Source organism: Miscanthus floridulus, chromosome 4, assembly GCF_019320115.1.
Source record: "Miscanthus floridulus cultivar M001 chromosome 4, ASM1932011v1, whole genome shotgun sequence".
NCBI lineage: Eukaryota > Viridiplantae > Streptophyta > Magnoliopsida > Poales > Poaceae > Miscanthus > Miscanthus floridulus.
The window spans coordinates 7,830,519-7,887,171 of NC_089583.1; the positions used below are offsets into that span (position 1 = coordinate 7,830,519).

The following is a 56,653-nucleotide window of genomic DNA, read 5'->3' on the forward strand; positions in this document are numbered from 1 at the left end:
CACCGTACCGCCTAACCATAATATCCATTATCTGGTGTTTGCGGATCCCAGAAAATCTGCAACTGCACAATCTCTGCTTTCTGATCATCGCTGATTCTTCTATGTGAACGCAGAAAGCAAGCAAGGTCTGGTTCCGTCATCGGATGGTTGTGCTCGTCGATGAATCCTTCACATACCACTGCTCTGTGTTTGGATCCTATGCAATCACAAGTTGAGCACGGCATCCACAACGAGTGATATCCACGGCCTCCGCTTCTTAATCTCCCTCCTCACCTCCTTCTCTGCGCGGAAACCTTCACAGCTGCAAACAAACTTCCGAAGGGTCCCCTCATTGTGGCCGTTGTCCCACTCGCAGTATTCCTTTCTCACACTAAATCCTTTCTCATAAGCGTAGTTGTTATAAAACTCAAATCCGTCGTCCTCACTGCCAAACATCTTCATAACAATTTCACTGTACTCCAGCAAAGAATCATCATCCGACATTTCCTCCTGAAAAATGAAGCTTTCATTAGGATGCACAGGTTTTCATTATTGAAATTCACTTTGCACTTGAAGTTTCAAATTTCAGCAGCCTGCCATGTTCTAAAACAGCAGCCTATGTTTATATACATTTAGAAACTTGGAACCAGCCAAGGTGTAACAGAAACAAGCTCCACCAAGGTGTAACAAAAACCAGCCAAGGTGCATGAGCAGTGACCTATTATATCCAAAAATAATACAAGACAACCTCAACAAAAGGGAAAGATAATCACATAACTAAAACATCAATAGGCAGCCAGACCCCAGAGTAGCGATCCCTATAGTAGGCAGCATAAGCCACGGAAGGGGTGCATCGGCTTTCCCCCTCTTGCTAGCTCCAAGTACCAGACAGCTCACGAGAGATCAAGGCACGGCAGCACATATCTGCAGTTGTGCACAAGCTGCCGGCAATGTGCTCGATCAACCCCAGGCCTTCAGCATCTTCACCGCCAGGCTCTGGTCATTACTAGGCGCAATCAACTAGAAATTGAGTAGAGTAATAGTACTAGAGTGCATGGGCATGCATGCTGGTCTATGCAAGCCCTGGATAATAGAAGTGATATGCGACATTTACATGCAACTGAATTTCTAGAAATAATGAACCATGAAATGTTGTCACAGACAATAGCGATATCTACATGTTGCGTACTCCGAACGAATTTTCTATCCAACCATAGTTGAGAATGGTTTCATCCAACTCTTCTTCCTAACTGAAGCATAACGCCGATATGCACTGTGCATGATTATAACCCTGAGCAGCTGAGCAAATCTCCAGCCAATGGGTGAAAACAGACTCCTATTTTGTCATGCGAAAGAACAGGGTGTGGTAAGGCATTACTAAAACTAATAACGATTACAAGAGGAAAAACGAGTGGACTAACAATAGCTTCTTGGCAGACAGCGTTCATCCAAGGAAAAAGAGAAGTTGTCTTCATTCCCAAATTTTACCATCCACAGAGAAAGGAGAGCGTGGCAAGAAACCAAGTGCGAGAAAAATGAAAGAGAGAAACGAGAAAAGGGAATATTACCTTTGAGGCCTCTTGCTGTTCTTCGTTTGCATGCAGGGATCGGCACGAGGGTGCTCGCCCACTCTCGCGTCGATCCGGCAATTCCATGGGCTGTTGAGCTCCGCTAACAGATGTTGTTGCAAGAACATCCTGAGCTGCAACCTACTCAGATGTGCGTGCTACTGCTCGTGGATCCGCTCTGTCTGCGGCAGGAGAACGAGCAAGGCCACGCAAGAGGCATCGGACACAAATAGGAAAACGAAGAGAAAGTGGGTCCGCGGCTTTAGTGGTGGGGCGGTGCGAGAAGCAGAGGAACCGTTAACAACAGAGGCAAAGAAGAGGAAGAATACGACGATGATCCCCGAGCAAGAGAAGTGCAAGTGGACAAAGAAGATATAGAGGAAAAAGAAGAGGAAGAATGAAACAAAACGGATTGGCAACCCTAGTCAAGGAAATTTCGCTCTCAAGTAAGAATCCAGCCTTTCTTTTTTTTTTCTCCCCTTGGAATTTCTGCTCTGCATGTCATATATAAAAGGTATAAGATGATAGTAAGCTGATAACTATAGTCTTTTAAACCATTTCTTGAAAACAGCAAAGTTGCAAAAAGACAAATCAATATTTTCCACCAATTATTGAAACACAAAAGTTGCAGAAGAAAAATCAATGCATGGTAACAACACTTAAGCATTGGGTTGGAAATTTTTGAGGAGTTACCGATATCATACAACAAAAGTTCCATCATGCATGTCACAATCATTGCTTAAAAGATTGGAAAATTTGTTCAGAAAAATATATAGATACCAATTAGCATGTCCATGAAAGTCTGTTTGCTCATTGCCTTATTCTTGAACTTAATTTCACCCTAAAATTTGTTATTATTCCCAGGATAAAAAATTGTGATTAGTATGATGAAAAACAGATCAATAAGGCTATATTCGATGACAAAGGACATATTTCAGACTCTCAACAGCTTTTTTTTACATGCAGACAGTCCCAAGCACAGGGCAGCAGCAGGGGAGATACTACGGATCGGCAACCATAACATTCCTAGTAGGGTGTTTACATTCCGTGAACTGGTCGATGCCACCGATTCTTTGAGCCCAGAAAACTTGCTGGGTGAAGGCGGCTTTGGAAGGGTGTACAAAGGATGCATTCCAGACACTACGAAAGTAAATAAGCATTTCTTATCCAAATTCACCGTTCTACATTCCATTAAACTAAGACATGAGAAACACTTGTGAATATTACCATAACTTGTTTATGTTAAATATGCCCATGTCTAGGTCATAGCAGTTAAGCCGCTTGACAAAGAAGGGTTGCAAGGAAACCGTGAGTTCCTTGTCGAGGTACTGATGCTTAGCCTACTGCATCATCCAAACCTAGTTACCTTGGATGGGTACAGGCTGTGCCGGTCCTGAGTTTTTCTAGGCCTAGGTCGAGAACTAATATAGAGGCCTATAGTCCACTCTCTACAAATATTTATATATATTTCTATTTATACATATAGTCTCCCAAATACATATCAATTTAGAAGATAATATTCGATGCCTAAAAAACATATATCGAACATCAACCGAACGGTGCTTATGGATGTGATCCTCTCTGTTCTCTGCCGTGGGGCGATCCCGTGATGATTGATGGACTGATGCGGCTGCGAACTGGATCACGGATGAGGATGATAGAAATTGGGATCGAATAGGCCCTAAGAATTGTTGATCTGCTCGATTACCTTCACGTTGACGAGTTCACGAGTCGCCAAACTCTGAATGGAAACTGGAAAGTGTCGAAGGCAAAGCCTTCCTAGACCTGCGCTTGCTATATTGGGCTACAGCCTATAGAAGCCCACGTACGTTACACTGCTTATACAACGTATAAACTAATGGCCTATACTAATACTAGTACTAATCTACTATATGGGTTGAGGCCCACCTAAATCTGAGGCCTAGGTCGGTGGCACACCCTGCCCACCCCCAGGACCGGCCCTGGGTACAGCACCGATTGTGACCAGAGGATCCTAGTGTATGAGTACATGCCACTCGGTTCATTGCAAGATCATCTCCTCGGTAATACAAACTCTCAATCATATATTTTTTATATAATATAAATGCATGTTCATGAATTGTAATTTGTACCTGTTTGTTCATTGAATTGTATAGATCTCACTCCAAATTCTCAGCCACTATCCTGGCACACACGGATGAAGATTGCAGTTGGTGCAGCTAGAGGCATTGAGTACTTGCATGAGGTAGCCAACCCGCCAGTGGATCTACCCGTGATCTCAAGGCAATCCAACATTCTCTTGGATCGAAACTTCAATGCAAAGTTATCGGACTTTGGTCTGGCGAAGCTTGGTCCAAGCGGTGACAAAAGCCATGTCAGCACAAGGGTGATGGGCACATATGGCTATTGTGCTCCTGATATGCCATGACCGGCAAGCTAACAAAGACATCTGACATCTATAGCTTTGGCGTAGTTCTCTTAGAGCTCATCACTGGGAGGCGAGCAATCGACACCACAAAACCAACTCGCGAGCAGTGTTGATAGTAACTATTGAAGTCATGAAAAAGAAAGCAAAGAAAGAAGTAGCTAGGCTGAACAATTAATGAAGTAGGCTGGTTGCCTGTAATTACTGAACAAAGAATGCTCTAGCAGTACCAATTTTGAAGTAAATCATGAAAACTGCTAGAGCATTATGGTGCCTTCCAAACAGGACTGAAAACTGCTGAGTTTTAATTAGGCCAATGTGCCAAACCAACAGTTTGATCCATGACAAATTTGATCAGGTTAATAAAAAAAATTATACAGATTGATCAACCAATCATTATTATTGGCACAAAAAATGATGTGTAATATTTGAACAACATAGGCTCATGGAATGACCAATGAGACACAATTATCAGAGAAACAGGCCCATGGGACGACCAAGAAGTGTGGTAACCGAAATTCAGTGGACAAATGAAGATATGCAGCACATGACATTTCTTTTGTTTTCATCTCAAAGCAATATATTATATTAAAATCATTAATGGAGAAACTCTTGATGCATACAAGAACGAACTACATATATAGCAAATCAGTTATGTACAATGATTATTATTTTAAAAAAAACAAATATTTGACCTATTCATCCAATCCAATCACATACACCTAACAGTGAACTAGAAAAAGTAAGCCATTTCAGTTTTATTTTGTTTCAATTACATCTTGCTAGTTCTCACAACAGAGCTGGCCTGGCTAAGAAGCAGTAGAAGCATTCTCTGCACATGCTTTGCCAGAATCAAGCTAAATAAAACAAGTGCTATTCTCCTGTTGCAGAATTGAACATACAACTCCATTCTGCATTAGCCTATAAACAAAGGAAATATGCTCGATTTCTCCATATGAAAGAGTAGTGAATGGAATCAGAATGAAACACAAACCAAATTGATTCGAGGTTTCATCATGTGATCGGATTATAGGGGAGTTGGTACCTCGAGGCTGGCCTCGGACTGGAGGGCGGCGAGGGTGCGCGGGAATCCGGCGGACTCGACGAAGGAGGCGACGGAGGCGACCACCGCGGCCCTCGCGCTGGGGGCGGGGCAGCGGCGCGGCTAGGCCGCCGTCGCGACTGAGGCTCCAGCGGCGGCTAGAGGGAGGGAGAGAGTAGGGCAGCGGTCGCTAGGGTAAGAGCAGGGCAGTGCGGGCGATGGCAAGGCCGCGCAGCGCCGTGCGAGGGCGGCGGCGGCGGTGGCGGCTTTGGTGACGCGACAGCGCGTGCAGGGTCGGGGGCGTCGGGCGATGCCGAGTGCGAGGGTGAGTCGGGACGACGGCGTCGGGCGCGGATCGGGGAGGGGGGCGCGGCGAGTAGTGACAGGCATGTGAAATGACCAACATACCCTTTATGATGATAATTAATATTTTATGGAGGTAATGGGAGGCAACGCGAGGAATTTCAAGTACCGTAAAAGGGCTATATATATATATATATATATATATATATTATATATATATTATATATATATATATATATATTGAATTACTGTATCTAGTAATATAGTGGGGATGGGCCCCATGAAACAACAACGGGCATATTCACATGTCGGTACGTATGCATCCAATGCATAGAACTATGCTTAAATTTAAATTTTAAAAGTAATACCAAAGAAAAACTATAACTCTTTTCTATGCTGGATGCGTGCATATGGACACACGTGGTCATAATCTTCACCATCTACAGCTGTTACTTGAGGACCGTCCCCATTGGAATCTTTTTTCCCATGATTATTATCCATCCAGTGGCGGCCTAGTGGGTGTCAGGGTGGTCCACCGACCACCCTGTGGGCCACCCGTCGATCGAGACACAATGAAGCTTCTTTTAATTTCAGCTGGTGCAAGTTGCAGTAGATATCGTGCAGCGTGTCGTCGTGCAATGTCCAGTGTGTGAAGCTGACTGCTGACGAGTGGTTGGTTGCATGGCGAGTGTGTGTCTGTGTGAGCTGACGAGTGCCAGTGGTGTTGCCAGTGTTCCAGTGTGTGAGCTGACGAGTGCCAAGGTGCAATGCACTGATGCACGGCGCGGAAGTAACCCGGTGACAGGCCGACAGGGTGGTCGGTAACGTCGTCTCACGCAGTCGCCATCAAACAACAACGCTCGGTCGTGGACTCGTGGCTCGCGGGGCAAACCATACATCATGACGTCTGCTCGGTCACGGGGCCCATGGACTACGGCTCGGGCCACATCCGGCCCAAGCACGCGCTAGGACCAGGCCTCGTCTACGACGTGACGGACGTGTCGTACTCGTAGCCAGGACTTCCAGGTTTTCTTTCGCGTGCGCTAGCGACGGCTCCCAGCTCGACCGCTCGGTGCCGTGCGCCCGTGCCCAGAGCGCCCGCCGCCGCCCTACCAGCAGAGCAGATCATCGCCCGTCGCTTTGCCTGGCCCTGGCCGCCCTGGACTGCCGCCATCGCCTGCAAGACTGATCACCAGTCCTTCCTCAGTTTCTCAGGTGATACTCCCCGTCCATCCCCGTTCTTCCTCAGTTCCAGGTTTCTTCCGATCGTTAGTTTTGATAATTGACGAGTGTTTTTTCAGAACTCTTGAGTCTTGAATTATGAAAAGAAACAGGAGACATTCGATCCCTTTTTCAGAAAGCAGCAAAGAAGGCGGCTGCTATTGACCCACCTCCGGATGAAAATATTGTGGAAGAGCAGAATCAAGAAGAAGATAGAGTACAAGTTGAAGAAATTGCAGATCATTTGCCCTCGCCCCCGCTAGCATCACCGCCACCGCTCGCATCAAAGCCGCCAGGCGTATGACATCAATCGCCTACCATATGATCCAGGTGAAAGGCTGCCTATTGAAGATTATCCTGTTAATGATCAAGATGCAATCCGTAGAGCATATATTACTAAAGGTGCTTGCAAACCTTATATACTTGATTTTCCATACCGAAACATTGGAGGCGTACCTCGTCGATTCAGTATACAATGGTTGTATAATTATGAGTGGCTTGAATATAGTGTCAAGAAGGATTCTGCATTTTGCTTCATATGCTACTTGTTCAAGAAGGGCAGTGGGTCAAAAACTTTTATTGTTGATGGATGGAATAATTGGAATATAGGAAACACAGCACTTCTCAAACATTCTGGTTCTAGGGCACATAAAGCAGCTCAAGAGAGGTACATTGGTTTTATGAATCCCAAGGTAGCAATTGATTATAACATTGACAAGTGGAGTGAGGAGGAGCTTCGTCTTTACAAGAAAAGATTGACATATTCACCTAGATGTATCAAGTTTCTTTTGCATCAAGGATTGGCATTCCGTGGACATGATGAAAGTGAAGAGTCTAGCAACAGAGGCAACTTCATTGAACTTTTAAAGTTTCTTGCAGGAAATAGTGAAGAAGTGAACAAGTATGTCTTGAACAATGCACCAGGTAATTGCACTTTGACTAGCCCAAAGATACAAAAGCAAATTATTCACTGTTGTGCCATAGAAACTAGAAAGAAAATAATTGAGGAACTTGGTGATGAGCCCTATGCAGTTTTAGCTGATGAGTCTAGTGATATATCACATAAAGAACAACTAGCTCTTTGCTTGCGTTATGTTGATAAACTTGGAAGGCCATGTGAGCACTTTATTGGAATTGTTCATGTAGATGATACTACCTCTTTGTCACTTAAGAAAGCAATTGAAGTTTTACTTGTTAGTAATGGATTGAGTATGCAGCAGATTAGAGGTCAAGGTTATGATGGGGCTAGCAATATGAAAGGAGATATTAAAGGGCTCAAAACTTTAATCATGCAAGAATCACCTTCCGCTTATTATATTCATTGCTTTGCACATCAACTCCAACTAGTTCTTATTGCTGTTGCCAAAGGAAATACTGACTGCAAGACTTTTTTTGATCAAGTATCTATCTTGTTGAACATTGTTGGGGTTTCTTGCAAGCGTCATGATATGCTTCGAAATGCTAGGCTTGAGAATGTCAAGAAAGCACTAGAGTGTGGTGACCTTGAATCAGGGAGTGGATTAAATCAAGAGATGGGTTTGCCTAGGCCTGGTGACACTCTGTGGGGCTCTCATTACAAAACTATATGTAGCATCATCACTATATATTCCTCAATTCATGATGTGCTCATTGAACTTGGTGCTGATAATGCATATAAGGAAGATTGGACAAAGATACATTTTGTGCTTGGAGCATTTGAAACCTTTGAGTTTGTTTTCTTTGTGCACTTAATGTATGTTATTCTTGGATATACAAATGAGTTATCCGAGTGCTTGCAGAGAAGGGATCAAGATATTCTTAATGCAATCTCACTTGTTAATGTGGCAAAGAGCAGAATGCAGGAGTTGAGGTCTAATGGTTGGGATAATTTTCTTCAGAAGGTCACTTCTTTTTGTGTGAAACATGGTGTTGAAGTTCCTGCTATGGATGGTGCTTATGTGCCTTATGGAAAATCAGCACGGTATGCTCGTGCCCGAAACCAAACAAATGATGACCATTTCCGAAGAGAAGTATACATTGGTGTCATTGATCAAATTAGTCAAGAGCTTGATAATCGGTTTGATGAGATCAATATGGAGCTACTCTCTTGTATGTCAGCCTTCAGTCCTTCCAACTCCTTTGCTTCTTTTGATGCACGGAAGGTACGTAGATTGGCTAAATTTTATCCTAAGGACTTCTCCAACAATGATTTGTTAAAACTAGAATTGCAACTTGATAATTATATTAATGACATGCGACAAGATGCTATCTTCCAAGGGCTAGACAACATTGTTGATCTCTCAGTTAAGCTTGTTGAAATAAAGAGGCACAAAGTGTATGATATGGTGTACTTGCTTCTCAAATTGATATTGCTTTTACCAGTGGCAACTGCGAGTGTTGAAAGGGTATTTTCTGCATTAGTTATAGTGAAAATAAAGTCAAGGAATAAGATAGGTGATACTGTTTTGGATGATTGTCTAGTCACATTTATTGAGCGGGATATTTTCTTCCAAGTTAATGAAGATGATATAATGGAGACATTCATGTCATTGAGAAAGCGGCGGATAAACAAGTAATATTGTAAGTCTCCTATTGTTATATTTCGAAGTATTTGTATTTCATTTGAACAATTTATATTAAGATTTGACATCGTTTTACCGAATTATAATATGGTTTTACCGAATTATAAATAATTTACCGAATTGTATAAATTTTTTTTTTGTGGCGCATACCCTATGCTAAAATCCTGGGTCCGCCACTGCTCGACCCCCACACTGCTGATGCTCTTATATTCGGGAACGGAGGAAGATATCCTCACTTTCTAATTAAGAAATCAAACGTGTCTTTAGTTTTAACCAAAAATATACAACAAACTATGAATATTTATGGTGTATAATACTCCCTCCGTTATCTTTCGTTGGGCGTACGGCGTTTTTTTCCTTCATTTTTTGACAATACGTTGGGCATGGGTACCTTCCGAGGAACCCGCCGGTCGACGCATGCTTACTTAGTGCAACCAAATCCCGTGCATGTATATATGCGAAGGGAAACCAAGCGGACAGCTAGCGCATGCTTAATTAGTGTAGCCAATTGTGATGCAGGCATGCGTATCTGGGATTCTACCTCTTGCGCCTTAGAAAAAAGATAATGGATGGAGTAACTAAGTATCGTTAGCTAGATTAATTGTTGAATATATATTTATAATAAACTAATACAAATGTTGTCAGTATTTATTTTGTTTTGTAAGTTTGATCAGTACGAAATCCAAAACACAAACACTTGTTTCGAGACGGATCGGGGTGAATACGTGTCTCGGGACCGCGTTGGCTCTTGCCTGCAGTGGCAATAATCATGTTAGGCTGTGTTTAGTGGGGTGAAATTTGGGAATTTGGTTATTGTAGAACTTTCGTTTTTATTTGGTAATTAGTGTTTAATCATAGACTAATTAGGCTCAAAACGTTCGTCTCGTGATTTCCAACCAAACTGTGCAATTAGTTTTTTTTTTGTCTACATTTAATGCTCCATACACGTATCGCAAGATTCGATGTGAGGACTACTGTAACACTTTTTGGAAAAATTTTTTGGAACTAAACATGAGCTTAGCGGCCTGCCCTTTCCATAGTCACAGTGCTCTGGCTGCAGCGTGGCAGATGCAACGCGCAACCACCGAATCATCATGCAGAGATAGCAGCCGCCCGTCGATCGCGATCGCGTCGTCACAGCACAGTCGGTGCACGCGCGCCCACCTGATCTGATCGAGTTCCCTGGCTGGCTGGCTCCACGTACGTCTACTCTCTACATACTCTCCCTCATGCGCGCTATAAATGGAACTCGTGGGGCGCTAGGCGAGAGAGTGTCCCGGCCCGGCCAGCAGCAGCTGGAGAAGCGACGACGACGACGACGACTTGGCAATAATGGCATCGTCTCAGTCTCTGACGACGCCCTGTCTCAGGGGGCGTGCCCATGCGCCGTGCTGCCGATTCGTCCGCCGGGCACTGCTCGTGGCGGCGGCGGCGCTGGTCGTCGTCGTCGTCGCCCATGGAGACGGAGCTACAGCTACGACGACGGCGGCGGCAGCTGGTGGCGCCGGCGCCGGCGCCGGCGCCGCTACCGCGGACGACCGGCAGCCGAAGTTCCCGGCCATCTTCATGTTCGGCGACTCCATCGTCGACCCCGGCAACAACAACAACCGGTTCACGGAGGCGAAGGCCAACTTCCCGCCGTACGGGCAGGACTTCCCCGGCGGCGTCGCCACCGGGAGGTTCTCCAATGGCTTGGTCCCTGGGGACCTCTTAGGTACGTGCGTGGAGTACTCCTATAATGTTGCCGACATGCTACCCGGCCTGTTTAGATTTCAATGCTACTCCCATCCGTACTTCGGAGGTACGGTTCTCAAATCAAGAGATTAATTACAAAGTCTAGTAAAGGCCTTGTTTAGATCACCTCCAAATTCTAAGTTTTTTCACTCTCTTTTCATCACATTAATTTTTGGACGTATACATGGAGCATTAAATATAGATAAAAAATAACTAATTGCACAGTTTAGTTGTAAATCATGAGACGAATCTTTTGAACCTAGTTAGTCCATAATCGGACAAAGTTTGTCAAATACAAACGAAACACGCTACAGTGTCCAAATTGCAAAAATTTACGATCTAAACGAGGCCAAAGATCTGGAGGTGGGTTCAATGCTAGCGTGGAGGAGAGAAAGAGGAGTGAGTTCATAGCTGACTTAGATAGAACTATTTTTTTTTGACAGACAAGTGGATCGTATATGTCAGCCAATTATTATTCCGGTGAGCTGATGGATAACTGTAAGCGTCTATAAAATCAGTAGAGGTCTATATTATCAGCCTTTTTTTTTCTCTCCTCTCACAAAGCACTGTTCAAATAGCTAAACAGTGATATAACTGAGCCGGTCCAAACCATACCAAAGGGGCATATATATATATATATATATATATATATATATATATATATACACGCGCGCGAGTGACGAGGTGTAGAATACTATTCTACACCAAGCTGTTATACTGAACAAAATTCAGTACTGTTCAGTAGTCGCGTTTCAGTATTATTTAGTATTTCGGGATATTGGGTATAGTACTGACGGATACTGAACGTGGTTCAGTATTACATGGTATTTTTTCTGGTCAGTTTTGGTTTGCGGTGTAGAATAATATTCTACGTGTAGAATCGCACTGCCGTGCACACACGAATGAAACTGTGTTGCATACCGAACAGAACTGAATTTTGTTCAGTATATATATATATATATATATATATATATATATATATATATATATATATATATATATATATATATATATATATATATATATATATATATATATATATATATATATATGAAACTGTGCTGCATTCAGGTACATTTATTTATGGCACAAGCACGCACGTCGGTACATTCAAATTAATTTGTGTACTTGTACTACTCCCTCTCTTCATTTTTATGATACATAGTTTTCTGACTTTGTCTCAGTTCCAGTTTTGAAAAATAATTAGTTCCATAACACTCGAGATATTCCATTCCTTTCAAATTATAGTCGTCGTTCACTATAAATTTAATCTGTTCTAACTTAAAATACTTCCTTTTACTATGTTTTTAAAAAAATATATATCAACGCCTACATATTCAAAGAAAAGCTCTATAAAAAGTTATTTTATAAAGAATAACAAACTAATCTAATATTCTAGATGTTTGTGCATATTTATATAAACCTAGGTAAAGTTACAAAGATTTGACTTAGAACAAAGTCAAAGTAAACTATAACTTGAAACAGGGAGTACAATTAGGGATTTAGAAACATGTTTACAAAGTTGGTGTGCCAAAATACCACCTTAACAAGTTTAGAAACCGCAATCAATTTATTTAAAACTAAAATGTTCGAACAGTACATGAGTGACATATAAGGAAAATTGGATAAAGATCCTTGTTCTTTAATAGTGCTATACTCATCACCAGTAGTAGTACTGCAACGTTGGGCGAAACATCTAATGCATGCAATTGTTTCTGAACAGCTTCCAAGTTGGGTATTAAGGAGCTGCTGCCTCCTTTCCTTGGTTCTGATCTAGAACTGAAGGACCTACTCACTGGTGTGGTGTTTGCCTGTGGTGGCAGTGGCTATGATCCGCTCACATCCAAGCTCGCGGTAATTTATTTATATATATGTTTATATTTTTGTTTTTATTTCCGAATCAAGAAGCTATATCAATATTGAAGTTGTTATATGTCTTTATTGTTTCTAAGAATAAAATTAATTGTTACGTAAGCTGAGACCTGCAACTTAATGCAGACAACCTTGTCGAGTGACGATCAACTCGAACTATTTCAAGACTACAAGCAGAAGCTAACGACTTTGGTTGGAGAGAAGGAAATGACACGAGTTATCTCACAAGGCGTCTTCTTTACAGTCATGGGGTCAAATGACATTGTAAATAATTATTTCACTCTACCTATAAGACGCCACGAATATGATCTTCCTTCGTACGTGGACTTTCTTGTCTCCTCGGCGATTAACTTCACAAAGGTAATTATTGCTAATTCTAACCTTTCTGATCATTTCTCTATATTTTCTATCACCTTTTTTATATTCACAAAAGTCTTCTCTCATTCCTAAATTCTCTACAATAATTTAAATACATTTTGTTGCTCCCTAAATTATGCAAATATATTTTCTATCTTTTGTTAAGATGTTGAGACAGATTCAACTAAAGCAAACAAGATGTATTTTTTCTTCGAGAGTTAAATGCGCTAGAAATTTATTAACTTATGTGGTGGTTTCAGTTAGGTCTGTCAACTAATTTTTGGGTCCATCAATAAACCTTTTAAGTTGTGTCACCTAGGTTCATACTAATGTTGAAGTGGCATACTAATCCTGATGAATTGGGGCCATCGCTACCCTGGTGATGTTCATACCTTGATATGATGTCAATGTCACACTCGTCCATCGCGCCGCCTTTCACATTGTGCCACCACTGTGAGATCTTGGATGCAACGAGCACCATGCTAGCATCACATGGGCGTGGTCCTCACCCTCCTTGCCATCTTCTCCCTCTTGACGGCATCAAGCATGGCGACACCCTTGTGACATGCTACTCACATCTTCTCTCTCTTCATCCTTTTCTCCATAATCTTGTTTCTAGCTGTAATGGAGACAAGTCAGTAGGGGGGGGGGGGAGCACCCACGACCCCCTGGATCCACCACTACATCATCATTGTTTAGGTCCTCCCAAAGTCTGTTGACCGCTCATCTTTGTGATCGCAAAGGTTCTTGAGCGGCAGCCGGTCAGCCCACAACCTACTTTGATGGAATGCCACATCATCATGAGAAGCCCATATAGTGGAGGTATGGACATGTACCTAGGTCACACAACTTCAAAAGATTATTGACCCAAAAATCAATTTTAAGAGTTGATGGTCTAATTAGAACCCTCACACAAATTAACAGAGCTTCGGGGGATTTAACACTTCTCGATGATAGCTTTATGGTAATAGATGTGACATCGTATTGTTTTCTCCTTGTGAGGTGAAACTTTCCTTGTGTGTAGCAAAGGGTTGTTGTGGTTACTAATTTAGCTAGTTTGCTTGGGCCGGGCAGCACCATCTATCCCCAAGGTCTCTATAGAAATCATAAGTCCCATGACGCGTCCTACTTGACATGGCAACCTTGCACGCTATCATCAACCAAATAGGCCTTGTATAAAGAGTACTGGAAATACATCATGTTTAATTGCTCTCTTCTTTTGTATAGACTCTGAATGATATGGGAGCTAAGAACATTGGATTTCTTGGTGTCCCACCATTGGGATGTTGTCCTTCACAAATAACACTTGGAGGAAGCCCATCACGCCAATGCGAACCATCAAGGAATCAAGCGTCACAGTTATATAATTCTAGAGTTTCAAAGGAAATAGAGCGATTGAATGCAGAACGAAGTGCTTCTGGATCAAAGATTGTTTATTTTGACATATACTACAACTTACTTGATCTTATTCAGAATCCAGCTTCATACGGTAAGTCTTATATTTTCTTTGCTACTACAACCCAATAATATTGATGCGTTGATATTGTAAGCTTGCTAAACCAACCTTCATATCAGCATAGGCCACATCTACTTGCAAGATATGAAAACTAATTTAATTCTATGTAGTATTTGGTATTCTATACATCTTCTTTCTCAAGAGGTTTTAGTTATTGTTGGGATAACCACACTAACATAGCTTGTTAGTTAGCAGAAGCACTAATTTCACCACAATATGAAATCAGCCTAAGATCAACACCTATTCACTAAAGAAAATATATGCATCACACATATAAATGGGGGAAATGGAAGTAGTCATAACAGATTCCAACTAGTTATTATCACATCAACCTCAGTTGCAACTGGTAGCAAGTGGTCACAATCGGCACCAACAGCAATCAAAACTAATTGCACCAGGACACTCCAACAGCAGTTGCAACTAGTTGCAGCCACACCTCATCTCAATAGCGAGACACCAGATTTAACATAGAAAACCTCCAAATCAGGGTAAAAAACATGGGACCAAGCCAGCCAAATCTTCTTCCACTATCTGCTTGTGGGATTACAACAAATTCATCTCTAGATAGCACTAGAGGCAACCATACATCAAGATTTACATATCTTGACAACAATAATAAGATTTGAGGCTGCTATTAGGGTGAAGAAAGAGCTCACAAAATAATGGTGGAATGCAAACTAGAGGTACCAAGGATGTGGATATTCAGCTTCACAACCTTGAGGACGAACCCTTCTTGGTCTATTGCTAGATCTCTCTAATCTCCCTCTTTTTCTTCTTTCGTGGAGGCTCTCTGGTGCTTGAAGGAGCGAGCTGAACAACTGTTTTCTCATCCCTTCAATTGCAAGCCAAGTTACAAATACTAGATGCACGTAAGATTGGTCCACTTTCTTGAACTACACCGATGATGTGTGACCCTGCTCAATAGGAGCAATTACTCTCCTCAATGCCCACTCATGACGAGGATTTTCCAACATTTAGTTGGCGTGTTCTCGTCAAATCAAGTGCAATAATAGTCTTATCGCCAAGCTAGTCAACATTTTTGCATATGTGAAGGAGAGAAGAAAGCTCGGCTCTCATGCAAGCAACAAGATAAGCACACGGGCCTATACAATGGTAGGCCTAGATATCAAGTGAATGTGAAGAGGATTACGAAAGAGAAGATGTGACATTGATAAAAGCAACAATAAAAAAAGTTTTTATAGACAAATAGAGAAAACTATTGTATAGCTTGACTGTTACAACTTGACTTACACTCAAATACTTAGCTCTATTTCTGAGCTCGCTCTTACGATCATTTCTACGCTACTAAAGAATGAGCCACATTTTTACAGGTTTCAAGGATGTCAGCGAAGGTTGCTGCGGTAGCACAGTGTTAAATGCCGCCATATTCATTGCATATCACAGTGCATGTCCAAATGCAATCGATTATATTTTCTGGGACGGCTTCCATCCTACTGAGAAGGCCTACAACATTGTAGTGGATAAGCTCATTCAGCTTCTAGGTACCTGATGCTGTGAAGAAATTGTTGTTGCACACTCTATAATAGTTTTAATGCTCCCATAGAACAACCTGACCAGTGACCATGGATTCCACATTGCAATGTCATTTGCCAAATGTACGAAACATATATATACTGTGTGTTAATTTGTATTTTTAGCTCAAAATCCTTAATTACAATGGTGATGTACAGTAATCACCACATATCTGTAACTAGATGTCAATTATAATAAGAACGCCTCTATATTTATAGAACCGTCCGTGGGGGAGTACCTAATATAAAAAGTTGTACCATTACCATTTGTGTGCCAGCAGAAATTTCATTGTTGATCGAACACCGCGATAATTTAATGTACTAAACCTGTTCCAAATTATAGTTTTTTTTTACTTTTTTACCCCTAGTTTAACCACTCGTTTTATTCAAAAATTTGTGCTAAATATCACTTCTTTTGTTGTGGCTTGCTTTATTAACAAAAACTCTTCAAGAATGACTTAAATTTGACTATGATTGCATAAATTTTTTGAATTAGACGAGCGGTCAAACTTAGGATAAAAAAAAAGTCAAACGAATTATAATTTAGAACGGAGGGAGTACCTCTTTTGCTACCCTGCTGGTAAAAACGTGAGAAATCAACCTTCGTTGGGCCCTGTTTGGAAATCATCCTTCGTTAGACCCTGTTTGGATTCATCTTACACCTAATAAGTTCCCAAGGTAATCATCCACCTCCCTCCCTGCGGCAGAACGACACTTCGGACTGCAGACCGGATCGAAAAAAAAAAACTAACACCATCCGGTTAAAAAAATCTACAAAAATAGACTGGACTCACCTCCCCTGCCTCTTCTCCAGCCTGCCCCACCGCCGCACCGGGCCGGCCCTCCTGACAACGCTCGTTCCAGTTCCATGCTCTGCGTTACTTTGTACGTTGAAGGAGGAAAAGGAATTAGAAACTTTTGCTAGGGTTCCGGATGCAAAATTCTGGCAGAACTTCCAAAATGCATAGAAAATCACCGAAAAATCATAAAATAGAAAATCGAGTTGTGTTGAACTCCTCTTGAGTATTTATATGCAGTACATATATAATATGGCATTGACATAGTTCAATTGATTTAATTTAGATTTCCAGTGTATTTAAATCTATGATTTTCAGTGTTTAATTCATAATTGCAGTTTGTGTAGTCCAAATGCTACAAATTTTTTGTGGTAAACTACCCACTGCATGGTTGATTCTGTAGTAAAAATTTCAAGTTCTTTGGATGCAGTATGACTAAGTTCTTCATTAAACTTAGTTTATCATTGAGTTGTAAGACATTGAAGGTCTCTATAAATTATTTTTTACAAATGGTTACTGGACTACTGGTGATGGGAGTCTGCGGCGTGCGCGTGCCATGTGTTTGCCGGGATGAAGAAAGTGGCTGCAGCAACTGCAAGGACTACTCAACTGCTGGTGCTTGTCGTGGTCAAATCTGTCGCCCTAAGCATGTACAAATAACACATGACCCCACTGCAAGGACTTTGTGGTAATAAAATATGTCGCCGTAGACGTGTAAAAAAATAATGACCCTCGGTGCAACGCACGTGCATTTATCTAGTATTGGAAATAGATAGCAACTATATATAAAAATTAGAAAGATTGACTTCAAACAGGCCTTTTACTAAGTCCCTCTTTAAAACATATAGGACTAATAAAATTCAAAAATAGGAAAAACATAGGATTGAAATGCCTATACAATTGGAATTCTATAAGAATCAAGTTTAACATTTCATCATCTGGTAAGAGCCGCTCAATAACGAAGGGTACGCCTCGTACAGAGCCGCCGCCACCACGTAGGTAGAGCTGTCGCCACCCCTCCTCGCTCTGCCGTCGCCGTACATAGGGCCCCTCCTAACAACGCTCGTTCCAGTTCCATGCTCTGCGTTCCTTTGTAGGTTGAAGGAGGAAAAGGAATTAGAAACTTTTGCCAGGGTTCCAGATGCAAAATTCCGGCAGAACTTCCAAAATGCATAGAAAATCACCGAAAAATCATAAAATAGAAAATCAAGTTGTGTTGAACTCCTCTTGAGTAGTTATATGCAGTACATATATAATATGGCATTGACATAGTTTAATATGGCATTGACATAGTTTAATTGATTTAATTTAGATTTTCAGTGTTTAATTCATAATTGCAGTTTGTGTAGTCCAAATGCTACAAAATTTTGGTGGTAAGCTACCCACTGCATGGTTGATTCTATAGTAAAAATTTCATGTTCTTTGGATGCAGTATGACTAAGTTCTTCATTAAACTTAGTTTATCATTGAGTTGTAAGACATTGAAGGTCTCTATAAATTATTTTTTACAAATGGTTACTGGTGATGGGAGTTTGCGGCGTGCGCGTGCCATGCGTTTTCCGGGATGAAGAAAGTGGCTGCAGCAACTGCAAGGACTACGCAACTGCTGGTGCTTGTCGTGGTCAAATCTGTCGCCCTAGGCATGTACAAATAACACATGACCCCACTGCAAGGACTTTGTCGTAATCAAATCTGTCGCTGTAGACGTGTAAAAAAATAATGACCCCGGTGCAACGCACGTGCATTTATCTAGTATTGGTAATAGATAGCAACTATATATAAAAAATTAGAAAGATTGACTTCAAATAGGCCTTTTACTAGGTCCCTCTTTAAAACATATAGGACTATTAAAATTCAAAAAAATAGGGAAAACATAGGATCGAAATGCCTATACAATTGAAATTCTATAAGAATCATGTTTAACATTTCATCATCTGGTAAGAGCCACTCGATAACGAAGGGGTACGCCTCGTACAGAGCCGCCGCCACTGCCTAGCAGCCTGTTCGGTTGGCTGGTTCGTTTCGTTGCTGGTTCGTGAAGAAGTACTGCTGGATGGTTTGTGTGAGAGAAAAATACTGTTCCGGCTGGAAATTTATGATCGTTTACGACAAGCCACAGCCAAACGAACAGGCTGTAGGTATAGCCGTCGCCACCCCTCCTCGCTCCGCCACTGCCGTACATAGGGCCCCTCTCCTTCTTCCTCTCCGGTGCGTCTGCCAGGGACAAGAAGAAGAGGGGACCCATCCTTTTTTCCAGCAGTTTTTCTATCTAGTTGATTAGGGTTTAGTGTGGCAGAACCGTCTAATCTAATGCCTCCCAGGAGTGCTTGTCTTCCATTAGACACTAAGCACCCAAAGGAGAACACTAAATTACTCGGTTCCGTCGGGCACACCCCATGGGAGAACCCGAAAATCTATATTTTTGCCATCAGGATCACAAATGAAAGAATAAAGCTTACATCATTGTGAACCATTTCTTACATCACTTTTAATACAATATCAGAGTATAATATTGATTAATATAACAGCAGAATGAAATCATATTATCAGAGTTATGAATAATTTATTATAACAGCGAAATATAAACATGTGATCAGAATTACAGCGGAAATGAATATCTAATCATGACATGATGAAGTATGGATAAATAAACTACAACAACAGGTTATGAACTTTCAATTGTAAAAACAGTTGGTGAGAGTTATAAATAACAACTACGATCGCAGCGTAAAGGAATCCTCTCTGAGCCCACCAGGAGGAATCCGCATACAAGTGTCAGCTCTAGCATCCACCTGTCACCTGCAACAGGGGAAATAAAACCCTGAGTACTCAATTGTACTCAGCAAGATTTACCCGACAGGAGGAAAGAAAAGACTCCAAGGATATGCAAGGCTATCTGGCTTGTGGGTTTATTACATTTGCAGGAAGCATTACTAAGTGTGCGTCCTTATATTCGATTTTTATTAATAGCCGCATTGGTTCATTAACTAACCATTCTATGTAAGCACCTGTGCTACTTTTCAAGCAGGTGGTAAGCAATCAGATTTCCTTTGTCCATCTTTCATCTTTTAGTTCTTACTACAATGTTAAACCGTAGACAAGCCGTACCGGATCGCCCGTTGATTCATGAATCAATGCCCCTAACTGGGTACCCTGAAAACACATGCCCCGCTTGTACCCAAGGCACAAGCAGGACCAACCCATCACTCTCTAGTCCCGGGTGTCTAGGTCCCCATTCAAACTGGGACTCCAAGCTCCCGCCCCTGAGTCTCGGACTCAGTGCGGTGCAAGGACCTCCTCCACCAAAATAAAACCCTAACAGTCGGTCCGGAAAGAGCTGGATCCGCGACAAGAGAGCAACAAGTCTTCCAAGCGCCTATACACAAGTATGTGCTCGGGATAATAAGTCCGTGACCTACCTAGAGTCTTATGCAACGAATGGTCCTTAATCGACCAGACAGGGAAAGCAGTGTAACCAAGCTATGCCCCGCGTCCACGGCGACACAACTTCTTACACCCACCAATACCCAAACCCTATTCCTGCCCGGTCACCATTTTCCTTTCCACCATTTATATTTTTCAAGTGATAATAGTCCAATAATATATTTCCTATCTCTCGCGAGTGACAACCATCACTCGACTTCTACCAGAGTCCTGTAGCATAGCAGTCTACACGATCCTGTTATACTAGTAAGACCCATAGGATAAAGATATGTGTATGTAGGTGGGTTTCATTCAACTCCTTAAAACTTAATGCACAAATATATTTTAAAGTGCATAAAGTAGGGGTTATGCACCGGGGCTTGCCTGGATAAGATATATTAAAAAGTTAGTAGCTGCATCTTCAGATCATCCACCATCAGCTGAAAAACAAGCCCATTGCATCATCTCCTGGAGAGAATACCATCACACCATCTTCGAAGTCCCAATCATCCTTCAATTGATCCGTCGATCCATCATCGTACCTATATGATATGCAATGCGATGCAATGCAAAGACATAATTAATCGACTGCAATCGTGACTCGTAAATACGACGTACGCCTCTTGAGTTAACGGGCTAGATCTAATGACGACCATACTTAGATTACATATATACGTTGTCGGATAAGGCGTTATTTCCCAACAATTATTTTAGTTATATAAACCAACGGTGTTTCTTTATTCGCAAAAAGGACATTATATATCTAGCAACTAATTATTCTGGAGCTACAAAAATTACAGCGAGCAGCTAATATTGCTAGGAACCTACTATAAAGATTTTTAGATTAAGCAATATGACCAATTGATCACAACCATTCCTACAAGTTTATATTTTTATAATATTAAATATCTTAAATTAATTCTATAGCTCCCAAAAATTTTATCACACTATGTGAACAAACTATACTAACAGGTAGATCACGATTTTAGGGACTCAACAAAACTGTTTTGGCATTTCAACGATTTTTCTATGATTCACTATGAATTTTACCGGTTTATTTCTGAGACTAAATTAACACATACTTTTAGAAAATTAAAAGGGCAACGACCACCAACCCGGCCCACAGCGCGCGGCAAAAGCACGGCGGCCCAGGCAGAGGAGCACGGCCCAGACGGGGCATGGTGTGCGTGGCCCAGGCGCAGTGGCAAGCGGCCCAAGCCGGCCCAAGCAGTGCGCCTGGCTGGCGGAGACGGCGCGGGCGTGACCCAGCAGAAGCCGGCGGCCCAAGACCGGCCCAAGCACGCGGCAAGCCCAGGCGGGCATGCAAGTGGCCCACTAGTTGGCCCACGTGGCCAGGGCAGCCCAGGCGGGCGACCACAAGCCAGCCCAGCGCGGGTAGGTGCTCAGCACATTTGCGAAATGGCCCTCATTCTTACTCGAAACTAAAGCGCAGTTCAGCTGGTACTATTCATTCGAGTCACGTATTTCACACTAAGAACCTTGATAAACTTTCGGTTTGGATTCATACCGTTTGACCTCCTCTTCTTCACTCTCCAAAGCAGAGCACCGGCAGGGGAGCTCCGGTCGGCGCCCACTTCTGGCCGGGAAGACACGGCGGCGGTGGGACGGCGTGGGGAAGGCGCACGAGGCGTGGAAGGGGGCAGCTCGTCGGCGAGGCTGGCCACGCGGTGGTGCGGCACGACGACGACGACGAAGGCGCCAGGGAGGAGCAGCGCGCTCAGCACGGGCAGGGTGAGGCGCTGCGGCTGCGGAGCTCAGCCGACGGCGAGCGCGAGCTGGAGGTGGAGCGGTCCAGCGCGGGGACCGGTGCGTGGGCGCGCTCGCGCTAGCGTGGGGAGGGCCGACACCGAGCGGACGGCGGTGCAGCAGACAGCGGACGGGTCTCGTCCGGTCGAGCGCCGCGGCATGGGCGCGGTGACGCGTGTGGCAGCTCCTTTAGCAGCCTAACACGCAGACATGTACACACTCCGTAGGTGTCTTAGTTCTTGTGGTGACGACGATCTTTTCTCTCCTGTTTACCAGTTTGGTTTGTTTAGTATTTTGCCCTCAATATTTGTTTGGTGCAATGTCTATTTTTTGTTCATCTTCTCTGCCGATTACCGTCTTCCTTGGCCGTGCAAATGATTTGATGCAGGTGGCCCTACATTTTGGATGTAACGCTGTAGGCTATGGCAACTACCAGATGAATACTGCCCAGCCCCCACTATTTTTTTAGTGTGGTTTGTTCTAGAAAGGTGTTGTATTCAGCATGGGATATGTGATTGATTTTGTCTTGCTCCAGTCTAAACTATGGCCACCAAATGTATTTTGACCGCTTGTAACCTGGAATGCAATTGCAGCCATTTAATTTTGACCGCTTGTAACCTGGAATGCAATTGCAGCCATTTAATGTGGTAGTGTCATCTTGACTTCTGTAATTTTTCTTTTGCTATCAGGTCGGGGGTTTTTATGCTTGTGTCTGGACATGCCTGAAATCACAAAATTTACCAGGCACAAGTTTTCAGGCCCATGTTGTATAGTAAGCTCATTTCGTTTGTGACATTGCCTTGCCTGTACACCAAAACTATCCTTCATTATGTTCTTGCATGGCGTATGCAACCGGCAAGCCACTTAACACGAGCAACTTCCTAGCTGTGCTCCACAGAAATGTAATTTACTCCCAGGCATATGATCACCTCACCAAACAAATGTGAGATTGAGGGTGAGTTGGGATTGGATCTACCCATCTAGTAGTATACAACATCAGGATATACACTACTACTCAAAGTCGGCATATCACCATGGTACCCCACTGATTACAGTACAAAATTGAGTTGTTCTTCAGGCTTCACTTCTGGATACCAAACAGAACCCATCCCATCTACAGGATGCATGACCTGGTTTCCACAATAGCTACACTTCAGGTCTTCTCATCGTACAAGCACATCTTGGGACTGTTGCTTCCATACATCACAAAGTTCCACCTCAACCTGCACAAGGCCACACATGTTATTAGATGCTTGACTTTTGCATGATTGTAATTCTAGTAACAACAAATCCACTCAACAGATATAAGACAACTGTGCTATCCTCTTTAGGGATTTTTTTAAACACCATGCATAAGCAAGTCATGATTTTTGTGTTTTGAAGCATAGGAAAAATACTGAAAGTACAAAAAACAGCATTGCATTGAGATCTGGCTAGAACCACTGAGGCAAATTATGTAGTGTTCTCAAGTAGCAAATCAGGCAAGACGCCTATACGACTTGGTCGCAAGGGTTTAACGCTGTGTAAAGCAACCAGGGGAGCAATACAATACCTTAAATGGTTTATCGATCCACTGGAAAACACACCCTCGTGCCTTGACATTTTTTATCATATGAGGCGGCATCATGGATTTGAATGCTTCATGAAGCTTCACTTTCGTCAAACAACCACAAACCATAAGAGTAGCTGTCACGCCATTCGGCGTTATACCCGCTAAATGGACGATGGTATGTTCCGCAAGCCGGATATGCTAGAAAGGGACATAAGTCCGATATCGGTGACTGAACAATACGACAAGTTTATCTGTGATGAGACATAGATGGTATTAGCACAATTGTAGAACATACATGGTACCATCAGATTCCCGTTACAGTTACAGGAGAAAAGGATAATACCTGACGGAGGCTATGAGAGAACTGGGAAAGGTAAAGCATTCCCACATCATTAATCTCAAAGCATTTCTTAATATCAAGGTTGGAGAGTAGCCTGCGCCCCATCGCTATTTCTGAGAGCCTAGTGGATGTAATCATGGGGCAGCCACGAATCTCCAGAGTATTCAGCTTTGCACATTTTGAAAGTGATATCAGTGAACTGTTTGTTATTTCTATACAGTAGGATAGATTGATACACTCTAGCATTGGACAACCCTGTGCAATTTGAATAATTCCATCATCACTAAGGCCTCCAAACCTGAAACAGAAAATATAAGTTAGTTTACTGACAAAGAACCAAATAAAGAAATCCATAAGGCATGTCTAATAATTACCTGTACAGATCAATGTCGTGGAGTTTTGGGCAAGACCTTCCAATGTGGGTAAGACCTTCATCGCTAATCTTCAAGCAAATTCCAATTTTTAGACTTGAAAGTTTGCTGCATCTGGCAAGAGCTTTCAATCCTACACAATATATCCAGGGTCAACTTTATGTTCATCTGGCAAAGAATAATTCAGTAACCAGTCCAGTAAGTACCTTCACCATCCAAATCACTGTCAGTAAGGTCCAACTCTTCCAAGTGAGAACAGTGCTTCCCGATCAGTTGGAGTGCTCCACTGGAAACACGGCTACAAGACTCCATCCTCAGAGAGACGAGGGAAGTGCATGAACTAGTTATGGCCGCTAGTGAAACATCAGTGATATTGCGGCAACAAGTAATGTCCAGCTTCAGCAGGTTCTTTAGTCTTGACATCGCAAAAGAGAGTTATGTATCCGTCACTCCAGAGCACTTGCTCATGCTTAACTCCCTTAAAGAAACACAAGAGGTTCCAATAGCTTTTAGTCCATCAGCTATGAATTTGCAGCCTTCCAGCTTCAGGGTCCACAGTTTAGGAATCTTCTATAAGCTTCTCACCATAGAAGGAGTAACCTGATACACAAAGGATGTAAGTTAAGCTGTGTGGTCTCAAGTTATGCCCAGGTGATAGAATAATACGACTAGATGGTTGGCTACTTACAGGACAGCAGTATGAAAGATCTAGTTCCAATAGATTGGGTATCGACTTCAGTATGGCTGAAACTCCCACATCAGTGATATTCTGACACTGAGACAGATCAAGCACCTGCAACAGTGCAAGCATGCGAGTTCAGTCATAAGCGGAGCTACTATCAAACAATTTCTTTTGTGAATTATGAAAAATACATATTTTAGTCAGTTGACTAGTTCATACAAGGTATCAGCAGAATTCAGAACCTAACAGTGACCAAGCAGATCAAAATACTACCAGTGTTTCAAATGAAGGTGATGTGTGTTTGCTAGTAACAAGTATAAATCAACAAAAACATCAAGGGTATGGGTTTTACATGACAAGGAAAGCAAATGTGCTAAACAGTGTAGTGTTTACACAAGACTAGGCCATTTTAGTTACCTTTGGCAAATCATATATCCGGCACATCCTCAGGGAGCATTGTTTCCTACAAATGAAGAGGAACATTACCCATAAGTACACATGCCTCACAGACAGCCAATTTTCAGCTTTGATGAACATTACACTTAGCTTACCTCTTCTCTCTTGGAGCATGTTCGCCGATTGTGACCCTCACCCTTACACAGGGTATATTTCTTCTTAGATTTATCTGAAACTGACTTCAACTTTTTCTTCGGGGCCCCTCTGCCAGGCACATGTATGGGATCAAAGACATCTATAGAATCAACATCCAGGGCTTACGGCAGCACAGGACCAAACCTCTAGGAGGGATCATAGCAGCTTCCTCATGAAGAATGTGTTTCAGCCGCCCATATGCTTCAAGTGATTGAGATGCTATGAAGGATGCCGTTTGACTGATATTGTGTAGCTCATGGTACCTCTGTAGGCTATCGGAATAGTCATACATGGCGCTCTTCCTTATAGGAGGAAATCCACGCTTGGCCCCCCTCGTCCACCTTTCCAAAACACAGTAGTCTGGAAGCTTGTGTTCTCCTCGACGACCCAATACAAAGAAGATGTGTGAGCATGGGGTTCCAAGGGACTGTAACTTTAGACAAGAACAAGAAATTTCCTTCAGCTTGCATTCAACAACGCATATCTCACATTTCACATAGTATTGTTTGTCTCCTTTATCAACCCTTCCAACAATATACTCAACAATATCATAGCCATCTACAGTCTCAATCCAATAACACTTGTCGGCTGCTTTTACGTTGTACTGCACATCAGCAAAATAAACACTTGGTGTGAACAAATTCGCAGCCTCTTTCTCAATAGTTGAAGCATCTGGTTGTAAGCATGGCTTAGAACTTGCTTGAAAGTCCAGATACGCTTCATTACTGCGCAACTTTGAAAGACAGTGGTCAACGTGCTGTATCAGCTCTAATAGTGTCATTTTCCGATCTAGATTAAACTGAATCCTAGAGTGTAGGCTCTCACTACGCTGGTTGCTCCTCAGTCCTAAGTAGCACTTACCAGCATGATACGTCGCACACCAGATTTCCCTTATCTCATACATTTGGTACAGCCACGAGTCCTTATCTGTAACTTTCTCCTTTGCCAAGAATGCTATCCATTTCCTCTTAATCTTTTCTATGGAGCAATGATCATAAAGAAAAACCCTAACCTTATCCTTTAGATCCTGGGTGTGAAGATTACGCGCAATGCACACCTCAATATGCCATACGCATAGCCTATGCGATGAATTCGGCCACACAATACTGATTGCTTTCTGCATAGCACGATCTCCATCAGTGATCACAGAAACCGAATGCTTCTGAATCATAGCATCACAGAATGACCTAAGCAGCCACACATACGACTCAGTATCCTCGTGAGAAAGAATTCCACAGGCAAAAAGAACCGTGCTTTTATGGTGATTGACCCCAACAAAAGGAACAAGGGTCAGGTTTATCGATTCGTTTTGTACGTGCCATCAAACACGATGACATCACCAAACGCTCTATAATCCATCTGACATTGAAAGTCACACCAGAGCAGTCCTGTCAGGTGCCCTTTCCCATCAGTCTTGTACTGGAAAAAGAAATCAGGATCTCTACGTTTCAATTCTGTCATGTAACTGATGATTGTTCGAGCATCACCACCAAAAAGTGTCTCCGCCTTGTTGCGATGGCAGAAATTGTAAAGGTCCCTTGATGTAAATCCAACCTTATCATACCCACCGTACCGCCTAACCATAATATCCATTATCTGGTGTTTGCGGATCCCAGAAATCTACAGCGGCACAATCTCTGCTTTCTGATCATCGCTGATTCTTCTATGTGAACGCAGAAAGCAAGCAAGGTCTGGTTCCGTCATCGGATGGTTGTGCTCGTCGATGAAATCCTTCACATACCACTGCTCTGTGTTCGGATCCTGTGCAATCACAAGTTGAGCACGGCATCCACAACGAGTGATATTCCACGGCCTCCGCTTCTTAATCTCCCTCCTCACCTCCTTCTCTGCGCGGAAACCTTCACAGCTGCAAACAAACTTCCGAAGGGTCCCCTCATTGTGGCCGTTGTCCCACTCGCAGTATTCCTTTCTCACACTAAATCCTTTCTCATAAGCGTAGTTGTTATAAAACTCAAATCCGTCGTCCTCACTGCCAAACATCTTCATAACAATTTCACTGTACTCCAGCAAAGAATCATCATCCGACATTTCCTCCTGAAAAATGAAGCTTTCATTAGGATGCACAGGTTTTCATTATTGAAATTCACTTTGCACTTGAAGTTTCAAATTTCAGCAGCCTGCCATGTTCTAAAACAGCAGCCTATGTTTATATACATTTAGAAACTTGGAACCAGCCAAGGTGTAACAGAAACAAGCTCCACCAAGGTGTAACAAAAACCAGCCAAGGTGCATGAGCAGTGACCTATTATATCCAAAAATAATACAAGACAACCTCAACAAAAGGGAAAGATAATCACATAACTAAAACATCAATAGGCAGCCAGACCCCAGAGTAGCGATCCCTATAGTAGGCAGCATAAGCCACGGAAGGGGTGCATCGGCTTTCCCCCTCTTGCTAGCTCCAAGTACCAGACAGCTCACGAGAGATCAAGGCACGGCAGCACATATCTGCAGTTGTGCACAAGCTGCCGGCAATGTGCTCGATCAAACCCCAGGCCTTCAGCATCTTCACCGCCAGGCTCTGGTCATTACTAGGCGCAATCAACTAGAAATTGAGTAGAGTAATAGTACTAGAGTGCATGGGCATGCATGCTGGTCTATGCAAGCCCTGGATAATAGAAGTGATATGCGACATTTACATGCAACTGAATTTCTAGAAATAATGAACCATGAAATGTTGTCACAGACAATAGCGATATCTACATGTTGCGTACTCCGAACGAATTTTCTATCCAACCATAGTTGAGAATGGTTTCATCCAACTCTTCTTCCTAACTGAAGCATAACGCCGATATGCACCGTGCATGATTATAACCCTGAGCAGCTGAGCAAATCTCCAGCCAATGGGTGAAAACAGACTCCTATTTTGTCATGCGAAAGAACAGGGTGTGGTAAGGCAATTACTAAAACTAACAACGATTAACAAGAGGAAAAACGAGTGGACTAAAAATAGCTTCTTGGCCAGACAGCGTTCATCCAAGGAAAAAGAGAAGTTGTCTCATTCCCAAATTTTTACCATCCACAGAGAAAGGAGCGCGTGGCAAGAAACCAAGTGCGAGAAAAATTAAAGAGAGAAACGAGAAAGGGAATATTACCTTTGAGGCCTCTTGCTGTTCTTCGTTTGCATGCAGGGATCGGCACGAGGGTGCTCGCCCACTCTCGCGTCGATCCGGCAATTCCATGGGGCTGTTGAGCTCCGCTAACAGATGTTGTTGCAAGAACATCCTGAGCTGCAACCTACTCAGATGTGCGTGCTACTGCTCGTGGATCCGCTCTGTCTGCGGCAGGAGAACGAGCAAGGCCACGCAAGAGGCATCGGACACAAATAGGAAAACGAAGAGAAAGTGGGTCCGCGGCTTTAGTGGTGGGGCGGTGCGAGAAGCAGAGGAACCGTTAACAACAGAGGCAAAGAAGAGGAAGAATACGACGATGATCCCCGAGCAAGAGAAGTGCAAGTGGACAAAGAAGATATAGAGGAAAAAGAAGAGGAAGAATGAACAAAACGGATTGGCAACCCTAGTCAAGGAAATTTCGCTCTCAAGTAAGAATCCAGCCTTTCTTTTTTTTTTCTCCCCTTGGAATTTCTGCTCTGCATGTCATATATAAAAGGTATAAGATGATAGTAAGCTGATAACTATAGTCTTTTAAACCATTTCTTGAAAACAGCAAAGTTGCAAAAAGACAAATCAATATTTTCCACCAATTATTGAAACACAAAAGTTGCAGAAGAAAAATCAATGCATGGTAACAACACTTAAGCATTGGGTTGGAAATTTTTGAGGAGTTACCGATATCATACAACAAAAGTTCCATCATGCATGTCACAATCATTGCTTAAAAGATTGGAAAATTTGTTCAGAAAAATATATAGATACCAATTAGCATGTCCATGAAAGTCTGTTTGCTCATTGCCTTATTCTTGAACTTAATTTCACCCTAAAATTTGTTATTATTCCCAGGATAAAAAATTGTGATTAGTATGATGAAAACAGATCAATAAGGCTATATTCGATGACAAAGGACATATTTCAGACTCTCAACAGCTTTTTTTTACATGCAGACAGTCCCAAGCACAGGGCAGCAGCAGGGGAGATACTACGGATCGGCAACCATAACATTCCTAGTAGGGTGTTTACATTCCGTGAACTGGTCGATGCCACCGATTCTTTGAGCCCAGAAAACTTGCTGGGTGAAGGCGGCTTTGGAAGGGTGTACAAAGGATGCATTCCAGACACTACGAAAGTAAATAAGCATTTCTTATCCAAATTCACCGTTCTACATTCCATTAAACTAAGACATGAAGAAACACTTGTGAATATTACCATAACTTGTTTATGTTAAATATGCCCATGTCTAGGTCATAGCAGTTAAGCAGCTTGACAAAGAAGGGTTGCAAGGAAACCGTGAGTTCCTTGTCGAGGTACTGATGCTTAGCCTACTGCATCATCCAAACCTAGTTACCTTGGATGGGTACAGGCTGTGCCGGTCCTGAGTTTTTCTAGGCCTAGGTCGAGAACTAATATAGAGGCCTATAGTCCACTCTCTACAAATATTTATATATATTTCTATTTATACATATAGTCTCCCAAATACATATCAATTTAGAAGATAATATTCGATGCACTAAAAAACATATATCGAACATCAACCGAACGGTGCTTATGGATGTGATCCTCTCTGTTCTCTGCCGTGGGGCGATCCCGTGATGATTGATGGACTGATGCGGCTGCGAACTGGATCACGGATGAGGATGATAGAAATTGGGATCGAATAGGCCCTAAGAATTGTTGATCTGCTCGATTACCTTCACGTTGACGAGTTCACGAGTCGCCAAACTCTGAATGGAAACTGGAAAGTGTCGAAGGCAAAGCCTTCCTAGACCTGCGCTTGCTATATTGGGCTACAGCCTATAGAAGCCCACGTACGTTACACTGCTTATACAACGTATAAACTAATGGCCTATACTAATACTAGTACTAATCTACTATATGGGTTGAGGCCCACCTAAATCTGAGGCCTAGGTCGGTGGCACACCCTGCCCACCCCCAGGACCGGCCCTACAAAGAACTCGGGTCTCTATCGACTCATCCTCAGTGTATCGACCCAGGTACGAGGTGCGCATTCATTGCATCGAACCAGCCTCGACCCCAGTGGCGGACCTAGTGGGTGGTCAGGGTGGTCCACCGACCACCCTGTGGGCCACCCGTCGATCGAGACGCAATGAAGCTTCTTTTAATTTCAGCTGGTGCAAGTTGCAGTAGATATCGTGCAGCGTGTCGTCGTGCAATGCCAGTGTGTGAGCTGACTGCTGACGAGTGGTTGGTTGCATGGCAAGTGTGTGTCTGTGTGAGCTGACGAGTGCCAGTGTTGCCAGTGTTCCAGTGTGTGAGCTGACGAGTGCCAAGGTGCATGCACTGATGCACGGCGCGGAAGTAACCGGGTGACAGGCCGACAGGGTGGTCGGTAAACGTCGTCTCACGCCAGTCGCCATCAAACAACAACGCTCGGTCGTGGACTCGTGGCTCGGGGCAACCATACATCATGACGTCTGCTCGGTCACGGGGGCCCATGGACTACGGATCGGGCCACATCCGGCCCAAGCACGCGCTGGACCAGGCCTCGTCTACGACGTGACGGACGTGTCATACTCGTACCAGGACTTCCAGGTTTCTTCGCGTGCGCTAGCGACGGCTCCCAGCTCGACCGCTCGGTGCCGTGCGCCCGTGCCCAGAGCGCCCTGCCGCCACCCTACCAGCAGAGCAGATCATCGCCCGTCGCTTTGCCTGGCCTGGCCGCCCTGGACTGCCGCCATCGCCTGCAAGACTGATCACCTAGTCCTTCCTCAGTTCCTCAGGTGATACTCCCCGTCCATCCCCGTTCTTCCTCAGTTCCAGGTTTCTTCCGATCGTTAGTTTTGATAATTGACGAGTGTTTTTTTTCAGAACTCTTGAGTCTTGAATTATGAAAAGAAACGGAGACATTCGATCCCTTTTTCAGAAAGTAGCAAAGAAGGCGGCTGCTATTGACCCACCTCCGGATGAAAATATTGTGGAAGAGCAGAATCAAGAAGAAGATAGAGTACAAGTTGAAGAAAATTGCAGATCATTTGCCCTCGCCCCCGCTAGCATCACTGCCACCGCTTCGCATCAAGCCGCCGGCGTATGACATCAATCGCCTACCATATGATCAGGTGAAAGGCTGCCTATTGAAGATTATCCTGTTAATGATCAAGATGCAATCCGTAGAGCATATATTACTAAAGGTGCTTGCAAACCTTATATACATGATTTTCCATACCGAAACATTGGAGGCGTACCTCGTCGATTCAGTATACAATGGTTGTATAATTATGAGTGGCTTAAATATAGTGTCAAGAAGGATTCTGCATTTTGCTTCATATGCTACTTGTTCAAGAAGGGCAGTGGGTCAAAACTTTTATTGTTGATGGATGGAATAATTGGAATATAGGAAACACAGCACTTCTCAAACATTCTGGTTCTAGGGCACATAAAGCAGCTCAAGAGAGGTACATTGATTTTATGAATCCCAAGGTAGCAATTGATTATAACATTGACAAGTGGAGTGAGGAGGAGCTTCGTCTTTACAAGAAAAGATTGACATATTCACCTAGATGTATCAAGTTTCTTTTGCATCAAGGATTGGCATTCCGTGGACATGATGAAAGTGAAGAGTCTAGCAACAGAGGCAACTTCATTGAACTTTTAAAGTTTCTTGCAGGAAATAGTGAAGAAGTGAACAAGTATGTCTTGAACAATGCACCAGGTAATTGCACTTTGACTAGCCCAAAGATACAAAAGCAAATTATTCACTGTTGTGCCATAGAAACTAGAAAGAAAATAATTGAGGAACTTGGTGATGAGCCCTATGCAGTTTTAGCTAATGAGTCTAGTGATATATCACATAAAGAACAACTAGCTCTTTGCTTGCGTTATGTTGATAAACTTGGAAGGCCATGTGAGCACTTTATTGGAGTTGTTCATGTAGATGATACTACCTCTTTGTCACTTAAGAAAACAATTGAAGTAGTAATGGATTGAGTATGCAGCAGATTAGAGGTCAAGGTTATGATGGGGCTAGCAATATGAAAGGAGATATTAAAGGGCTCAAAACTTTAATCATGCAAGAATCACCTTCCGCTTATTATATTCATTGCTTTGCACATCAACTCCAACTAGTTCTTGTTGCTGTTGCCTACTGACTGCAAGACTTTTTTGATCAAGTATCTATCTTGTTGAACATTGTTGGGGTTTCTTGCAAGCGTCATGATATGCTTCGAAATGCTAGGCTTGAGAATGTTAAGAAAGCACTAGAGTGTGGTGACCTTGAATCAGGGAGTGGATTAAATCAAGAGATGGGTTTGCCTAGGCTTGGTGACACTCGGTGGGGCTCTCATTACAAAACTATATGTAGCATCATCACTATATATTCCTCAATTCATGATGTGCTCATTGAACTTGGTGCTGATAATGCATATAAGGAAGATTGGACAAAGATACATTTTGTGCTTGGAGCATTTGAAACCTTTGAGTTTGTTTTCTTTGTGCACTTAATGTATGTTATTCTTGGATATACAAATGAGTTATCCGAGTGCTTGCTAGAGAAGGGATCAAGATATTCTTAATGCAATCTCACTTGTTAATGTGGCAAAGAGCAGAATGCAGGAGTTGAGGTCTAATGGTTGGGATAATTTTCTTCAGAAGGTCACTTCTTTTTGTGTTAAACATGGTGTTGAAGTTCCTGCTATGGATGGTGCTTATGTGCCTTATGGAAAATCAGCACGGTATGCTCGTGCCCGAAACCAAACAAATGATGACCATTTCCGAAGAGAAGTATACATTGGTGTCATTGATCAAATTAGTCAAGAGCTTGATAATCGGTTTGATGAGATCAATATGGAGCTACTCTCTTGTATGTCAGCCTTCAGTCCTTCCAACTCCTTTGCTTCTTTTGATGCACGGAAGGTACGTAGATTGGCTGAATTTTATCCTAAGGACTTCTCCAACAATGATTTGTTAAAACTGGAATTGCAACTTGATAATTATATTAATGACATGCGACAAGATGCTATCTTCCAAGGGCTAGACAACATTGTTGATCTCTCAGTTAAGCTTGTTGAAACAAAGAGGCACAAAGTGTATGATATGGTGTACTTGCTTCTCAAATTGATATTGCTTTTACCAGTGGCAACTGCGAGTGTTGAAAGGGTATTTTCTGCATTGGTTATAGTGAAAACAAAGTCAAGGAATAAGATAGGTGATACTGTTTTGGATGATTGTCTAGTCACATTTATTGAGCGGGATATTTTCTTCCAAGTTAATGAAGATGATATAATGGAGACATTCATGTCATTGAGAAAGCGGCGGATAAACAAGTAATATTGTAAGTCTCCTATTGTTATATTTCGAAGTATTTGTATTTCATTTGAACAATTTATATTAAGATTTGACATCGTTTTACCGAATTATAATATGGTTTTACCGAATTATAAATAGTTTACCGAATTGTATAAGAATTTTTTTTTGCGGCGCATACCCTATGCAAAAATCCTGGGTCCGCCACTGCTCGACCCCCACACTGCTGATGCTCTTATATTCGGGAACGGAGGAAGATATCCTCACTTTCTAATTAAGAAATCAAACGTGTCTTTAGTTTTAACCAAAAATATACAACAAACTATGAATATTTATGGTGTATAATACTCCCTCCGTTATCTTTCGTTGGGCGTACGGCGTTTTTTTTCCTTCATTTTTTGACAATACGTTGGGCATGGGTACCTTCCGAGGAACCCGCCGGTCGACGCATGCTTACTTAGTGCAACCAAATCCCGTGCATGTATATATGCGAAGGGAAACCAAGCGGACAGCTAGCGCATGCTTAATTAGTGTAGCCAATTGTGATGCAGGCATGCGTATCTGGGATTCTACCTCTTGCGCCTTAGAAAAAAGATAATGGATGGAGTAAGCTAAGTATCGTTAGCTAGATTAATTGTTGAATATATATTTATAATAAACTAATACAAATGCTGTCAGTATTTATTTTTTTTTTGTAAGTTTGATCAGTACGAAATCCAAAACACAAACACTTGTTTCGAGACGGATCGGGGTGAATACGTGTCTCGGGACCGGGTTGGCTCTTGCCTGCAGTGGCAATAATCATGTTAGGCTGTGTTTAGTGGGGTGAAATTTGGGAATTTGGTTATCGTAGAACTTTCGTTTTTATTTGGTAATTAGTGTTTAATTATGGACTAATTAGGCTCAAAACGTTCGTCTCGTGATTTCCAACCAAACTGTGCAATTAGTTTTTTTTTGTCTACATTTAATACTCCATACACATATTGTAAGATTCGATGTGACGACTACTGTAACACTTCTTGGGCAAAATTTTTTGGAACTAAACATGAGCTTAGCGGCCTGCCCTTTCCATAGTCACAGTGCTCTGGCTGCAGCGTGGCAGATGCAACGCGCAACCACCGAATCATCATGCAGAGATAGCAGCCGCCCGTCGATCGCGATCGCGTCGTCACAGCACAGTCGGTGCACGCGCGCCCACCTGATCTGATCGAGTTCCCTGGCTGGCTGGCTCCACGTACGTCTACTCTCTACATACTCTCCCTCATGCGCGCTATAAATGGAACTCGTGGGGCGCCAGGCGAGAGAGTGTCCCGGCCCGGCCAGCAGCAGCTGGAGAAGCGACGACGACGACGACGACTTGGCAATAATGGCAGTCGTCTCAGTCTCTGACGACGCCCTGTCTCAGGGGGCGTGCCCATACGCCGTGCTGCCGATTCGTCCGCCGGGCACTGCTCGTGGCGGCGGCGGCGCTGGTCGTCGTCGTCGTCGCCCATGGAGACGGAGCTACAGCTACGACGACGGCGGCGGCAGCTGGTGGCGCCGGCGCCGGCGCCGCTACCGCGGACGACCGGCAGCCGAAGTTCCCGGCCATCTTCATGTTCGGCGACTCCATCGTCGACCCCGGCAACAACAACAACCGGTTCACGGAGGCGAAGGCCAACTTCCCGCCGTACGGGCAGGACTTCCCCGGCGGCGTCGCCACCGGGAGGTTCTCCAATGGCTTGGTCCCTGGGGACCTCTTAGGTACGTGCGTGGAGTACTCCTATAATGTTGCCGGTGGAGTACTCCTATAATGTTGCCGACATGCTACCCGGCCTGTTTAGATTTCAATGCTACTCCCATCCGTACTTCGGAGGTACGGTTCTCAAATCAAGAGATTAATTACAAAGTCTAGTAAAGGCCTTGTTTAGATCACCTCCAAATTTAAGTTTTTTCACTCTCTCTTCATCACATTAATTTTTGGACGTATACATGAAGCATTAAATATAGATAAAAAAATAACTAATTGCACAGTTTGGTTGTAAATCACGAGACGAATCTTTTGAACCTAGTTAGTCCATGATCGGACAAAGTTTGTCAAATACAAACGAAATGCGCTACAGTGTCCAGATTATAAAAATTTGCAATCTAAACGAGGCCAAAGATCTGGAGGTGGGTTCAATGCTAGCGTGGAGGAGAGAAAGAGGAGTGAGTTCATAGCTGACTTAGATAGAACTATTTTTTTTTGACAGACAAGTGGATCGTATATGTCAGCCAATTATTATTCCGGTGAGCTGATGGATAACAGTAAGCGTCTATAAAATCAGTAGAGGTCTATATTATCAGCCTTTTTTTTTTCTCTCCTCTCACAAAGCACTGTTCAAATAGCTAAACAGTGATATAACTGAGCCGGTCCAAACCATACCAAAGGGGCATATATATATATATATATATATATATATATATATATATATATATATATATATATATATATATATATATATATATATATATATGAGCGACAAGGTGTAGAATACTATTCTACACCAAGCTGTTATACTGAACAAAATTCAGTACTGTTCAGTAGTCGCGTTTCAGTATTATTTAGTATTTCGGGATACTGGGTGTAGTACTGACGGATACTGAACGTGGTTCAGTATTACATGGTATTTTTTCTGGTCAGTTTTGGTTTGCGGTGTAGAATAATATTCTACATGTAGAATCGCACTGCCGTGCACACACGAATGAAACTGTGTTGCATACCGAACGGAACTGAATTTTGTTCAGTATACCTCGTCGCATATATATATATATATATATATATATATATATATATATATATATATATATATATATATATATATGAAACTGTGCTGCATTCAGGTACATTTATTTATGGCACAAGCACGCACGTCGGTACATTCAAATTAATTTGTGTACTTGTACTACTCCCTCTCTTCATTTTTATGATACATAGTTTTCTGACTTTGTCTCAGTTCCAGTTTTGAAAAATAATTAGTTCCATAACACTCGAGATATTCCATTCCTTTCAAATTATAGTCGTCGTTCACTATAAATTTAATCTGTTCTAACTTAAAATACTTCCTTTTACTATGTTTTTAAAAAAATATATATCAACGCCTACATATTCAAAGAAAAGCTCTATAAAAAGTTATTTTATAAAGAATAACAAACTAATCTAATATTCTAGATGTTTGTGCATATTTATATAAACCTAGGTAAAGTTACAAAGATTTGACTTAGAACAAAGTCAAAGTAAACTATAACTTGAAACAGGGAGTACAATTAGGGATTTAGAAACATGTTTACAAAGTTGGTGTGCCAAAATACCACCTTAACAAGTTTAGAAACCGCAATCAATTTATTTAAAACTAAATGTTCGAACAGTACATGAGTGACATATAAGGAAAATTGGATAAAGATCCTTGTTCTTTAATAGTGCTATACTCATCACCAGTAGTAGTACTGCAACGTTGGGCGAAACATCTAATGCATGCAATTGTTTCTGAACAGCTTCCAAGTTGGGTATTAAGGAGCTGCTGCCTCCTTTCCTTGGTTCTGATCTAGAACTGAAGGACCTACTCACTGGTGTGGTGTTTGCCTGTGGTGGCAGTGGCTATGATCCGCTCACATCCAAGCTCGCGGTAATTTATTTATATATATGTTTATATTTTTGTTTTTATTTCCGAATCAAGAAGCTATATCAATATTGAAGTTGTTATATATCTTTATTGTTTCTAAGAATAAAATTAATTGTTACGTAAGCTGAGACCTGCAAATTAATGCAGACAACCTTGTCGAGTGACGATCAACTCGAACTATTTCAAGACTACAAGCAGAAGCTAACGACTTTGGTTGGAGAGAAGGAAATGACACGAGTTATCTCACAAGGCGTCTTCTTTACAGTCATGGGGTCAAATGACATTGTAAATAATTATTTCACTCTACCTATAAGACGCCACGAATATGATCTTCCTTCGTACGTGGACTTTCTTGTCTCCTCGGCGATTAACTTCACAAAGGTAATTATTGCTAATTCTAACCTTTCTGATCATTTCTCTATATTTTCTATCACCTTTTTTATATTCACAAAAGTCTTCTCTCATTCCTAAATTCTCTACAATAATTTAAATACATTTTGTTGCTCCCTAAATTATGCAAATATATTTTCTATCTTTTGTTAAGATGTTGAGACAGATTCAACTAAAGCAAACAAGATGTATTTTTTCTTCTAGAGTTAAATGCGCTAGAAATATATTACCTTATGTGGTGGTTTCAGTTAGGTCTGTCAACTAATTTTTGGGTCCATCAATAAACCTTTTAAGTTGTGTCACCTAGGTTCATACTAATGTTGAAGTGGCATACTAATCCTGATGAATTGGGGCCATCGCTACCCTGGTGATGTTCAGACCTTGATATGATGTCAATGTCACACTCGTCCATCGCGCCGCCTTTCACATTGTGCCACCACTGTGAGATCTTGGATGCAACGAGCACCATGCTAGCATCACATGGGCGTGGTCCTCACCCTCCTTGCCATCTTCTCCCTCTTGACGGCATCAAGCATGGCGACACCCTTGTGACATGCTACTCACATCTTCTCTCTCTTCATCCTTTTCTCCATAATCTTGTTTCTAGTTGTAATGGAGACAAGTCAGTAGGGGGGGGGGGGGGGGGAGCACCCACGACCCCCTGGATCCACCACTACATCATCATTGTTTAGGTCCTCCCAAAGTCTGTTGACCGCTCATCTTTGTGATCGCAAAGGTTCTTGAGCGGCAGCCGGTCGATGGGTCAGCCCACAACCTACTTTGATGAAATGCCACATCATCATGAGAAGCCCATATAGTGGAGGTATGGACATGTACCTAGGTCACACAACTTCAAAAGATTATTGACCCAAAAATCAATAAGAGTTGATGGTCTAATTAGAACCCTCACACAAATTAACAGAGCTTCGGGGGATTTAACACTTCTCGATGATAGCTTTATGGTAATAGATGTGACATCGTATTGTTTTCTCCTTGTGAGGTGAAACTTTCCTTGTGTGTAGCAAAGGGTTGTTGTGGTTACTAATTTAGCTAGTTTGCTTGGGCCGGGCAGCACCATCTATCCCCAAGGTCTCTATAGAAATCATAAGTCCCATGACGCGTCCTACTTGACATGGCAACCTTGCACGCTATCATCAACCAAATAGGCCTTGTATAAAGAGTACTGGAAATACATCATGTTTAATTGCTCTCTTCTTTTGTATAGACTCTGAATGATATGGGAGCTAAGAACATTGGATTTCTTGGTGTCCCACCATTGGGATGTTGTCCTTCACAAATAACACTTGGAGGAAGCCCATCACGCCAATGCGAACCATCAAGGAATCAAGCGTCACAGTTATATAATTCTAGAGTTTCAAAGGAAATAGAGCGATTGAATGCAGAACGAAGTGCTTCTGGATCAAAGATTGTTTATTTTGACATATACTACAACTTACTTGATCTTATTCAGAATCCAGCTTCATACGGTAAGTCTTATATTTTCTTTGCTACTACAACCCAATAATATTGATGCGTTGATATTGTAAGCTTACTAAACCAACCTTCATATCAGCATAGGCCACATCTACTTGCAAGATATGAAAACTAATTTAATTCTATGTAGTATTTGGTATTCTATACATCTTCTTTCTCAAGAGGTTTTAGTTATTGTTGGGATAACCACACTAACATAGCTTGTTAGTTAGCAGAAGCACTAATTTCACCACAATATGAAATCAGCCTAAGATCAACACCTATTCACTAAAGAAAATATATGCATCACACATATAAATGGGGGAAATGGAAGTAGTCATAACAGATTCCAACTAGTTATTATCACATCAACCTCAGTTGCAACTGGTAGCAAGTGGTCACAATCGGCACCAACAGCAATCAAAACTAATTGCACCAGGACACTCCAACAGCAGTTGCAACTAGTTGCAGCCACACCTCATCTCAATAGCGAGACACCAGATTTAACATAGAAAACCTCCAAATCAGGGTAAAAAACATGGGACCAAGCCAGCCAAATCTTCTTCCACTATCTGCTTGTGGGATTACAACAAATTCATCTCTAGATAGCACTAGAGGCAACCATACATCAAGATTTACATATCTTGACAACAATAATAAGATTTGAGGCTGCTATTAGGGTGAAGAAAGAGCTCACAAAATAATGGTGGAATGCAAACTAGAGGTACCAAGGATGTGGATATTCAGCTTCACAACCTTGAGGACGAACCCTTCTTGGTCTATTGCTAGATCTCTCTAATCTCCCTCTTTTTCTTCTTTCGTGGAGGCTCTCTGGTGCTTGAAGGAGCGTAGCTGAACAACTGTTTTCTCATCCCTTCTATTGCAAGCCAAGTTACAAATACTAGATGCACGTAAGATTGGTCCACTTTCTTGAACTACACCGATGATGTGTGACCCTGCTCAATAGGAGCAATTACTCTCCTCAATGCCCACTCATGACGAGGATTTTCCAACATTTAGTTGGCGTGTTCTCGTCAGATCAAGTACAATAATAGTCTTATAGCCAAGCTAGTCAACATTTTTGCATATGTGAAGGAGAGAAGAAAGCTCGGCTCTCATGCAAGCAACAAGATAAGCACACGAGCCTATACAATGGTAGGCCTAGATATCAAGTGAATGTGAAGATGATTACGAAAGAGAAGATGTGACATTGATAAAAGCAACAATAAAAAAAAGTTTTTATAGACAAATAGAGAAAACTATTGTATAGCTTGACTGTTACAACTTGACTTACACTCAAATACTTAGCTCTATTTCTGAGCTCGCTCTTACGATCATTTCTACGCTACTAAAGAATGAGCCACATTTTTACAGGTTTCAAGGATGTCAGCGAAGGTTGCTGCGGTAGCACAGTGTTAAATGCCGCCATATTCATTGCATATCACAGTGCATGTCCAAATGCAATCGATTATATTTTCTGGGACGGCTTCCATCCTACTGAGAAGGCCTACAACATTGTAGTGGATAAGCTCATTCAGCTTCTAGGTACCTGATGCTGTGAAGAAATTGTTGTTGCACACTCTATAATAGTTTTAATGCTCCCATAGAACAACCTGACCAGTGACCATGGATTCCACATTGCAATGTCATTTGCCAAATGTACGAAACATATATATACTGTGTGTTAATTTGTATTTTTAGCTCAAAATCCTTAATTACAATGGTGATGTACAGTAATCACCACATATCTGTAACTAGATGTCAATTATAATAAGAACGCCTCTATATTTATAGAACCGTCCTGTGGGGGAGTACCTAATATAAAAAGTTGTACCATTACCATTTGTGTGCCAGCAGAAATTTCATTGTTGATCGAACACCGCGATAATTTAATGTACTAAAACCGTTTCCAAATTATAGTTTTTTTTTTACTTTTTTACCCCTAGTTTAACCACTCGTCTTATTCAAAAATTTATGCTAAATATTCACTTCTTTTGTTGTGGCTTGCTTTATTAACAAAAACTCTTCAAGAATGACTTAAATTTGACTATAGTTTGCACAAATTTTTTGAATTAGACGAGCTGGTCAAACTTAAGGGTAAAAAAAAAAGTCAAACGAATTATAATTTAGAACGGAGGGAGTACCTCTTTTGCTACCCTGTTGGTAAAAACGTGAGAAATCAACCTTCGTTGGGCCCTGTTTGGAAATCATCCTTCGTTAGACCCTGTTTGGATTCATCTTACACCTAATAAGTTCCCAAGGTAATCATCCACCTCCCTCCCTACGGCAGAACGACACTTCGGACTGCAGACCGGATCGAAAAAAAAACTAACACCATCCGGTTAAAAAAAAATCTACAAAAATAGACTGGACTCACCTCCCCTGCCTCTTCTCCAGCCTGCCCCACCGCCGCACCGGGCCGGCCCTCCTGACAACGCTCGTTCCAGTTCCATGCTCTGCGTTCCTTTGTAGGTTGAAGGAGGAAAAGGAATTAGAAACTTTTGCCAGGGTTCCAGATGCAAAATTCCGGCAGAACTTCCAAAATGCATAGAAAATCACCGAAAAATCATAAAATAGAAAATCAAGTTGTGTTGAACTCCTCTTGAGTAGTTATATGCAGTACATATATAATATGACATTGACATAGTTTAATATGGCATTGACATAGTTTAATTGATTTAATTTAGATTTTTAGTGTTTAATTCATAATTGCAGTTTGTGTAGTCCAAATGCTACAAAATTTTGGTGGTAAGCTACCCACTGCATGGTTGATTCTATAGTAAAAATTTCAAGTTCTTTGGATGCAGTATGACTAAGTTCTTCATTAAACTTAGTTTATCATTGAGTTGTAAGACATTGAAGGTCTCTATGAATTATTTTTTACAAATGGTTACTGGTGATGGGAGTTTGCGGCGTGCGCGTGCCATGCGTTTTCCGGGATGAAGAAAGTGGCTGCAGCAACTGCAAGGACTACGCAACTGCTGGTGCTTGTCGTGGTCAAATCTGTTGCCCTAGGCATGTACAAATAACACATGACCCCACTGCAAGGACTTTGTCGTAATCAAATCTGTCGCCGTAGACGTGTAAAAAAATAATGACCCCGGTGCAACGCACGTACATTTATCTAGTATTGGTAATAGATAGCAACTATATATAAAAAATTAGAAAGATTTACTTCAAATAGGCCTTTTACTAAGTCCCTCTTTAAAACATATAGGACTATTAAAATTCAAAAAATAGGGAAAACATAGGATCGAAATGCCTATACAATTGAAATTCTATAAGAATCATGTTTAACATTTCATCATCTGGTAAGAGCCACTCGATAACGAAGGGGTACTCCTCGTATAGAGCCGCCGCCACCGCCTAGTAGCCTGTTTGGTTGGCTGGTTCGTTTCGTTGCTGGTTCGTGAAGGAGTACTGCTGGATGGTTTGTGTGAGAGAAAAATACTGTTCCGGTTGGAAAATTTATGATCGTTTACGACAAGCCACAGCCAAACGAATAGGCTGTAGGTATAGCCGTCGCCACCCCTCCTCGCTCCGCCGCCGTCGTACATAGGGCCCCTCTCCTTCTTCCTCTCCGGTGCGTCTGCCAGGGACAAGAAGAAGAGGGGACCCATCCTTTTTTTCCAGTAGTTTTTCTATCTAGTTGATTAGGGTTTAGTGTGGCAGAACCGTCTAATCTAATGCCTCCCAGGAGTGCTTGTCTTCCATTAGACACTAAGCACCCAAATGAGAATACTAAATTACTCGGTTCCGTCGGGCACACCCCAGGGGAGAACCTCAAAATCTATATTTTTGCCATCAGGATCACAAATGAAAGAATAAAGCTTACATCATTCTGAACCATTTCTTACATCACTTTTAATACAATATCAGAGTATAATATTGATTAATATAATAGCAGAATGAAATCATATTATCAGAGTTATGAATAATTTATTGTAACAACGAAATATAAACATGTGATCAGAATTACAGCGGAAATGAATATCTAATCATGACATGATGAAGTATGGATAAATAAACTACAACAATAGGTTATGAACTTTCATTTATAAAAACAGTGGGTGAGAGTTATAAATAACAACTACGATCGCAGCATAAAGGAATCCTCTCTGAGCCCACCAGGAGGAATCCGCATACACAAGTGTCAGCTCTAGCATCCACCTGTCACCTGCAACAGGAGGAATAAAACCCTGAGTACTCAATTATACTCAGCAAGACTTACCCGAAAGGAGGAAAGAAAAGACTCCAACGATATGCAAGGCTATCTGGCTTGTGGGTTTATTGCATTTGTAGGAAGCATTACTAAGCGTGTATCCTTATATTCGATTTTTATTAATAGCCGCATTGGTTCATTAACTAACCATTCTATGTAAGCACCTGTGCTGCTTTTCAAGCAGGTGGTAAGCAATCAGATTTCCTTTGTCCATCTTCCATCTTTCATCTTTTATCTTTTAGTTCTTACTACGATGCTAAACCGTAGACAAGCCATACCGGATCGCTCGTCGATTCATGAATCAATGCCCCTAGCTGGGTACCCTGAAAACACATGCCCCGCTTGTACCCAAGGCACAAGCAGGACCAACCCATCACTCTCTAGTCCCGGGTGTCTAGGTCCCCATCCAAACTAGGACTCCAAGCTCCCGCCCCTGAGTCCTAGACTCAGTGCGGTGCAAGGACCTCCTCCACCAAAATAAAACCCTAACAGTCGGTCCGGAAAGAGCCAGATCCGCGACAAGAGAGCAACAAGTCTTCCAAGCGCCCATACATAAGTATGTGCTCGGGATAATAAGTCTGTGACCTGCCTAGAGTGTTATGCAATGAACGGTCCTTAATCGACCAGATAGGGAAAACAGTGTAACCAAGCTATGCCCCACGTCCTATGGCGACACAACTTCTTACATCCACCAATACCCAAACTCCTATCCCTGTCCGGTCATCATTTTCCTTTCCACCATTTATATTTTTCAAGTGATAATAGTCCAATAATATATTTCCTATCTCTCGCGAGTGACAGCCATCACTCGACTTCTACCGGAGTCCTGTAGCATAGCAGTCTACACTGATCCTGTCATACTAGTAAGACCCATAGAATAAAGATATGTGTATGCAGGTGGGTTTCATTCAACTCCTTAAAACTTAGTGTACAAATATAATTTAAACTGCATAAAGTAGAGGGTTATGCAACGGGGCTTGCCTGGGTAAGATATATTAAAAAGTTAGTAGCTGCATCTTTAGATCATCCACCATCAGCTGAAAAATAAGCCCATTGCATCATCTCCTGGAGAGAATACCATCACACCATCTTCGGAGTCCCAATCATCCTTCAATTGATCCGTCGATCCATCATCGTACCTATATGATATGCAATGCGATGCAATGCAAAGACATAATTAATCGACTGCAATCGTGACTCGTAAATACGACATACGCCTCTCGAGTTAACGGGCTAGTTCTAACGACGACCATACTTAAACTACATATATACGTTGTCGGATAAGGCGTTATTTTCCAACAATTATTTTAGTTATATAAACCAACAGTGTTTTTTATTCGCAAAAGGACATTATATATCTAGCAACTAATTATTCTGGAGCTACAAAAATTACAGCGAGCCACTAATATTGCTAGAAACCTACTATAAAGATTTTTAGATTAAGCAATATGACCAATTGATCACAACCATTCCTACAAGTTTATATTTTTATAATATTAAATATCTTAAATTAATTCTATAGCTCCCAAAATTTTATCACACTATGTGAACAAACTATACTATCAGGTAGATCACGATTTTAGGAACTCAACAAAACTGTTTTGGTATTTTTATGATTTTTCTATGATTCACTACGAATTTTACCGGTTTATTTCTGAGACTAAATTAACACATACTTTTAGAAAATTAAAAGGGCAACGGCCACCAACCCGGCCCACAGCGCGCGGCAAAAGCACGATGGCCCAGGCAGAGGAGCGCGGCCCAGGCGGGGCATGGCGTGCGCGGTCCAGGCGCAGCGGCAAGCGGCCCAAGCCAGCCCAAGCGGTGCGCATGGCTGGCGGAGACGGCGCGTGCGTGACCCAGCAGAAGCCGGCGGCCCAAGACCGGCCCAAGCACGCGGCAAGCCTAGGCGGGCGTGCAAGTGGCCCACTAGTCGGCCCACGTGGCCAGGGCAGCCCAGGCGGGCGACCACAAGCCGGCCCAGCGTGGGCAGGTGCTCAGCACATTTGCGAAATGGCCCTCGTTCTTACTCGAAACTAAAGCACAGTCCAGCTGGTACTATTCATTTGAGTCGCGTATTTCGCACTAAGAACCTTGTATAAACTTTCGGTTTGGATTCATACCGTTTGACCTCCTCTTCTTCACTCTCCAAAGCAGAGCACCGGCAGGGGAGCTCCGGCCGGTGCCCACTTCTGGCCGGGAAGACACGGCGGCGGTGGGACGGCGTGGGGAAGGCGCACTAGGCGCGGAAGGGGGTGGCTCGTCGGCGAGGCTAGCTGCGCGGTGGTGCGGCACGACAACGACGACGAAGTCGCCAGGGAGGAGCTGCGCGCTCGGCGCGGGCGGGGTGAGGCGCTGCGGCTGCAGAGCTCGGCCGACGGCGAGCGCGAGCTGGAGGTGGAGCGGTCCAGTGCGGGGACCGGTGTGCGGGCGCACTCGCGCTAGCACACGGACGGTGGTGCAGCAGACAGCGGACGGGTCGCGTCCGGTCGAGCGCCGCGGCATGGGCTCGGTGACACGCGTGGCAACAGCGGGGTGCCACGGGGCAAAGCAGCCCAGGCGCGCGCTGCAGACACGGGGCAGCAGTCCCGAGCGACCGAGGGGCGCTCGCGCGCGCTCACGCGCGGTAGCCTAGTAGCGGCGCTACAGCGGCCAACAGCGAGGCGATGGTGCGGGGCAACGCGGCTGCGGTGGTGGTGGGCTCGGGCTCACGACGAACGGCCGGGGCGAACCGGCGAGGCATTGGGCGCTTCCGAGCATGGTATGGAGATGGAGACGCGCGCGGCACTATTGAGCTGTGGCGCGTAGAGGCAGCGAGGGCGCGTCGGGGTCGGCGGCATGAGGAGCAGGCCAAGTCGACGCGGGCGTGAGGCGCGTGGCCACAGCGGGGAGCTGCGGCAGTGGCGCAGGGGCGCAGCGTGGCTCGGCAGATAGAGGCAGAGATCGTGATAGCGAGCTGGGAGGATGAGCTGGAACAGGAAGCACCGGTGGCATGGACACTGGGGTGCCGAGCGGTCGGAGGCGAGGAAGAAAAAGGGCCTATTGCCGCTGTGAAGCTCGGCTGCTGGTGTTCTAACATATCGAGAGGAAAGCAGCACGTGTTCAGCCAACTTCCAATACGAATGGCAGTGCAGAGATAATAAGGAGACAGACAATTAAAGGCAGCTGCAGCAAGCTTGGATGCCCGGCCTGCATGCCTGGCAGAGGGAGCAGTGGCGCAGCGACAAAACAAAGACAGATAGAGACACGACAGACAGAGACACTGATTGAAAGAAAGACAGAGGAATAGTGGAAAGGAGACAACAACGACCAGCAGGCAGAAAGACAGAGCGAGGAGCAGTCGGTCAACTTATACAGTCAATCACTACCAGTATCACTGAGTACGTTTGGTCTTTCTTCTGATTCTTTGTTTTAGAGTTATCGTCGCAACGTATATTTACCTATATATATATATATCTATTTATTAATGGATTTTATTTTATTTATAAAAGTTGCTTTTTATGCTTAATCAATTAAACAAGCTGTTCGCTATTTATTTGCTAGAATCGTTATTGGACACTTCTAAATATTTCTATGCACTACGTAATTTAACTTGAGCGTTGATTTGAGTTCACGAAACTAAGTCGCACGGGATTCGCTTATCGCCTCAAGTACGTTTTATCTCAAAAACCTTAGAAACTCGTTTAAAAAATTTTACTTAGACCTAAATCGCGGTGCTAAGTAAGCTCGTAACACTAGGGGTGTTACATTTAGTCCAATAAATCTTTTAGCGAAATCAGATGATTTTTGGTCAGGATCATATGTCATACGATGACTTCGGTGATTGTGACGACCAGATCGCCATCGTAGGCGTTGATTTCATTTGCAGGCGGCCAATTTGTGGCCTTTATCTATAAGGGGAGGGGTGCTTCTGGGAGCCCTCTATGGTCGCGGAGAGGAATTCAAGGTCTCCAGGTGATGATTCTGTAGCCTATGTCGTAACCGACGATGCAACCTGTCGATATTCTTTCAGCAATTTAGATGCGTTTCGGACTGGTTCCAAAGCTTTAGATATTGCGGCATGTCTAATGTTTTGGGGTTGGTCGTTGGATTCGGCATAAAGACTTCACTTTGGCTCCAGCGTTCGAGGGAAGCCATTGGGGAAGAAAATGATGGGAGAATCTGGATATAATATTATGCATTTTTATTTTAGATTTTTTTCATGTATAATTTAGGGATGTACTGTGCCAAAATTTAATATAAGCCCCACTTCCCTTCGAAAAAAAGAAATTCTATAAGAATCTAGAATGCAAGAAACTGACAACAGCAAGATCGTATAGGATTCCTAAGACACAAAGGAAAAGAAAACACGCTTATTTTGTTCCAAAATTCCTATCCAAAATTGGTTCTGACCTACGGGCGGCAGCAAGTGTTTAGTGGGCCTTGTTAGTGTGTGTAGCTGGGCTGTGCAAGTCGCTGGCAAAAATAATAGCACACTGGTATGGGCCCCTAAAATTTTTTTATCTATCATGAGGTAACAAAGAACCGATTGAGGTTTTTATAGGAAGAAAACTGCCGATTGGAAAGATGGCAGCAGCACACGAGACCGAACGAGGAAACGTGTGTCAGCGATGGAACCATTTGGATCAACATCAGGTCGTTTGTTGGGTCCTTGAAAGGAGGTGGTAACATTATTATGTTTCTATTCTGATTAGATGTTGCACCGCTTCTTTGAGAATCATCTTGTTGGTTGGCATGATGTTCTCCCGTGTAGCTTTTGCTCTATATGATTAATAGATGTGACAATAGTTAAGAATGGTAATAACCAATGCAATATTCAATGGAAGAAAAGGTGGACCGCATTGGTACCTTGTTGATCTTGGCAAAACATCGTTGGTTGCATTCGTCGTTGTGTCAAGATTGTCTTGCAAGTAATGGGATCTTTTTGGTTCGGCAAAGATAACCCTTGTTGGATAGCCTGTCTTGCTCGTTTAAACAAGGGAGAAAGATTATCAGAGGGAGAATTTTGATTTCTCGTTGAGTTCGGTTAGATATTCTTGTCCTGTCCATGGGCACGATGGAGATGAGATATATACTTGTTGGTTTGGTTAGCATTGATACGGTGTTTTCGTGGAATCTCAAGAAGCGTTATAGATATTTTATTCACCAACTATGGACATCTTTTTTTTTTCTTTTGCCCAACTGTTGACGTTGGAATGGCCGTACCTGATTTTTTTTATTAATATAGATTAATTAATAGGAACGTGATGGATACTGATGATCGGTAGGCCTCATGTCATATTTTAGATATTCTTTTAACCAAATGTAAACGTCGGTAGGAGTGACCATTTCCTGAATAATAAGATTTGGACTACTCCCTCCATACTGGTAATTCAAGTCGTTTTGCACAGACTTGGGTTAAACATTGGGAATATAAATCATGAATAATTTTTAAGTTGTTGAGTTTAAAATATGAAAACCATATGAATAGATTTGTCTTGAAAAACATGAGTTTGGAGTATGTTTTATCTATAATGGCAGCAATGGATAATTTTCTAGGAAAAGAAAATAGATCCAATGGTTTGTGAATGGTCAGAGTCTTTTGATTTGATGGGGGAGGGGGGTTGTTTCTAATTAACGTGAAAATTTCTAGTATTTATCTTTTTTTTTCCTAGTGCGTCTGGTGTGGATTTCCGAGGATGTTGCGTCTAATTATTACTCCCTCCATCTCCGAATATAAGACACGATTTGACTTATGCGGTCTTCAAGAATATATTTTGACCTATAATTTCTCTTACAATATATAATTAATAGGAATAAAAGTTTGATTATTAGAAAATATTTCTAAATACAAATCTAATGTAACTAATTTTATAATATAAACTTTTGATATAATTGGGTTAATTATTAGTCGAAGATAATAAAGTTTGAATTTTAAAATACGTTCATGCCTATGGACGGAGGGAGTAAAACCTAACAAGTAGGCCGGAAGAAGTGGCAAACAATAATCATGTTAGCGGCCTGCCCTTTTCCCATATCACAGGCTCACAGCAACTAATTCTTCCTCTTCGATGGCGTCGTCACAGTCGGTGCACGTCTGCTCTCATGCGCGCTGCTATAAATAAAAACTCGTGGGGCGCCAGGCGCGAGTGTCCCGGCCCGGCCGGCCAGCAGCTGGAGAAGCGACGACGACCTGGCAATAATGGCGGCGACTCAGCAGTCTCTGACGCCCTGTCTCTGCAGGGGGAATGCCCATCCGCCGTGGGGCCGATTCGTCCGGGCACTCCTCGTGGCCACGGCGGCGGCGCTGGTGGTCGTCGTCGTCCATGCAGACGGAGCTACGACGACGACGGCAGCAGCTGGTGGCTCCGCCGCCGCTACGGACGACCACCAGCGGCCGAAGATCCCGGCCATCTTCGTGTTCGGCGACTCCATCGTCGACCCCGGCAACACCAACAACCGGTTGACGGCGGCCAAGGCCAACTTCCCGCCGTACGGGCAGGACTTCCCCGGCGGCGTCGCCACCGAGAGGTTCTCCAATGGCTTGGTCCCTGGGGACCTCTTTGGTACGTGCGTGAGGTTGCCGACCTGCTACCCTACCCTGTTTAGATTTAAAAATGCTGTATATCCGTACATATATGGAGTATATTTATTTATTTATTTATAGAAATTTTTTACAATAATTGGGGGAAAATTCGATGGATGACATCGACCGAGAGCGGCCAATCCGACGGCAACAAAGGTAGGAGGCAACGGGAGGCAATGGGACGGAGGCAACTGGAGACGATTGCTGTGTCTATGATCGGTGGGCCATATGTGCAAAAATCGCCTTCCATTGCCTCCGCAAATGTGGGGATTAGGACTGAGCGGTAATTCCATTCTCGTAGTTTTTTTTTGATAAAGGGTAAAACGGTAACTCTATAAATGCAAAAATAATGTTTTGAGTAATATAGTTAGGAGGGATAATACAATTAGTATAGTTAGTTAAATGAATATGTCATTTACTTCTTCTAGGGTTCCACCGCCGCCGTCTTGCGAGCCGCTGCCACCGCCGATGGGAGGAGGCTGGGCGCAGGGCAACGGGCCACCCCTACCCCTCGTTCCTCCTCGCCGTCATCCGCTCGGGCGTCGCCCTCCTCCTTGCCGTACTCCGCTCGGGCGCCGCCCTCGGCGTTCGTCCATGGTGGAGCAAGAGGAGGTAGGAGAGGATGGGGGCCATGAAACCTAGATCCAAGCGCGCCATGAGGAGGAGGCGCCGGTGCCGACAACGACGCTAGTGCTAGGCGTGCTACACACGACCAGGGGCAGGTTTGACACCGCCGCGGTGCTATCTGCGATGGGCAGGTTCGGCGTCACGCGCCTCGCGCTGGCGCTGCCAGCGCTGCTGGCCATCGTGCGCACCGCCGAGGAAGCGGACGCGGGCGCTGCCGCCCACGTGGCCACGCTCTTGGCGGTGAACTACGGCGGCGCGCCCCTCGCGGACTGACCTCATTGCGCGCTTCTCGCGCACTTTACCCAGCGTATGCGTTACCCAGGTTGGTTTCTCGCTGCTGCAAGTTCATGTCTTTTCATTCTTGGTTCAGAGAATATCGTAACTACTAGAGTAGTTCATACAAATCACTTGCAATTGTGTGTTCATCATAGCATACAGTGCTTGTTTCCAATTGGCAAAAGGGGTATGATCTTACAGGATTGATGGTTTTCGTATACTAGGTTAGAAACTGTCAAGTATGCTCTCTTTAGTTAGTGAATTATTTATTGACAAATCTCATTTGCAGATATGAGCTTGAATTAAATGTTCTTGGACTTAGGTTTTTAGTTTGACACAGCCATCATGTGTAATTTTGAGTTTTGTGAAAAGAAGTATGAAGAGCTACTGATACAACTATAGTTCTGTCAGCCGGTTCAACTTTGACTTTCATAGTTTGTAGAATTTCTGGTGGCTTGGTTGGAGCATTTATAACATTGGGCAGGATTGACATGTCATTCAACACATTAGTGCGAGAGAGGAACGCTATGCTTCCTACAATTTCATCAAAGGTAATTTATATAGTGAAAAAACACTTGCTTTGATTTGGAATTTGCTGCTCATACTTTGTGCTCAACATTCAATGTAGATATTCAGCTCAGACCGAATTGTAAATTTATGCCATTCCATATTGACCCCTTGGGTTGTCTGATCTTTTTTTAATGGCTAAAATTAGTTTCAAGAATGTGAAGGGTTGGATCACTCTGGAACTTGTATCTTATAGACTTCTAGTCTAGAATAAGATAAGAAGTGCCTGTACAATCGAGTGAAATATTCTTCTCTTATATAGTGCAATCAATCAGTAGCTAATAAAGGCTTGGGCACTACTTGGAGATAATAATTATACTTATGACCTCATCTTCGCAGGATTGGATTGACATAGATTTTGGAATTGCTGAAGGTGTTGATTTCATCGCCGTATCATTTGTCAAGTCTGCTGAAGTAATTAATCATTTGAAGAGTTACATTTCTGCACGGAGCCGTGGAAGGTAAGTAGGATTATGTTTTGAAAGTTGTCACCTCGTCACATGCACAATTCACATGTAGGATGTAGCTGGGTTTAATAGTAACATATTGATTATCCTTTTTTCCAAAACAGAAAGGTAGTGCTTTACTAGTCATGAGCTTGGTTCTGGATGATAACTTGATAAGTATCGGTGCATGTATTTAACGAATTCTTGAGTTTGTGTACATTAGTGTGGTTAGTGTGGAATCTGCCTTTTTTTGTTTTAAATGGTTTGGTTGATAATTTGCATACTAGCAGTTTGGTTGTGGACACTGAAAGCTGTAGCAGGTCTATATGCCCTGGTTTAAATGTGCCGAGTGACCATCACACTTAATGGCTTAGAAGTTAGATACCATACACGTGATGTTTTAATTTCATTTACAAGTTATTACTTGGTTGTCTAAATTGTAATTGTTTCATTGTTTGTCCCAGTGATATAGGCGTCATTGCAAAAATTGAGAGCATTGATGCTCTGAAGAACCTAGAGGAGATTATCCGTGCATCAGATGGAATAATGGTAGCCAGAGGGGACTTGGGGCACAAATCCCCCTGGAACAGGTCCCTTCCATACAGAAGAGAATAGTTAGAATGTGCAGACAGCTCAACAAGCCAGTCATTGTTGCTTCTCAGCTTCTGGAATCAATGATCGAGTATCCTACACCTACTAGGGCTGAGGTTGCTGATGTTTCTGAGGCAGTCCGCCAGCGTGCAGATGCTCTCATGCTTTCTGGTGACTCAGCCATGGGGAGGTATCCAGATAAGGCTCTCAGCGTGCTTAGGAGTGTTAGCCTGAAGATTGAAAGGTGGTGGAGAGAGGAGAAGTGCCACGAGGCGCTGGAGCTTCAAGATGTCTTGTCTTCATTCTCTGATAAGATATCAGAGCAAATATGCAATTCAGCAGCCAAAATGGGTATACACTGCACTACACCACTATCCACTGTAATTTTGTTATAAAAGCATATAAGTAACTACTGCATTTTAGTGCATGCTATTTGTGCTTCTGACTCTGAGATTAACCTTGAAGCTAGTTTGTGTCTCATATATTCAGAACTAGTTCAGATACTTTGCATCCTGCCTTGTGCATAGTGGCTGCATCTACATAAACATTTGAACTGATCGTGGATATGTGCGACTGCATGTCGACTTATTTAAACTGATCTTACTAATCTTGTTTCTTTAGGATTGCAACATCTCTGTTGATATTTGATTTGTGCTGACAGCACTGCCTGACTGTCTCTTGCTACTACAGGGGTTGGAAAGTGATGAGGCAGAAGATGTGAAGTAGTTGATCTACGCTTTTCACGACTCGAGAGATGACTACAAAGATAGCGAACGTTAGAGCTCCAAGATGCTTATGTTATCCTTTAATTAGCAACGACTTCTGAACTTGTGTTATCTCTATGTATACTATGTTAGGTTATCCTTGAATTGAGGTCAGGAATCAAAACGCTTATGTAAAAGTCATTTTTGTTGCTAATTTCTATTTGGGAAGCTAAGGATGATGACCTGGCATTGTTGTGAACAGCTCATATGGCGTATCAAAAGCAAATATTTCCTGATATTGCCAGTATTGCAAATATTTCCTGTTATTGCCAGTATCGCCGCAGTGGCCTGGCGTCAATTTAGATGGCTCGCATCAATTTCAATTTCATGGCTCGCGTCAATTTCAAAGCACCAATGGTCTAGTTTACCCTATCAACTTCACTCTAGAACCGATCAGTGACTCATGCAGACACTCCCGGCTGTTCGTGTGCTGCGCTTAGGGGCCAAAATCATCAACGCTATACTCTGGAAGCAAGGAAGTGCAGATATTCAGAAGAATCAGAACCATCATTCAGTTCAGACATTACACTGGCCGAGTCTATGGTCGGTTCAAACAACAATAGAAAGAAAAATTCAGTGCCGGAGCTCTACTCATTTAACTTCTACGTTCTTACAGCTCTTCACATAATAAAGGAGACCATAAGCATAAGATAATTTGGCACAGGATTATTAGCACTGAATTCACATAAAGAAGACCATAAGCTTCAGATGATATTGATAAGATCTCAGGCTAATACGATCTCATTGGTAATTCAAGTAAAAATACAGAGTGTTGACTTGGCAAAATAGTTCAAGAAATCACTCTATTCGAACTACAATAAAACTACAATATATTGGCATGGTTTTTAAATCTTGCCAAGGTTGGCTTCGACCTTCCTTCTGAGATCCCCGATAATCTTAGACATGTCGTCTATCATCTTTCCTTGGTGCTCGAGGCTATTTTTCATGGCATCGACCTTCTTTTGTCTATTGACAGCCCATACTCAGTAAGACTGATTTTCAATTAAGGGCCGTGTCATCGTGTAAGTATGGAATCTAGTCAAAAATAATACATGACAAAAATAATACATGTCAAATGAAGTGGGTTGTGTATAGGGATGAAAACGGATTGAATACGGACGTATATCACCGATATTACATTTGTTTTCATATTTCTGTCCGGATTCGGATTCGAATACAGATAGTGTCAACTATGTCGGATAGGATACGATTGGATATTGACATCATAAATATGTGATTTGAGTATTCGGATACGGATACGGATACGGTATCGGATGTTGAATATCCAGGACTCGGATACAGACAGATCTCAACCCCTCTAAACGGATTTGGTTTCGAATACGGTCGGAAAATATTCGCTACCGTTTTCATCCCTAAGTTGTGTAGTACAAATTACATGTAGCCATGCCAGAAGATACCTGGTGGTCTGACATGTCCTCCTCATCACTCCAGTCCTGACACCCATTCAAGCATCTACGGATCTCATGGCTCCAGCAGTTGCAGCACCACGCCAATAGGTCAGTCGATGACACCGACTAGGATTTAGGCACGAAGAGACATTGTTCTTGCAGTTGCGGCACAGATACTTATTGCATCGGCCGTCAGTCAGGGCAGAATTCATGATTGCACACCTAAAATATAATGGATCATATAAAAGAGCCAATGCATCTATCCCTCGTGGAACCAGACCAAACACTCATTAGCACTTGAAAAAAAATTGCATAGAAATATGCAAGCATGAGCTATGGACTCGATTGCATAGAAACAAAAGGCATAGGTGTTTCCAATTCAACTACAAACAGATCTCTAAAAATTCATCGTTTCACAGACATACCTCGTTGGGTGACTTGGGCCTTTTGATAGGAAGATCACATCCTCCATTCACGTAAGCATTGCAACGACCGCGATTCTAGTTCCAGCAGTTGCAGCAGCTGAAGCCGTCTCTCCCTCTCGGGGAGAGGCATGGAGAGACTCCGTTCACGTAGTTCATGCATTCAGGGCCAAGCACCTTTCGGCGCTCTTCTTCAGAGCCGTGGATTTTCCCATCTTCATCTTCTTCTCAGCCGATGATTTTCCTGGATTCATCTCTAGACGGCGTGGATGTGGCCAGCAACATGGTGAAGGCGGAGATCAGTGGCGGCGGCGTGTTGATCTCTGGCCGACGGCAGGCTAGGGCTAGGGCTAAGGCTATGGCTCCGAGCGGCCCCTTTAGGGTTCTAAGGTGGCGGCGCGGTGCTCTGGGCATACTGTTTATAGGGGCGGGTGCGGGGAACCTCGGGGGCCACAATCGAGGGGATCGGGCGGCGGTGGCTACGCCCGGTTGATGCGGCGCGGCGGGGCACATTCGATGGAAGGGAGGGGTAGTGGGCTTTGTCCTAGAGGCATATCGCCGGGAGCTGGGGAGAAGTTGCCGCTCTGTGTCCATCTCTAGGGAAGGAGGCGACACTGTGCGTGGAGCCACTGACATGTGGGCCCTGCAGGTCAGCGATAGGGGCGCGGGCACAGGGCGCTAGGCCACGTCGCCTGTTGTTGTGGGGCTGGCCTATTGTTGCTAATGGGCTAGGTCAGTGAACTCACCAATGCCCTTGATGTTAAGAGCTCCAGACGCCACCTCCGGCTCTAGGGAAGATCTCGCGGTGGCACAGCTCCCCACGACCATCGCCAGATTTGCCTAGCTCGTCGACTCCAGAGCTCGATTCGCCCGCTTTAGGGCCCCGTTGATTCGCCCGCATGAGCTCGGATTGGAGGTGGTGCTTCTGATTCCCGCTGGTCGGAGGTGGAGGCACGAGGGCATGTGGGTTTCTCTGGTGTGGATACGGGGCTGCATGGGCGTTAGGTTCATCATTGGGGTGGCGGCGGCAGCGCGCACCAAGGCAGGGAAGGGGACGTAGCCCCACGGGGCAAAGGCGAGGAGCAGCGGCGGTGAAGCAGCATAGCAGGAGGAGGGGACGGCAGGAGGGCCTCGCCTGGGCCTGGCAGCCAGCGGGCGTGGGATCTGGGAAGTGCATCTAAGGGGGGTGGTGGGCGCGGGGAGGGAGAAGCTCGGTCGCGCCGGCGATGGCGGATCAGACGAGGGCGTCTAGCTC

General features: G+C 43.2%; 5 protein-coding genes, 1 long non-coding RNA gene and 5 pseudogenes across 6 annotated transcripts; 9 read left to right on the plus strand and 2 right to left on the minus strand.

The window, feature by feature from the left end:
- The first annotated feature begins 1,735 nt into the window (after positions 1–1,735).
- LOC136548004 (probable serine/threonine-protein kinase PBL23) lies at positions 1,736–4,067 on the plus strand (annotated as a pseudogene).
- Positions 4,068–6,222: 2,155 nt separating this feature from the next.
- On the plus strand, positions 6,223–9,072 carry LOC136548005 (uncharacterized). Its single transcript, XM_066539668.1, has 2 exons — positions 6,223–6,299; positions 7,026–9,072. The coding sequence occupies exons 1-2, from the start codon at positions 6,223–6,225 to the stop codon at positions 9,070–9,072; spliced, it is 2,124 nt and encodes a 707-aa protein (XP_066395765.1).
- Positions 9,073–10,363: 1,291 nt separating this feature from the next.
- LOC136550882 (GDSL esterase/lipase At3g14820-like) lies at positions 10,364–16,320 on the plus strand (annotated as a pseudogene).
- Positions 16,321–22,954: 6,634 nt separating this feature from the next.
- LOC136548006 (uncharacterized) lies at positions 22,955–27,205 on the minus strand (annotated as a pseudogene).
- Positions 27,206–27,232: 27 nt separating this feature from the next.
- Positions 27,233–27,661, minus strand: LOC136548007 (protein FAR1-RELATED SEQUENCE 5-like). Its single transcript, XM_066539670.1, has one exon. It carries the CDS (start codon positions 27,659–27,661, stop codon positions 27,233–27,235), a length of 429 nt encoding a protein of 142 aa, XP_066395767.1.
- A 1,074-nt stretch (positions 27,662–28,735) lies between these two features.
- LOC136550885 (uncharacterized) lies at positions 28,736–30,671 on the plus strand. Its single transcript, XR_010782386.1, has 3 exons — positions 28,736–29,174; positions 29,694–29,875; positions 29,991–30,671. It is a non-coding gene; the product is annotated as an uncharacterized lncRNA (long non-coding RNA).
- A 999-nt stretch (positions 30,672–31,670) lies between these two features.
- LOC136548008 (uncharacterized) lies at positions 31,671–32,691 on the plus strand. The gene is made up of 2 exons (XM_066539671.1): positions 31,671–31,823; positions 32,002–32,691. The coding sequence occupies exons 1-2, from the start codon at positions 31,671–31,673 to the stop codon at positions 32,689–32,691; spliced, it is 843 nt and encodes a 280-aa protein (XP_066395768.1).
- A 618-nt stretch (positions 32,692–33,309) lies between these two features.
- On the plus strand, positions 33,310–34,029 carry LOC136548009 (uncharacterized). The gene has a single exon (XM_066539672.1). It carries the CDS (start codon positions 33,310–33,312, stop codon positions 34,027–34,029), a length of 720 nt encoding a protein of 239 aa, XP_066395769.1.
- A 1,237-nt stretch (positions 34,030–35,266) lies between these two features.
- Positions 35,267–41,293, plus strand: LOC136550883 (GDSL esterase/lipase At3g14820-like; annotated as a pseudogene).
- An 8,619-nt stretch (positions 41,294–49,912) lies between these two features.
- LOC136548010 (GDSL esterase/lipase EXL1-like) lies at positions 49,913–50,938 on the plus strand. The gene is made up of 2 exons (XM_066539673.1): positions 49,913–50,289; positions 50,725–50,938. Exons 1-2 carry the CDS (start codon positions 49,913–49,915, stop codon positions 50,936–50,938), a joined length of 591 nt encoding a protein of 196 aa, XP_066395770.1.
- A 108-nt stretch (positions 50,939–51,046) lies between these two features.
- Positions 51,047–53,629, plus strand: LOC136548011 (pyruvate kinase isozyme A, chloroplastic-like; annotated as a pseudogene).
- The last annotated feature ends 3,024 nt before the right edge of the window (positions 53,630–56,653 follow it).

Coding starts and splice junctions, on each gene's coding strand:
- LOC136548005 (XM_066539668.1), top strand. CDS start 6,223: ATGGACTACGGCTCGGGCCACATCCGGCCCAAGCACGCGCTAGGACCA. Junction 6,300..7,025: donor TACGACGTGACGGACGTGTC/GTACTCGTAGCC, acceptor GCTTGAATATAG/TGTCAAGAAGGATTCTGCAT.
- LOC136548007 (XM_066539670.1), bottom strand. CDS start 27,661: ATGTCGGATGATGATTCTTTGCTGGAGTACAGTGAAATTGTTATGAAG.
- LOC136548008 (XM_066539671.1), top strand. CDS start 31,671: ATGAAAATATTGTGGAAGAGCAGAATCAAGAAGAAGATAGAGTACAAG. Junction 31,824..32,001: donor ATCGCCTACCATATGATCAG/GTGAAAGGCTGC, acceptor GCTTAAATATAG/TGTCAAGAAGGATTCTGCAT.
- LOC136548009 (XM_066539672.1), top strand. CDS start 33,310: ATGCAGGAGTTGAGGTCTAATGGTTGGGATAATTTTCTTCAGAAGGTC.
- LOC136548010 (XM_066539673.1), top strand. CDS start 49,913: ATGGCGGCGACTCAGCAGTCTCTGACGCCCTGTCTCTGCAGGGGGAAT. Junction 50,290..50,724: donor CTCTTTGGTACGTGCGTGAG/GTTGCCGACCTG, acceptor TACTTCTTCTAG/GGTTCCACCGCCGCCGTCTT.